This window comes from Psittacula echo (assembly GCF_963264785.1).
Source record: "Psittacula echo genome assembly, chromosome: 5".
NCBI lineage: Eukaryota > Metazoa > Chordata > Aves > Psittaciformes > Psittacidae > Psittacula > Psittacula echo.
In genome coordinates, this window is record NC_137739.1 from 8957733 (window position 1) to 9029821 (window position 72089).

Consider the following 72089-nt stretch of genomic DNA (forward strand, 5'->3'; position numbering starts at 1 on the left):
ACCAAGGATTTCAGAGCCACCAGATAGCATTGTGAAGGGGCCTTATCAGAATTTGACTTTAAATGATCCATCAAGAGAGGTGAATAGGTTAGGTCGCTTTCTACTCATTTTACTGGGATAAGAAATCTACTGCAGCACAAACCTTGATGTTGGCAAAGGGATCATTGAGCATACAGCTCTACAAACAGATGTTTATATAAAGAGATGGTAATATACAGAGATATCAAAGTACAGAGCCCTCAACTATCGTGAAAAAGACACTCACAGTCTATGTTTTGAGGACAGCAATACCCTTCCCCTTTCCTATCTCTCCATTAGCCTTCACCTCTGACTCTTGTTACACTGGTCTCAGCTACACAGATATGTCAGGTTGGGTTTGTCCTCCGTAGCATTTTTCCATTTGGAACCATGACATTTGACATTTTATAGGACTCAAAACAGAATTAAAGAGAACAACAACTTGGTTTAAACACAATAGTGGGAACAACATCGAACAAACAATGATGACTGCTGTAGCCAGCCTAAGCAAATGCCTGTCTTACCAGGGTCCATCCAACCACCTACGCACCAGAAACTAGGTTTGAGTCTTCTTCCTAGTAGGTTCTGGAAAATTGTCCGGAAACTACTACAGCAGTTTCTTAGATACCCATTGTTCCCTTTTTCTCCTCACCTGAACTGTCTCATCTGCAGTTATGAGTTCAACAATAAAATGTAGCTTAATCAAAGCTAACCCTTGCAGAGGAATAAACCCCTTCCACTGCTGAACAGGGGATTGTCTTCAGCATAATGTGCAAACAGCGAGGCTGTCAGTATAAAAAGAGCCTGGTAACAAATCTACAGGTAGAACATGCAGTATTACTGGCAGCTCTACAAACTTCATTAAGTCTCTAAAAGCTTATAGTCTAACACAAATATATACCTGACCCATCATTCTTGATGTCTAGCATTCAAAATACCATCTCTGGGAAAGTGCATGGAGGATAATAAGAGGTGGAAGGAAATCATGACACATCCAAACATTTCTGAAAGCAGTTTGTCCATGTTGAAAGCAGCTCTAGGTACTTTCAGGTATTTTTTGGTGTGTTTTTGGTGCTATGGCCCATGTGCTGTAAATCACAGAATAAGATTAACTAATTAGAATGAGATTAGCTAACATACATTTTCTCTACATCACAGCACCATGGAAGTATGAAGTGCCTCTATAGTCTCATGTCCTGCAAAAAATCATAGCCTGAAGGGAGTTACTTTTCTGTAAGCATACAAAATAATTGCTTTGTAGCCAGACACTCTGATTTGAAAATGAGTTTTTCTTCTCATTTCATCATTCCTTTTATTAGGACACACACTACTCCTTGTCCCAGCAGGCAAGTCATGCATTCACCAGAGGTGACCTGAGAGTAACTGCATTTACTTATCTATCTGTTGTACAGGATATAAGAACTGGGGAGCCTGCCTGCTGTTTTACAGAAAATAGGATTCATCATTCAAGACAGTCATACTATACTTACATTAAACTATGCCAGTAGCACCTAATGGGGAGAACAAAGATAGCAGATAATGTGCTCAGCTGAAAGCTGGAGAGCTGAACCCGCTGCAACCTGACCACTCATAGAGTGAAGCTTTACCATTGAAACACAGAACTTGGGTGACTTGGCTCTCAGGACAAGGAGCAACATATCTTTATGCTGTCCAGTCATTTTGACCATAATGACAAGTGAATGACATTATCTGGTGATGATCACACTTTCTTCTAGACAAATCTGAGCACTCGGATGAACATTAAGCTAATTTGGTACATATTGATTGAGGATGAGCCTACAGACAGTCATCTTGTTTCGCTGCGCTTCAGCTTCCCATTTGTAAAATGGATATAATATTACTTCAGAGGTGATGCAAGGACAAGTAATTTCAAATTTGCAAAGGTCTTCATAACTGTTACTGATGGGAATAGGAATAACTCTTACACAGCTGCGATCCCAATCGCAACAGCACACAGTGCAGCCTTCCCCATAACACCACATGCAGTATGCTTCAAAGTGCCCTGTGCCCAGGGGGTGGGCTACAACCCCATAAGCCCCACCAAAATGTATGTATCTAAAAGTTCTCCTTTATATATGATTTTCATTTTTTCTTAATGCTATATATACAACTATACCTGAGAACTACAGATATAGGTAACTACAAAAAACACAGCCATCTTTGTTGTATAGATGTATCATCAAATCATCACAGTTCAAATCATTGCACATTGGGATTCTTCCATCTAGATAAATTTTCTGATTAAAATTATACTCCATTGCTAGCTAGTAAGTAGCAGAAGAATAGATCCATATTTACAGGTTGATTTGCTCATAAAGATTTGATAACACAATTTATCTCTTGATGTCATGAAATAATACTTGGCATCCAACTAACACAACCCATCCAACTGAAAAGGTAACTGTATCAACATATAGACATATAAGCATGCCTAGGAAAAGTTCTGGTATTAGGTCAGGGCTAACCTAACAACTACAGAGTACTTTCATGGTACACGAAGACTCTTCACTTACACTTATATCTGCACAGAATGAATCAAGAATTAATTCCTACACATAATCAGGCAGCTTTCATACAGGACTTATTTCAGGGATTTCAGTGGAGCTGTCCTGAGCTGCACTAGCTGATGCATCAACTCACTGCAGTTACTTATGGTTGTAAAACTGTTGAATAAAAGGCTCCAGAGAAAAATGTCCCAGCACATTACTCAATTACTTCAAAAGTAGCACTGTAAATCAGCAAGGCTATCTACATGGGGGCTTAGACTGAGCGAGTTCTTAGCTTTGTGTTAGTTCATTAATGCCAGGGAACAGTTGGGGTGTCACTACTCTGTGTATTTACTACAGTGTTTGGAAAAGCATCTGACATGCTGCAGATAACTTTGCTCAGTATCTAGGCTTTCTAATAACCAGTTTTGCTTTGCAAGGATATATGAGAGCTGTAAACAATGATGATACCTGCAGGTTCATCTTTTATTATTTTTCCTTCATAGCAAAGCAAACTTCAGCATATGAGTACATACAACAGGCAATAAAAATGGGGAGCAGAATACAGGAGGCTCTTATGAATAAAATTAATAAATTCATGTAAATCTATGTCTACATTGTTATTCTGATGTATGCAGTTTCCTTCTGTTCATTTATGATGCCACCAGGTTACTTATTGGTACCCACACCAGGGTATCATCCCCCACCAGGCATTATTGATTTGCTTGGGTAAATGTTGCAATCTAAATGCAGGCAGCTGCAGTGATGCTTGCAACCAGTTACTCCACAGCAGAGACTTCATTTTGAACTCCTGTCCTAACAATCTCTCATCACCACAGCACTCACTCATTAGATGTTGTAACTGATGCCACCTCCAAATGTCCCAGCAATGGAGGCAAAATCCCACTTTGTGCTGGTGGCAGGAAGAGAATGGCAGGGGGTGGGTGGACGAGATGTCCTTCTGTGAGATCCATGATTTTCAGAGTCTGGTTGGATACCAGTCAGGATGCAACAGAGAGGATGTGCAAGGGAAGAGAGTGTTGGTGGCAAAAGTGGGAAGGGAGATGCCAGGGAGGGTTAGGAAGCTGTCAGGAGAGGAGGGCTGGGAGGGGCAAGTAAGATTTTTGAGGAGGGCTGCTGAAGGGTTTGGAAATGAGTAAGGCATAGCCCTTCCCTGTTTCCAGATCCTCTGTTCCTTCCCCAGTGTCCCAGGCACAGGATGCTTCTTGCTGTCCTAGTCCTACACCTGGCCAGGCATTATCTGCCAGCACCCTCTGCAGTGAGGCTTTGGGAAAGGACCAAGGAGGGACAAAATCCCAGAGATTTCTGTTCCTGCTGCCAGGGAGATGGGGAAAAAGATGAAGCCAGTGCTGGCAGTCCAGGTAAGAGCCTTCCACTCCCTCCTCCCCTGGCAGAGACCTATGGGACCTGGGAGCAGGGCTGAGCTCTTCCTATCCCTCCCTATGTCTATTCCTGGACAAGGAGAGGTGTTCCCTGCAGCCTGCCAGGCCAGGCTCCTGTCTCCTTTGCCGGAGGTCTGGACCAGCTCCGTTCTCAGTTCAATCTCAAAATATTATATTCAGAATTACATAACTGAATTCATGTCTAGTTCAGCCTAACCTCATCAATGATTAAACAATTAAACTTATTATTGCTTTTCTATCTAATCCAGGAGGCATCGTAATGAAATAGCGTGTCTGGAAGAAATGGAAACAATTGAGCAGTTGCAGATAGAGGTCCAGAGGAAGGAAGAAAACCCAACAGGGGCATTTAATGAGCGTCTGGGCTACCACTTCAAAGAGCTTCATTCTTTCAGGCTCTTCAGCTCCCTTGGCATCTTGCAGAAAAAGATCCTCATTATCAGTTACCAAATGCTGGTTCTAAGCATGATGTACACATTAGTTCAAACGTAGTATCAGAGAAGCTGAGGTGCTGGATCCTTCCCATGTGCAAGTAATGGCTACCCCAAACCTGAACTGATCATAGTTTGGGATCTAGGTAGCAGAGAGATGGCCCTTCCTCCAAAGCAGCTCAGCCGTGACCCAGTGAAGTCAATAGAAGGGTTCAGGTTTTGGGAGCCATCAGGACATACCTACATTGTTGCAGCCAAGATCCATATTAGCAGCTGCTCTTATGTAACTGAGGATATTCAGTGATAAGGAATTACCAGTGAAAACACTTTACCTATGGAGAATGCTTTCCTCCTTCTTCTGCCAGATTTTCTTGGCACGCTGTGCCTATCTTCTCTCTCAGGCATTTTGTAGACTTGGTCATTTAAGGACAAGGAGAAAAAAAGTCAGTAATGTGCTACTTTGGCAAGGCTCTGAAGCTCACCTTCATTTAAAACCTGCCAGCTGTCCAACCAAATACAAGAAAGTTTTCATTAAAATATTATCAAAGCACAATTAATTCTTTCAAAAGATCATACCCTTGTTAAATCAATGCAGAATTGTTAGTGAAATCTCTACTGTAAAACTAAGATGCCTTTTTTAGATTTTCTAGAAATCTGGAGGAGGTTGAATTAAAATTCCTGGACCAAAATCCCTCTTTAAATCAGTTGTTCTACATAGCATTCAAAACACAGGCTCTCATCACCAGCTATGATTATATGCAGCCCAGGCAACAAATATTATTTGCATAGTTGGCATCAACAAAGCCTGAACCTTTTCCTTTAATGCCATTCAAAGCTAGTGCAGAGCGTAAGGCTACTTCCTCTACACACCTGCTTTGTTTTGGTTAAGTTTCATCCTATTATTTCCAGCAATCACATGGTATAATTATCTGATGTATAATTTACACTGTTATTCAGACAGCATAAATAGTTTACTTTATTGCTGCAGGAGCACAGCACGTCCAGATAACATCAATATTTTATTTATCTCTGTTTATGTATATATTTGGTTACCTAGGTGTCTAGTAATTATTATAATAGCTGAGAATGAATAGGAACTGGAAAGGAGCAAAAATAAAGCTGGAAACAAAATGTGTCTGAAATGGAGTCTGCTCTTCCTCTCCTGCCTGCCAAGTGTCTTAAAAAGACACTGTTTTCAGGGAATTTCCAAAGAGTTAAACTCACCTCCATGGTATCAGAGAGCGGATGCATAGTTCTCATTAGTGGTGTCTCTCACATTTCCAGAAACTCTAATGACTTGTCTTAACTGGCAGGTCTGAATTGCACCACTTGTATTTTCAGGGTTCTTAAAAGCAAATGAGATCCTTAAGGGTGTTGTTTTTAATCACCAATTTAAATTCCATCATCTAGACAGTGATAAAAAGTGACATCCAAAATTCAAGCAAGAATGAAGATTTGACAGCTTTCCTGGAGTTTCATGCAAATAGACGTGTTTACAAGAAGTGAAACAACTTCCTCATTTATTAAAAAGTGACTTGGGTAATTAAACAAAAATTGGAAAATTCTGTGTTGCCTCAATTTTATCTGTATACAGCAATGCAAGCATTAACTGACACATTACATAGTGATGGCAGCTGCTGAAGCATTTAGCTTTTAATGTGGATTCCAAGTTAACTGGCCTAAATACATGAAAAAAGTAGCAGATATTTTCAGAAAGTTTATGAGCTTGATCATTCTGCATTGCTTGTGCATCAGGAGCTTGAGCAGGCTCAATTTCATGTGCAAATATATTATATGAATTGCTAAATCACATTTACTTTGGACTATATAGAAAGAAAAAGAAAGATTATTATGGTGTCCTCAACATAAGAAGGACATGGAGCTGTTTGAGCAAGTCCAGAGGAGGGCCAGGAGGATGACACAGGAGCTCAAGCACCTCCCCTATTGGAGATAGGCTGAGAAAGTTTGGGCTGTTTAGCCTGGAGAAGAGAATGTTGCGTGGAGACCTCAGAGCAGCCTCCAGTATCTAAAGGAGGCCTACAAGGATGCCAGAGAGGGACTCTTCATTAGGGACTGTAGTGATAGGACAAGGAGAAATGGATTCAAACTTAAACAGGGGAAGTTTAGATTGGATATAAGGAAGAAATTCTTTACTGTAAGGGTGGTGAGGCACTGGAATGGGTTGCCCAGGGAAGTTGTGAATGCTCCATCCCTGGCAGCGTTCAAGGCCAGGTTGGACAGAGCCTTGGGTGACATGGTTTAGTGGGAGGTGTCCTTGCCCATGGCAGGAGGGTTGGAACCTGATGATCTTAAGGTCCTTTCCAATCCTAACCATTCTGTGATTCTCTGATAGATGGGAGAAGGAAAACACAATCAGCTCAAGTAACTCACTGTTCAGTTGTCCAGTTGTCTCATCAACACACAAAATTAAAATATGTTAACAATAATGCAGGTACAGAACGTAAACATACGATTATGCTACAATCATATATATTCACTCAAAAATTACTTAGCTTTTCCCTTTTACATATAGAAATTATTTCTGAAACCTAATAATACTCATATAGAAATAGCAATGGCTGATTGCAACAAAACTCCTTCCCTGCAGCTGCTCAAATTCTGTCAAGTTTTAAAAGAGAATCTAGAGAGTTTTTCACTTTGCTAGCTAATGGAGAAGTAAGGGAGGAAAAGATGCAGATCCAACATCATAATGTCAAATCGTACTGAACATTTTGGAGTTGCTCAGTCGTGGAGTTGGTTGAAATTTTAAGCAATCAACTTACTAGAAAAGAAGGAAAATCTAAATACTCAGACAGAAATTTAGAAAATCCACTTTAAAAATCATTTTTTGCTATGTCTTTTTCCTTCCACATCATTTTCACAAGCTTCCCAAACCCAAATTTGCTCCCCCAGCTCTCCAGGTACTGTAATACATCGACACAGCTCTCCTGTAGCAGTATCTCATCTTTCATGCCACTATACAACCACCATAAAGACAGCATCCCTTAGTGAGACTGCTGTCATGATGTGGTATAAATAATTATAAGGATTGCTCAGAAAGGGAATTTCAACTCTCACAGCCCCTCACCTTCTCTTCAAGAAATAAAGTGGTTCTGAAAAATGGAGTAATATGATTTATGTGCAACTTTAAGGTTTTTTTTTTTCATTCCACCTAATTTTTCTAATATTAAATAGTGGTGTTATTATAGCCTATGTAATATAAGGTGCTTAAAGAACAAATGAGTACCAAAGGAAGCAGTTTTCTGGGACATATATATAGGCTTGTGCAGGTAGCCCATCATTACTACAGTTAGCATTACACAGTTCCCATCCCACTAGAATATTCAAGTACAAAGTACTGTAGGCACTGCCAGCAGGCCATTAGTTAGTTCATGCCAGACACTACATACATTATTTGTGGCAGGCTTCTACTTTAAGAATAATGATAAAAAAGCTTATAATGAGAATAAGTCCCAAATGGTCCATCACTAGGAACTGCATGGCTTTTGCAAATACCTCAGCCAGCCAGTGTGATGTACTGTACTAAACAAGACAACAGCTGGACGAAATACTGAGGTCTCCAGCAAAATAATGTGATCTATTTAAAGAAAGATAATGTTCAACTTCTTTAATGTCAGAAAGCTTTAGAGCAGAAAACTTCTTTAAACCCAAGGCTGGGAGGCTTCACCATCAGCAGCTACGTCTTGGTCTGGGAATGGATTAGTTCAAATTGTTCTCACCTTAGCATTCACATACTCAGGAGCCCCAGCCACGAAGAAATCCTTCGTGCAGTCAGTCTGACAGTAATACACAGGGAGCAGAGAGACCTGAGTCCATTCTGCCTGGATCCACTCCAAACCCGGGACACCCAGAAACGCTGGTGCAAAACCATCCCAGTAGAAATTAACCAGTTAGGTTAGAAAGTTGTCTGACTGCAACTTTAAAGCCCTTCCACATGCATGCACTGTGCACACAGATACACAAGCACGTGTTGAAACCTGAAATCTAAAGCTGTGAATAGTGAAGATGGGGCAGGGAAGTGAACTACAGGCTCTTAAAATGATTATTGAACATGATCTATTATAGAAAAAGGAGAAGCAAAACCTAAGCTTCACACTTATGAATTTTTTCAGTTGCTCAGCCAGAGCTCAGCCTCTGCACAAAACAATGGTGTTCAGACTGCAGCAGCAACCGCCACACAATTGATGAGCTCAGGAATAACAAGCTGACGAGTAGATTTGGCATCCCCACAGCCAGAGCCTAAAGATTTATTGCACTGGAGTGGTGCATGTCAGTTTTCTTTATCACTGGAGTCCCACAGCAGATTTACACATGATGACGTTAATTGAAAACGAATAAAGCCACACATTCTGCTAACAACTGGGGCTCTCTCAGCATCTCGCCATCCAGCCTGACTGGCAGCCCAGCACTCACTGCTCTCTCGGGGGCAGGCACCTGGCAGAGAGAATAGCCCTACAGAGAAACAGGATCACAGCTGGGCTCTTTGTTGAAGGATGCTCTAACCGAAATGCCAGCTATTTCCAAGGAATCTATTAATCTTCTACAGTTCTAACACAGATTCATTAAATGCATCCCTTTCCTTGCTTCTCGTGACCAAAATAGTTAATGATGTCTTCTGTATATGCCTAAGAGAAGATGGGCTTCCTCCTTGTAATTCAGTTTACTCTGCAGAAAAATAAGAGAGCCTTTCCCCTGCTTTACAGCAGTCCTTGTTTCTGTAACATAACCTGGCTCTGGTCTAATTTGAGCCTTCCCACTGCTATTTCCACTACTACCAGAGAGCCAGTCCATGTATTCTGTTTTCTGGGTCGTTTGCCAAGTTTGTGGAGACACTGACTGCTAAAAAGAAAACCATCAAATCAAGCAGAATAGAGTAAATAACTTGTTCTCTCTCCTGTGTGTTCAAAAATAAATGGGAGTTGTGCTTGATAATCTTTCCCAAAGGCCAGTGCTTCAGCAGGATCATAGAGTCTGCTTCCACAAAATACAATTTCAATCCTGGAAACAAGTAAAACTTTGTCTGCACTGTCACTGAATTAATCCTATCCTTAGACAGCGATTCCACTGAAGCTGACAGCAGGAAGCATCTCTGCAGAGGTGACTCCAAAGGACAGGTCAGGGTTCCTGCACCACCACTGCCTGGCCAGGGAAGCAGGTCATCAGGGTGGGACATGTCGACCTCACTCTGTTCTCTTCATGCTGCAGATACTCATCTGGGAGCTCCATCACTGATGAAAATCCCCCTAGAAAGCCCTAGTTCAAGGCCCTGTCTGTCCCAGGGGTAGACTCAGAGGCTGTCATTGAGAGGCTGCTTTCCCGAGCCCCACCGCGTATTCCTGATTTCAAGGGCAAGCTCACAGCGTCTGAGAGGTTTTTCAGGGTTATTCTGTCCTGATGGTTACCTGTGAGCCTTGCCACTGACTCAGCTTTCCTCCCCCAGTGCCAGGGACTGCCTAGCTCCCTGCAGAGAGGGACAGAAAATGCCATCCCAGGCAAAGGTAGTTTTATTAAGGGGAGAAACCTTGTTATCTCTGCACGGATCTTATTGGCTTTTTGTTGTTTCCATTAACTTTTATGAGTTTAATAAACATGCCCGATTTTAAAAAAGAAAGTATTTCCCAGTCTTGGAAATTGGATTTTCCACCAAGTCCAAATGTAACAGCCATTTTAAACTGCTCACCAAGAGAAATCACTGGAAAAACACCCTTGAGTATTTTGTATTATTTCACTGTGAATAACATGTAGATGACTTGGAATATAGCCACTAAATTAACTGTGTTTATTGTTGAATAAACCCTGTGAAAGAGCAAAAAGAGCAGAGTAAAAACATCTTTACCTATGTGATAACTTTACTTAAAGTCCTTTCTGTCCAGCTGCTCATTGGCCAAATCTTCTAACTTGCTGACTCCATTCGTTTGTGCATTAAATCTATTTTGTGATGGTAAAAGTCAGACTTCGAAATAGCAAAACTAATGCAATGACTTGATGAGTCTTTACATAAAATCAGCTGGATGTGTTACTGGTGCCCCTGTCTCAGAAACATGTAAGTGATGGCAAAGAAAAGATATCATGCCTTGATGTAATCTCATTTCTCTTCCAGTTCTCCTTCAGAGCTCACCAATCTCACAATTACTGGAGCACAGTGGTAGTTCAAAGTCACCTTTGTTAAACCAGCCAAGCTTCAATATACGCATGTCCCTGCAGCCCCATTCTGCACCAGCATCTGGCTGAATTAAAATAGGTGTGAACCCTCCTGAAAAATTGAAAGGTCTTTGCAAGGACTAAAAGCGTTGCTACACAGAAGATGGCAGCTGAGAAAAAAATCAAGCTAATTGAAGGATTGCAGGACCTGAAAGGCAGTCCAGTTGTCCAGAGGGTTCTAGAAAATGAGCTCACATGGACCACATTGCATAATTACTCACACTGGGCTAAATACAGATGAGAACACTATCCAAAGGCAACTCCGCTGACTTTCAATAGGTCCAGAAGAGAAATAGAAAATTACTAAAAACCTGCATTCCTTTCTGAAAATGCAGGATGTATTTAAATACCTTTCCAGTAATCCCAGTATTATCATTTAGAAATAACCCAGGGTTTTATTTAACTTCTGTGGAATCCTACTTTATCCAGACTATTCCAAAACAAACCTAATCAGTTTGCAGCTACTGCAAAAGCCCCAAGAAAATTGACACCAAGTCTTTGATAAAAACTGAGCTGCCTTTCCTGATGATTCCCATATTACTGCACTGGGGTAAGTTGTAATGAGATATGGGAAGTGAGATGAAGGCCTTCCTCTCTCTTCAACTCATGTTCAAATTATTATTATAAAACCATTTTGCAGGAAAACCATATTTGTTTGGCCCAGGCCCCAGAGCAGAAATTCTCTATCTGATGTTTAAATAACGACAACCAATTTGCAGGACACTGGTAATCTTGGACCAACTGCCCACAAGCTGTTTTAAAAAATATTAAACACTCTTCTCTGCACACTACTCAGCAGAATGTGAGCGGGCTGCAGAACGGCGAGAAAACTGCAGAGCAGGGAGAAAATGGAGAATCAGACCAAGAGGCTTTATGACACTGCACAATCAGCAGCTGCAACCCCGAAGAAAAAGCTATTTAGAAGTCTACTGCCAATGAAAACCTTTGTTTTTACACCTGTAAGCTGTGTACAGTAACCAGCTTGCTCCCACCATATTTTTCATTGTTTTTTTCTCTTCTGGCTGAACTGTTCAGGTTTCAGCTCGGCAGGAACACATCTCCCTTAAGTCTACCTGTTCCCAAGTAGAACAGGACATCATGTGGGAAAAGTGGCTCTGAAGATCCTGAATGGTGTGGCTCAGCCTCCCTTTGAGGCAGTCGGACCGCAATAACCATACCTCCAGTGATTAGGTCAAGACCGCACCAGTAGGTCTCTAAGGTCAGACACTATTGACTGCACAGGAGACAACCCTTGGAACAACACAAAAAACCCCTGCAGGTCAGCAGACACTGGTCTCAACTGCACCCACCCCGTGAGGCCTCCACCTACCCCTGGGTCCTGCATCCTGCAGGCAGGGCCATGGGCTGTGCCCTGCGCAGCTGAACAGCAGCAGCACCAGCAGGACCCATGCGTTTAGATGAAGCTCTTCAAGAAACAGCAATAATCTTTCCCCAGAACTGTAAAACCACCCAACAGAGTTCCACTGCGGAGACAAAATTCCCCATAAACATCTATATGGCACCCAAGTCATCTCTGCAGAGCACACTTCTCTTTAGGCTCATTCCAGTTTACAGGCTGAGTACTTTCAAATGAAAAACAAAAAGCACAGTAATTTGGTTTTGCCTCATAAGCAAGAGTTAGCTACAAAAACTATTTTCATACAATCTGGGATATTGTAACTGGGCTACACAAAATATCTAATTTTCTAACTTCCATTTCTCAGTGTTAAGATTAACTCTGTCCTTTGCTCTTGCTGTACGTTTCAGAAGCCAGTGGGCACTGCTGAATCATAGAATCAGTTGGAAACTGGAGAGTTGGTTGTTTTCTTTCTGGTCACCCCTGATCAACTTCTGAATTTCAAAATATTCCAGTAACTGCATATTCTCAATAGGTGAAGGTAAAGGGGCATTATACAACTACTGTTGCTGCCATCCACCTACAGATCTGGCTAACAAGAGCCTTCTACCATAAAACTACATTTAAAGGATTTGATCAGAACTCAGCTACAGGGAAGAAAATTCCAAACAAACCTGCTGATTTCCATGACATGTCAGTGACTGAGTGTAAACAAGATGCGAGTGTGGAGCCATCTCCTTTTGATTGCCAACAGCTTCCTTTCATCACTAGTGAGTAAGACATGGAGTTATGTCAGGCAAGGTGGCCTCTGCAAAGACACATCCCAGCCAAAGTTAGACCTTTTACTTGGGGAATATAAAAGCCCCAAGCACAAAGATGTAGGATCCCCTCCAGCAATAATTCAGGCTTTCTGGAGACAACCAACTTAATGCAATCTTAATGTGATAAACTGCTAACTTGATTGGATTCAATGAGATGTAAATTATTAGATTCAATAAGTACACAGAGACCATTTCACCTTACATTCTGCTCAGGAGATTTCTGCCTCCAGTCTCTTCATCATTCCTGTTAATTATGTGCAATGCATCACAGAGATGGGAACACTTTGGGACTTCAGTTGTCCTCTGGCTCTTCACAAGCCACCATAGTGTTTCCTTCTGTAGTAAAGTGTTCTATTGATAAAGACCTTTTTTCAGGATAGCAGCAATCGCTTATGAAAGCAGCATGGTATGTGATCACTTATGATCTTCAGCATGGTCAAATTGGAACTAAAAACTCTATTCATCCAGATTTCTGCAAAGATCTTATACGCTTAAGCCAGAGAGTGTCTTCTCATGTGGATTCATTTTCAGTAATGAAAAACTTTGTGGCCACAAGCAGACACTTATAACTTCTCATACCCTGATTTTTTAAAATCTGCTCTGTTGCACACAGAAACCAGTGCTACCATTCCAGAAAAGGGGGAAAAACATAGTACGTTATGAAAACATGTACAAAGATATTCACAAAAATATGAGTTCAAACCAGTGCCTCTGAGCTTGTAAAACTCAAGTGGGATTTACACCCCCCTGTGGCTTGTAAACACTTCGAAAAGATTTCTTCTTCTAGCCTTTTTCAGGTTCTGACTCAGACAAGTGATGTTTCTTAATTTTATTTAGCTGGTGTATTTCAATCAGAAAAAAGGGCAGGTTTACACTTTGTGCACTCTGTAATGCTCGCCTTCTCTTCACCTTAAATTTTCCCTGCCATTGACAGGTTTTGAACCTTGCACAGTATTTTCAGACATTTTCAATTTACCATGATGTTATTCATAGCTACCACCCTTTCTGACAATTAACCTTTGCTGTGATGAATGCACAATTCCATTTTACAGATGTTGCTTTTTTCCCCATCAAACATGTTCCACAGACTTTTCTTCTTCAAAATATAGTCTTTCATCTTAAAAGCCTTTGAGAAAATAACTTGAAATATATAACACATAATATCTTAGTCCTATCAGGAATATCACAGTGTACCACTTAGCAGAGGTGGTAGGTATCCCTCTACTTCAGGCATCTCTGAAATGAATTCTTTAAACAAAACATTCCTACTTGAATTGAATTTGTTCAGCAGCTTTATACTGAATAACACTCTGTCAAAATCAAAACTCTGATTGATGCTTTCAAAGGATTTGTTTAAGAGTTCAAAACCCAAATCAGAACAGTTAAATTCAGACTCCGTATTTCATGTTAACTTTTTCATTTTGCCTTAAACGAGTGTTTGAGAGATCCCAAGTGATGTTATGAATGTTCTCCTCTAATTCCCAAACACAGCCACTCAGCATGACATTTTTCCTGTCCTCTGTGATACTCTTATGTGTTTCTGTGACAAATGGTAACCAAAGAATTACCTAAGCAGAACAGATCTCTTGGGAGAACATCTACTAAACAGAGCAAGTGATTTCCAGTTCTCCTCTAACTCAATAGCCCTCAGATGAGCAGCATAAAGCCTAAGCAATCCTCCTGCAAGCCTGCAGCAGGCAGCCCCCTTGCACCCACATTACAGCTCCTCCTTTTCCTAGGTTCATTTTCTCCCAGTTTGGCACAGATCAGAGCTGGGCAGGGTCTGCCTCCATTGAAGCCAGTTTTTCAGAGTCCCAGCTGATACCACACCAGGGACAACAGCAGCACCATGGCTGCCAAGGACTAGCCCCACGAATGTTTTACAGCCTCATGAGAAGGTGGACTGGCTCTACCATCTGCTAAGAATCCAGCTTAGGTGTGGAGACGGCTTCTTGGTTTGATCATCTGGCCCCAGATGACTACAGTAACGCATACAGTCCCACTTGGGGGTTTTCAAACTGATGCCTAAAGCACTGATGCCTCCAACTTTGAAGTTATTATCTCTGTTTCTCCTCTTTCAAGTTAACACAGAGCTTTTGGACATTTCAATGTGCAGTTGCTAAGCAGTGGCATGGCTAAGGAGCCAGTAATATCAGTGGCACCTTTAAAATGACACTTCTGGGCATGTAAGAGCTGCTTATGCTGCTCCTTCTGCTCAGACTAGAACTGAGTTTCACACTCCCTCAAAAATGCAACCTGCTGGCTGGCTTCCCTGGCATTCTTCATTGCATTTGTTTTCCTGCATTTGCAGACAGGTGAGTTATTTCTAGTTTATTACCAGTAAATAACTAGCGATTGCATTCCAGAATAGAAAATCCCTTTGTGATCCAAAGCCACAAAAGCTGCAGCATGGCCATACAGATAGAGACTGGTTCAAGGCAAAATCCACTGAAATCAAGAGACAAGAGAGGAGGCATCATGAGCAATTACTGCCCAATAACACAGCTGCAACTTACGCAGGAAACTTGTGGAAACACCTCTAAAATATTAATGGTGTTGGATTTGGGAAAAGAAGGCAGAAAACAAAGGAAGAGATAAGGAAATCTCTTCAGTTCTCAACCAGGATTGCTACAGTCATCTCATGGTGAAGGAAAATGTGAACCTCTTAAGGTCAACCTGGTTTGAGGGAGCACTGCAGAGCATTTTGGGGCATGAGGTACCGTCAGAGAGAGGTAAAGCCTGAGTGGGCCTTTAGCAGACAATATCTTTACAGGCTTTGCATCCAGAAAATTAAATTCTTGCCCAGAACTTTGTATTTCGTTCCTGTTAATAGTCCCTCTTAGAAACCCAAAGGGAAGGTTAAAGCTCATTCTGCTATATTAATACAAATAGGGACTTTTATTTCCCATTGACTTATGTGATAATACTTGGCTGTATTATCAGCAGGTGTCAACGCATAGCCCAAAGGGTAGGATTTGAGTCCAGCTTTAATTAGTTTATTCTAATGAGGTAAACCACGTGTCACCTTTCCAAGGAAGTAATTATTTGCAGTCTTCCTGCTTTTCAGTACTTGTACCACCTTATTCATTTGCAATGGGGGTGGAAGCTATTGCCTGGCTTATTCAGAAATGCAGCAGAACCCGTATATACAGAAACAAGGAGGAAATGCTCCTGAAAATGACACAAGGGACCAGACTCAAACAAATAGTCAAATTAGTGACAAGACAAGCTGCTTTTCAGACATGTCACCTCATTAGTGTCCAGCTTTGGCAGTGAAGAGGGCAGTCAGCTGCCCTCTGATTCTTCAGCTTGTGTCCCTGAGGCACTCTGCATATTGAACATGACATGGCCATTCCCAGCACACGAAACACAAGCTGGGGCACAGCGAACTCTGCACCATGCAGAGAGGCTGGTGGGGGATGTTCATGGGGCAGAGCACATCCAGCACCGCAGTGCAAGGCAGGAGGACTAAAGGGACAGCTTGGGTGGATGGGATCTGCTGAATGCCACTGCTCTACTTGCCTGGCAGAGATGCAACTGGGACGGATGGAAGAGAGAAATGGGTCTACAACAGAGCAGGTGAAATCTAAAGTAACAAAAATGTGGACTTTGAAGTTCTTTCCACTTCTCAGAATGAAGGAATGAAACAGGGCAGTTTCCCATACTTGGGGATTCTTCATCAAGCTATTTTTATGCTAGTATTCAGAGTACAGAGATACAGGTTCCTTCTTCTGAGGGAATAACATGAAGGATCCCCAGGCTGGGCCTTCTCCCCATCACTTCCCCTTAACTTCAAAAGCTTACAAGAGTTTAAAACCAAAATAAATAAGAAACCCAAACCTTCAAAAAAAATTTGCACATCAATTAATACAGTGCATTCAAGAGAGTTGGGGATGAAGCCTGCTAAAGCAGAAGTTTTCAGTTTTTGCAAAAGAACAGGCAAATAAAATAGGGGTCATTTTTCTTTGAAAGTGGTTTAGCTCCTGCTTGCATGCAGTGGTAGTCCCTGGAGGCGCCAAGATGGCGCAGCTCCTGCCTTCAGGGGATCAAAGAGACCGTGGCTACTTTATTAATAGGGATTTTTGTCTCCATATGAAGTAAAGGCCCATTTTCAAAAAGCATTCATGGGGGGCTTTGGCAAAGTGATTCTGAAAAGCCCAGTTGTTCATATCCCATACAGACACCTAAATATCTTGAGAAATCTTGCTCCAAATAAAAGTCGAGCAGGATCTCCTCTGGCTCAGTATACTCTAAATAAGCCATTCCTGGAGATTTGCATTTTCTTCAGGAAAATGTATTGCTGCTGCAAAAATTTATCTCATGTTTTAAAACCACCTCAGCTATAAAAAAGGATTATATTAAGCAAGGGAGAGTCATGAAATAAGAATGATCAAATACTTCCAAGCCTTATCATCAATAAAACTGTAAAGTTAGCCACACCAGTTCACTTTAGGGCATCTGCTCACATGTAATTGAATGATTGTTTTAATTTTTCATTGTTTAAAACCACTCAACCACTTATCAAAAGCCAGTGCTGCTCTTAGAACTGAGCATAAAAACTTCTCGCTCAGCTCCACTGCAAAGTTCATATTGTTTTAGGGATCCTGGACACTGTGAGAGCTGCAGAAATGCAACAGTCAAGCCGGACCCTAAGGTTTCCTAGGCAGAATTCCTTAAGTGGGATCAGATCCTGAGATGTCTCCTTGGGACTATTGCTTGCTTTTACCAGAAGAAAGCAAGGTGCTATTTCCTCCCCCAGTCTTTCAATAGGCAGTTTTCCTCTCTGGCATTTTGTTCCTTTAAGGAATCTCAGAGGCTGAACTTTGCCTGACATAATGCAAATAAAGAACACATGTCCTTCTCCAAATAGATTGAGTATATGGATCATTTTCTCTAGGGTCAGATGTTTCTGGAAAGCCTGGGGTAACATCTATGCAACTGGAAACATACCAGTTACCTTGCTAATACAAATGATGCCACCAGTTGACACCTATGAGGTTTGAAGTCCTCAGCTCAGCGCTATACAAAAAGAAAACTGACCATCACTGCCTCAAAGACTTTCTACTCTATAAAATCATGGCAAAAAAGAGAAGAAAGCTTTTCTCACACACATAACCAGTACCATGAATGTCCCCATTTCCACTAGCTGGCCAGATTAGGCAAGGTGGATGCCATGAGGGTGGTGCCAGCAGAGCCACACAGTGCCATGGTCTCTTCCCTTCATACCAAGAATTATTTGCTGTGATGCAGGAAGAGGGGCACAGTCCATCTTCCCATTCCAGTCCTCCCACTCTAAATACAACCCTAGCTAAAGCCTGCAGGGGCTGACAGCCCATGGGCAAGCACATGAGAAGCAGCAAGAAGCATCAGTCAGAAGAGCCAGATTTCAAGTCAGTGTTACTGGGTTTGACAAGGTGATTCAATATAACCTTAAAACTTCTTTCAAACCAAGGCCTGGATGTGTGTTTTAATGCCCTGCTGATTACAGCCAGGAAGGTGAGGTGTTCAGGTGAGCTCACTTTGTTGCAAGACAATAAAGCCAAAGGAAAGGAATCCCATAATACCTGCATACATAGAATCATAGAATAGTTAAGGTTGGAAAGGGACCTTAAGGTCATTTAGTTCCAACCCCTCTGCCATGAGCAGGGGCACCTCACACTAAACCATGTTGCCCAAGGCTCTGTCCAACCTGGCCTTGAACACTGCCAGGGATGGAGCATTTACCACTTTGGAGAAGTGGGCCAGATTCAAAGAAGCACTTGATTTTTCTCCATTGGTACTAAGACACAAACCACTGCAGCACGTTTAAGGTCTAGGCTCTATTTTTCCAGGGCAGCTTTCCCTGCAGCACTCTTCCCCAAAAGAACAAAAGCTTGCTAGCCACATCTCCAAACTAAGACTGTGCATATAATGGGTGTATATTATGTCAAATCAAAATGTCTGCACCTTCCATATTTTTTAAATCATCCCCTATTGTTCTGTTTATCTTCTTTGTTTAATTTCCTTTTTTAAGAACAACTCAATTCTCTAATGTAAACACTGGGTCAGAGCAAAAACTAGAATGTTTGAGAAAAGTAATTCAGCTTCTCCAAAAAAATGTCTCTTGTTTCCCTCCCAAAGTATTTGCTGAATATCATCTGAATTCACAGAAAGCTTCAGATCTGCTGAAACTGCCACTGTTGGGTTTGGGGCTTTTTGAAAACAATAAAACTTAGCAGTCACTGAAAGCAACTTCCCATTATGAGGCTGGCTGTACTGTGAGATGGGTTCTAAAAAGATGAGATGTCAAACAACAAACATCAGACTCTTCAGTCCATGGACTGTGAGCCTTTCCTAGTCCCTCAGCTCATCTCTGCAAGCTATTCTTTGGTACTCTGCAGTACAGAAACTTATTTTTTCTTGTAAGTGAAACTGAGAATCTTATGTAATTGAATGACTCCAGCACCAAATACTGTGATACAATATCAATTTGGAAAAGACTGTAGATGTCTTACGGCTAAACCCCACCATTTCCCTGAGTCTGGATTCAAAGTGTAGAATTACTGTGAGCTTTCTCAGCACAGCAGATGGTGGAGTCTCTAGGGATCCAACTCCAGGTCCTCGATTCTCCTTCCTATCCATGCCCTGTACTACATTTACTAGTCCACTATTTTGCCACTGGCAAGGAAACTACCAAGGATATATGGGGAGGAAATGGATTCTCTCGCACCACCTTCCCATGCATGAAATTCAACTTAGACTCAACAAAGATGTAAGCAGAATTGTAAGGGCCACATTCTCATGCAGATGCTCACCACAGCCTTCCTTATATTGGGGACACTTGTTGGGGTCACCCACAACCAAAAATTAGACGCCTGCTCTTCCCCATCCCTGTGTGGTACAGACATGCTGGAATCACAGACAATAACCCACCTGAGATGATAGCAGGGGCTGAGAGGCCCCAGACTTACACCAGCCAGATGGCAAAATTGAGGCAAGATGCAAATTCATAAAATTATTGAATCCCTAGGGCCCAGTGCAAGGCTGATTGTCTACATTAAGTCTTTGAGAGCAATTACCAGCTCTAATGGTTGCAGGGACAGATTCCAAAACACTGTTATTTAAAACTTCCAGAACTGGAGGGTCTGGGATAATGCTAAAGCCAAGCAGGTCATCTCTATTAAAGAAGAAAACAAAATTGTGATTACATCTGGGCCATCCTTACTTGATACTTGAAATTAAGTGAATGTTATACCAGGACACACAACCTTGAAAAGGAACAATCTGGATTTTTTTGCAAATACTGTTTGTGTTTGATATCCAGACATTGGTCATTAGATCTAGTTTTATTACAGCCATAAAAGGAGTGAGTCAACAGCTTAGTCACATCAGGCAGGATATGCTTCAAGTGCTGCCTGAATAAAAGAATGAAGTTAAATACTGAGAAATACAAGGTAATTAAGAAAAGATCACTAATATTTTCTCCCCTAAAAAGCAAGACATAACATACAGAAAAGTCTTAGAGTAAGACTGCACAGCATACTGGAAGGGAGCAGGGTATGGATTTAAAGGAAATAAACTGGACATATCAGCACACATCAGGATGGCAGTTTGATGCCTTTCAAGAGTAACAGGCGTTTGTCTTGTAAAAGAAATGCAAAGAAAGATAGAGTCTGGTTCTTTTCCTACATCAGCATAAAACCTGGCACCTGTTGACTCCATTTGTGGACATTATCCAATTACTAAAGGCAGACACTGCCAGTGTGAAGTCTGGAGGATAAGTAAGAGAAACAGGTTAGCAGGCTCTGGTAACTTCAACATGCCATGTGAGTACAGAGTGACCTTTCAAGAGTGATCCTGAAAAAAGTCTGATGGTTACCTTAAAGCATTATTTATTTATTTTAAATTAAGCCAGTAGCTAAGCACTGTGCCCGCAGGAAGAGAAAAGAGACAGTGAGTGGGATGGGAAGAGAGCAAGGAAGGAAATCTTTGCAGATAAGTCAAAAAGATTATGTCACTGCAGGACGAGAAATAAGTCTCTCACAGACAGCATGGAAGATTTATGCCACTCTAGGCTTGACTCCAGGAGGCTGGAAAGTTGGAGTGAGCTTTTTAGAATGTCATTTTATTTCAGTGTGGGCACATGGTTAAGACTCAACACTGAAGGAGTTTAATGAAGCTACATTCTCAAGGGAAACATAAAATACATAGACAGTCACATATGCCCTCCTATCTGATGGCAAGAACTAGCATTTTCTATTGCAATGGAAAATGTGAATGGGATTAGTGGTTTGTGAGTAATCAACTGAAGAACATCTCTCACAGGAGGCGGGGTGGGAGCCAGGGGACTGCAGATCCACAACCCATGGGGTCCTCTGAAGCTCTGGATGTTGCCAGTGTTACTGTAGGCAACTAAGAAGGTCTCTGCACATCTGGTTTGTGCCATATGCAAATAATGACATCAACTTCTCCTTTGGGATCCACAGATGAAATGGATGATATATTTGTACATGAGAAAGGATTAATATAGAATCATAGAATAGTTAGGGTTGGAAAGGACCTTAAGATCATCTAGTTCCAACCCCCCTGCCATGGGCAGGGACACCTCACACTAAACCATGTCACCCAAGGCTCTAACCTGGCCTTGAACACTGCCAGGGATGGAGCATTCACAACCTCCCTGGGCAACCCATTCCAGTGCCTCACCACCCTCACAGTAAAGAACTTCTTCCTTATATCCAGTCTAACCTTCCCCTGTTTAAGTTTGAACCCATTACCCCTTGTCCTGTCACTACAGTCCCTAATGAAGAGTCCATCCCCAGCATCCTTGTAGGCCCCCTTCAGATACTGGAAAGCTTCTATGAGGTCTCCACGCAGCCTTCTCTTCTCCAGGCTGAACAGCCCCAACTTTCTCAGCCTATCTTCATACGAGAGGTGCTCCAGTTCCCTGATCATCCTCGTGGCCCTCCTCTGGACTTGTTCCAACAGTTCCATGTCCTTTTTATGTTAAGGACACCAGAACTGAACACAATGCTCCAAGTGAGGTCTCACGAGAGCAGAGTAGAGGGGCAGGATCACCTCCTTTGACCTGCTGGTCACGCTCCTTTTGATGCAGTCCAGGATACGGTTGGCTTTCTGGGCTGTGAGCGCACACTGAAGCTGGCTCATGTTCATTTTCTCATCAACCAACACCCTCAAGTCCTTCTCCGCAGGGCTGCTCTGAATCTCTTCTCTAAAGAGATATGAGGATATGAAGAGATACGAGGAAAAGTGAATATGCCACCAGAGGGCAGTGAATGAAATGGGTTGGGTTTTGTTTGTAAGAGACAAGTTACAAGGATAAAACAACTAAGCAGTCTAAATTCTATACGTGTGCTTACAGACAGAGCTCACGGCCTGGGTACTTGTTTATATCAGTTTGGTGCTGGAATGGCTTGGTGAGAGTCAGCAGAGATGTGCTGATATACAATCACTTTAAGGAAGTGACCGGTCAGTGCCATAATATTTGGGACTGAACACATGTGAGGTAGTGAAATAAAGATGTAGAAGAGAAACATTCACCTGAATACATCTAAATACATAAAAAGCCAAAAGCTTCCAGTAGAGGTAAAGCCTCCTCAGATACCTTCCATGTTATCTCAGTCATGTAGGCATGGACCTAAGTGAAATAGTCTTAATTCTCACAGACCCTTGGCCAAACTCAGAGGACAATAGTCTCCCCCCAGGGCCAGAGGCATTCTCTTGCCCTGCCCTGCTGGGACAGACCATCACCAAGCTTGCCCTTGCAAAGGGAGGTGCGGGCAAGGCTGGAGGACACACTGCCATCAACTCCAAGGGCTGTTCTGCATCTGGATTCTGTCTCAGTGGGAGATAATGACTACAAACAATGCTCCATCTCTTCAGTCTTCCCTTGCTGTCAAAGCATCCTCCACCCAAGCGAATATCCTTCCTTTGAACTGGAAGATGATGGGGGCTGCTGCTGCAGCTCTGCTGTGTTACTCTGCTTTGTCCTCAGAGTGCAATTATCTGAAACACGGAGTCATAAGACACTATTTACAATCCCTGCAGCTTTTTGGCATCCCAGTGTATTGGCTTACTGACAGATTTTGTAGGAGGATGCAGCAGATAGAGCACTCCAATTACAGATTTACATTAAGAGGAAGGTTTAAAAGCTAATAGGACATTATTAGAATAATGATCCCTATGTGTTCTTCCAGCTGAACATCTGCCATTACTAATTAAAATAAGTTAAAGTCAACCTGTTTAAAGAGAAATCAATATTTACAGAAACTAGATACTACCCTAATGTTCAAAGTGGTGCCGACCTACAAGAACCTTCCCACATGCTAGACAAAATCTAAAGCACATTGGTTATAAACTGGTACCTGCGCAAAAAAAAGCCTTTGTAAAAGCGAGTCAGAAATTTGACTCATGCACAGCTTGTTTGTCTCTCTCATTTGTCAGCTGCCCAGCACTTCCAAATGATTACCATGTACAATGATACGTTACCCACTTTCTGAGACTGGGGTGTCATTTTTTTCAGAAGCAGGTCAGAAATTACATTTCAAGCGGCAGATTAAAATAATTTTCTTGCAGCCTCTGTCTCCCCGGTCTGCAACCTTGATTGCTATTGAACAGAGTCATTTTGTGGAAGCACATAGAATCTGCATGAAACTAACTACATGGGAATGTAAGAGTAAATCCTGGAAGTGAAGGCATACAGTTACAGTTACAGAGAGAAAACAATTAGGCAAAAAATTACAATAGCAAATTTCTTTGAGATCCATTAGCTACCTCAAACTGAAAACCAAATGCTTATTTCATTGGTCATTGCACAACCATCACAAAACAGAACAAACCCCTGAAAATGAGGAAACACTTGAGTGTCTGAGCTGAGGAGTATTTTAAGATCTACCACCAGTACTGTGCAAAAGAAGTGAAGTTCAGAAATATGTAGGTTCATTCAAAGACTAAAAAGAGTCAACCCACAGCTGCAGGCAACTCACTGCTAGCACAGTACTCCATCAATGCTTATACACATCCACAGAAACTTACACCTGCATCATCTGGGCCAGAGGCACTGGCCAGTACAAAGAGAGGAAAAGGAAAGGGATGAAGTCCTCCTGATAGCTTTCCTTCCCTTCTCACATAAACTCAATTCCACTGAAAAAAAAACCAAGGCCAAGTCTGACTCAGGAATGCAATACTGCCATTGATCCAACAAAGCCTGTGCATATCAACCAGCAGGAGCAGCAACACAACTATGAACTTCAGGCCTCATACTGGAAATGTTGACCACTGCCAGCTTCCACTGTCTCCACGTGAAAAGTCAGTGGCCCCTTTGGAACATACTGTTCAGTTCATGACATATCTGGAAGAAGAGCCCTGTAGTCTGGTAAATGCTCTAGTGTTCCCAGGCCAACAGCAGTGCAAGACAAGAGTCAATGGCAGAAGAGTCTCTGCTTTTATAGCAGTGCCCAAGTTGGACTTCAGGGGCCAATAGCGAGCACTTGTGTGACCTTGCATTTGTGATTTCCATAGACTGTATTATTAGAGGCTTCAGTTTGGTGTATGTTTTTGCAGTGTGGGAGCAATAAAGAGCAAAAGCAAGAAACAAAGAGCCTCCGGGTGCTGACATAAAATTAAATCCTGACTTCTCTTTCAAGTTCAAGGTAGGAAAATCACAGCCGTATGTCTTTGTCAAAAGTGTGCCCAAGCACTAATATCATCAAGGACAGAAACTTTTGCCATGCAGTCTTACCACACTCTCTATATCATGCACAGCCTATGTGGTCTTAGGTGTAAAATAATCTTCTAACCCTCTTCAAAACATGCTGGCAAGAAGGATTAGGCTCCCTGTAAGTAACTTTAGATTACCGCTGCTGGATCCACAGGGAGACCAAAGCTTTCTTCAGGGCAATACCTGATTAGAGGAGAAACAGTTGTCGGCCTCTAGGAAACTGCAAATCATTTTTTGTTCAAACCCACAGGGATTTTTGCAAGGCCTGCTGAGCCAATTTAAACAGGGGAAAAAAATCTGAGAACCCTGCAATAATATTCTCTGCAGTTTTCTAAAAGCCAAATCCTGCCCATCCCACTCAGTGAAGCAATCTTACTGAAGTTAATGAAACTGGTCCCCACCTAGAAAGCAGCCTTATTGCAGCTCGGCCTCTGCTGCTTGCTTGTCTCGGCTGAGTTGAACCACATCAGTTAGTTTGCAGTTACATCCCTCTCCCTGCTAATACTGACAAGTTCAATTTTCAGTTTCTTTTTTTTTTCCTTTTTTGAATGATGTGTTCCAACATCTTTTGCTTCTGCCACAGACAAAGGTAGGTGAGCTGCGGAATAAACATAAGGATATCAGAGTGCTGCACCTGTCTGTAAAATGACATGAATTTAATCAAAACCATTTCTAGTCTTGGGGCTCAGATACACCATTGGTCCTGCTGCTCTTCTCCCGACTGTTTGTTGTGCCTTTAATGTAGGCTCGGACATATGCTCAACATCACCAGCAAGCAACTAAGCAGAGATGTAGAGGGACTACGTTATTTGATTTCTGATTACGTACAGCTATCTTCTTTTTGTGCTCTCAGTGGCCTTACGGATTACAGTAAAACTGCGGCTAACCTGATCCTGCTTATGCCTCACTTATGCCAAGGTAAGTTAGGAGAAACTGTGGCCCAGACAGTGAAACTGCATGACAGTAAGACTGGGTACAAAGCTCATTAACATTTTTAATGGCACTGCTGTTTTAATAAGCGCTAGATCTCTTTATCTAGAGCAAAAACAACAACAAAAAAAGCAATCCCAAAGTGGGAAAATACATGTCCACTGACAGGCAAATTACTCTTACTGAAGATGCAAAATAGATTTTTTTACATCAAGGAAATAAAAGCCAGATAAACAGCAGCTTTTACGGCCACTTAAAATATCCACCTGCAAGAAGGTATTTTTGCTGTATCTGCCAAGTGTGGTAGCTAAAAATACCCACAATACCTAGAAAGTTAGAAAAAATTAGTCTTCTGCTTCTGGTATGTTTTATAATGGTTACATCTCTATGTTTTATAATGGTTACACCTAATTCAGAGCGTATCAGACAAGAAAAGGAGGAGTTCAAGGAAGACAAAACCTTTAATCTAGTTAATTAATAGGAGGGATAGCATGTGAAAACCATATGTAAAATGAGAACATAATCGTATTCTGCTCAAGCGGCTGCTCGTTTGGTAGACAGGCAGAAGTTAACAAGGGGCCTTGCAATCTATCTAATTTGCCACAGGATCAGAGTCTGCATCAGCCTTTTGTCCACGGAGCCACACTCTTTCATGCCTCCTGCCTCTCCCCATGGAAAACAAAGGTGATGCTGCAAGACCCTCCCCTTCAGCTCTATCAGGTTGTCAGTAATAAGCCACATACAAGTCAGTGGAGAAGCTGCTTCCAGCTCCTGCAGCTGCAGGGATTGCCGCTGCGCACACCCGTGACAAGCACACCAATGCCAGAGCCACCACTCCTGACAAGACACTCTCTGTAGGAACCTTGTTACCAGCCAGTGACAACTGCTCCCTACAGAAACCATTCCCAGCTCTCATGAAGAGGTGCATTGATTTTGCTGGTGCTTCTTATGTTCCAGTAATATGAAGGCATCAACAAGTACATATGGGGAAGGAGTGTATTTTTTTCTTGAAGAAAAGCTCCAAATCTAAATGAAAATCACATAGCTTTATCTTGAGGTGTGCAAGGAGGATTTAACCAAACCAGCTAAACATGGCATTTACATAAGAAACTACAGAACAAAGGACGTAGTCCTTGTGACTTGATCTTGAAATGAGGTCTAATGAGGTTTAGCATGATGAATATGAATGCATTGCTGTAATAATAACATTTTTTGCAATAATTAGTACAAATAATTGTTATAATGATTTTAAAATAAGAGATAATCTAATCTGTTTTCATTCTTTTTCTTGGCATTCAAAGGCTGGGCTTGATTTCTGCACAGTAATGGAACCTTTGTTAGGCCTTTGCACACTCTATCTTTTCTACAGTTAAACTACGTGGAATTTCCAGCCCAAGCAAAAACTTCAATATTCAAGTACTTTATTATTCAACTTTTAAAAATCCCAGCAGAAGAGATGCAGAGTGTCTGTGACATGAATCTCATGTGCTTTCTTTTCACCTTGGGGAGAGGATAAATTAGCCTCAGTCTTTACAAGTATTTGTCAAGTAGTTACATTTTAATCCTAATTTATTTATGCCTGAATCCAGCAAAGTACTTAAGCATATCCTTATGCTAAACATATGAATTAGCCCATTAACACTACAGTTAAGCATCATGCAAACTCTAATGGATACTTTCCACTTCCTTATCCTGCAGAAAGCATTTAATTTATATTACAATGAGTTAATTTTACCTGAAACACTACCTATATGCTGACAGTCGCAAAAATAGTATTAATTTGTCATAACCGCTGCAAACTGGACAGGTGAAGTGAGTTTATCTCAGGGCACACTTCTGCCCCGTGTTTTCAATGTAACCTGAAAGGACTACTATGGAAAATCAGGTGTATCACCTACTGGTTAAATGCAAACAAAACAGAGTTACCTTCCTTTGTTTCGCAATGCTTCTTTAAAACAACAGATGCTAGGTTAAATCTCATGTTCAGGCATTTATCACATCTGTTTTCTGTTCCCTTGGAAAGTATACTCACAATAGTGCTCAAATGAATTACAATGAGATTTGTCAGTTGAAACCTAAAAGGGAGTTCAGGGAATAAACATTTAATTTTAGGAGGAAAAACATAGGTGTTTAATAGCTTGAAACACATTTTCTGATGGTTCAAATAGGCAAAGCTCCATTACAGCCACAGTTTGAGACCTGATGTAACCTTCATGAGGTCTCCAGAGAGATGTAAGGCCACAGGAAAAGGAGGTGAAGAGGAGTCTACAGGGGTGGGGAGCCTGAGGGTGCAGGCCATAAACCCGCAAGCAGAAGCCTTGATGCACCAGTATTATGGCCCTGCAGCCTTCTCCAGCAATCATCACCAGCACAAGAAAAACTTTTCACTTTAAAAATGAATAAATCTTCAGTGTTCTCTTGTAAATCTGAAGCCTGCCTATTCAAAGGCACTGAGGAGGCTCCAGTAAAGAACTTTCATAATCACATTTTCTTCTTAACAGCTTTTATGAGAACACAGGAAGGTCTTTCTTCCCTTCCAAGCCTGAAGAGACCTGGAGAATGGTATTGACAAAGACAGTCCTTCAACTCAGGAGTAGAATTTGACTCAATTATTCTGCAGGCTAACAGTAAGTAAAGATAAAAATATTGCTTTGAAGAGAAGGGTTTCATTGCAGCAAAATTATATACAAGCATCTAATAAAGTATAATCTAAGACTTGTCATTCATACAGCTATCATTTTCTCTGTAGCAGCTCTGAAACGAATTCCTGCAGCACTGCTACACAAGTAAGAAAACCTTGATCAGGTAAACCAGTTCTGTCGCCAACGTCCCTTCCTCTTGTAATTGTTAGCCCCCCTTTTTTGTCCAAATTATACTTCTTCCTTTGAAAGACTCCCCTATCCTCACAATGCCTCTTCTAATCCCTTGTACAGACTCCATGCATTTGTCTTCCAGTTCCACCTTTGCTACCTTCCAGGCATGTTACTCATGCCAGTGTCTTGCAACAACACAACATTTAGTTCTTCCAGACTCTTTGAGTCAACGCCTCATTTCTCTTGAAGTAACTCCTGCTTTCCTCCACAGCTTGAGTGGAGGGGGGTGTATGTGACTAACATACTGTTCGATCTTCCCTCCCCAAGGACCACTGCCTAGCAATTTACAGGGAGGATCAGTTCCTCTGAAAAACAGAAAGCTAACCAAGTTCAAATAGCTCTAGAATTTTGAAAGCAAAGTACACCCATCTCTTATGTAGCATGTCATACAAAGAATAAAGAGCTCTTTGGAAAAAAAAAAATAAATGTTATTCGTTGTCTGAGCACACGGCTGTTTATGAGATTCAGAAACCATCCTCCTTAAAGCTCCAGAGGAATTCTGCCTTCACTGTTAATTCACGAGCAGAACACAGTGCTCTTCTCACTGAGGGCCTGATGTTACATGTAAATGTCATCCCTTCAGAAAGTAACTAGAAAACAACAAGAAGTTTAAAGATAAACAGCTTCAAGTAGAAGCAAACACTGTGGTCAGGTTTGGATTGGCTTTATTGAAACTTCCTTATGTCCAAGGTTCTGTTACTGCACAATTCAGACAGCAGAATAACCAAATTCATTTCACTGAGGCCAAAAACTCATTTCAAGTTATTTGAAAGACAGAATGCTCTCAAATAACCTTTCACAGAATGAACGGAAGAGCAATCTTTGAGCCTTTAATTCTGATACATCACAAAGTATTTTGTTAACTTGTCTTCAGTGAAACAAAAGCAAATCAGACCTGGAAGCCTGGTCCATCCTGTTCTTAGAATCTCTTGGTGCAGCAAGGCAGAAAAGTTCCTCAAACAAACTTGAATCAAGCTAACTGAGGTACCAGGGGCAGATTCATTTTCTCTGGCCTCTCCATTTGCAGGGCAGGCCAGAGGAAGTGTCAGTGAACATGACCAAATTTTCCAGTTTTTCCCCTCATACAATGGGAACACATCAGATTGCAGCTGCAAAGCTCTAGTGAGAGTTCAAGGTGGGAAGAGGGCAAAAGATTCTTTCAGTTATGACCAAAAGCTCCTCTCAGCACACAAGCAGCTACATGAACAGCGCCCTGGAGACAAGTCTAACTCCAAAGAAACGAATGCTACTATTACAGAAACCTCTCCAGGGAAGTCCTATTGCTCAGGATGTTTAAAACTAGGTCAGACAGAACAGTGGTGGCAGCAGCACAACAGAAAATGAATGGCAGAGGCGCTTCCTTAGTCTCCAGCCTCTGCGGGATTTCACTGCTGTTAATTGGGAAGTTGAGAGACCCAGGGCACTGCAAACGGGATGTGAGGCTTTTTAACCAGAGCTTGCTGACTACTGCTTCACTGTCCTCTCTTTCTGTGTGCTGCTTTACCAGTAAACTTCACATAACTTTGAAATAGGGGGCCACGCTTTCAACCCTGCTGATGCACTTTCTTCACCCAAGAGAAAGTTTGAGCAATCACCACTTCCCTTTTGGGAGGCAATAAGAATTCTCTTTCCTCATCAGGTCTGTTGGGGGAACATGAGAAGAAATTACACTTTCTAAAATAATAAAAAAAAACCCTGTAAGTTAACTGTCTGTAAAAAAAAAACACGCCACCCAGGCAGAACCAAATTCACAAGGCTTTGTACTGTATAATCACAGCCCCCTCACCACCACTTCACACGATTTGTTGATCATTTGAATGAACAGATTCAAAAGACTTCATTTTAAGAAAACATCCACCTAAAGGCCATATTAGCAGATTGTAACCATGTTTAAAGCTACGTTCACAAAGACTCCAACTGAATAAGAAGAGGAAAAATATGTTTTTTCCAGCATGTTTAACCTGGGAAACTTAACAGTGGTTTCAGTACAGTTCAAAAAGACCTCTTCTCTTAAAAAGCACGTGAATAATCTCGCTGAGTCTTCAGCAAAGTAACTTGCCCAAGCCCTTGCAGGACCAGAGCCTTGCTCGCTCCTTGCTGTGTTTCTAAACAGAAGCTAAACTACATTTCAATAACTTCAAACAAGCTCATGGAAACCCAAAGATATACATGTCATTGCTTGGTCACCTGATGGACTGTTACAGCACTTGCCCTACTAGTGCCTTCCCACCTGTAGCACACATTTTATGCTGTATTACTGTTATGTTGGGTGTTTTCAAACAGCAAGAGACCACATCTTTATCTAGCTTTATAACCCACCCCCTGTACCTGAGCATCCCAACAGACATGCCTCAGTGATCAATTTCAAAGGTATTGTGCACATAAACCCCCTTGTCCAGCTCTGGCAGCAACCCAGGGGTTGCTTTCCATGGGCAGTGCCAGGCTGTGGAACTCAACCCTACATACTGGGAGACAAAAAGTCATGTTTTCTCCTCAGCAGAAGTGTAATCAAACATATATTTTATCACTAAACTGTAACCTCCTCAACACATCAGTGTCCGGCCCATTGACAGGTAGCACAAAGCACAGGGCTCTACCACCTTCACGTAATGCGTGTTAACTCTACTCTTTGCTAATTACACACAGGGCTATGTAGTGAAATACGCAAGTGTTAAGGGAAGGGTGGAAACTATTTTAGACATCCTGATTTCCCTTCTGCTTTACCTCACTGGAATTGCACACACATCTGTGGTTCCTGGGTGGGGGGCAGCCCGGTGTATTTCACTGCTGGCCGTGTCTCTCTGTGGGGAGAAAAGGGACAGTGTAATTAATCCTAGGTCTCCGTTTCAGTTTTGCGGCTATAAATGCTCATTTCTGGATTTACTACTTCCTTCAGAGCTTCTTTCGAAGCGCAACCCGGGCTGTCAGACAGCTCCACACCGCTGACAAACCCCGCCCGCCTCTCTCCCTACCCTACTGACTTGTGTCAGGGGGACTCCCTCGCTGCTCTTCGCCATGGGGCTGGCCGCACCCGGGGGGTTCACTCTCACCACCGGCCAGCCCGGCTCCACAGCCTGGGCGGCAGCGGGGCTCAGAGCCGGGCACCCACGGGCTGCCCCGGGCAGAGGGAAGAGCGTCCCAGGGGAGCCAAGGTGCAGCCCCGAGGCAGGATGTCCTCAGGATGCTCCTCAGGCCCTACTCCGCCGGGCTACCCCTCCGCCGCCGCCGCCCCAGACCTGCCTCTGCCGAGCAGGGGGTCCCAGACTCCATCACTCGAGCGGCGGCGGCAGCCGGGGCTGCCCTCAGGCGGGGCCACCCTGAGGAGGGAACGGCGCCTGCAGCCAGGGCTGGACTGAGGCGGCGGCAGCCAGGGCGGTGTGAGGCGGGGGCTGCCCGCCCCGCCCCGCCGTCGGGAGCCGCCTGGTCCCGCCCCGCCCCGCGCCGCCGCGTGCCGCGCTGAGCTCGCGGCCGCTGAGCGCGCGAGGGGCGGGCGGGGCGGCCCGTGCGGCGGAGCGGGCGCCGGCAGCGCGGCCGCGGGGAGAGCGGGTCCATGGAGCACAACCACGTCCACCTGCACAACGGCTCCCTCCTGGCGCACCACCGCTATGGCTGCGGCTTGGGGTACGCACCTGTCGTCTACTACAGCCTGCTGCTGTGCCTCGGGCTGCCGGGTGAGTGCCGGGCGGGGACGCGCCGCCGTACCCGGGCTGCCCCGGGAGCTGCCGCGCCCGAGAGAGGCTCCCGCAGAGCTGCCGGTAGCGCCCGCCGGAACGTCCTCTGCCCGGCTGCCTGCGGCGTGGTGCGGGATGGGCGCCCTGCGGCGTCCTCGGGAGCGGGTTCTCGGCGGGGCTGAGCGCGGGTGTTTCTTAGCGCCTTTGCCGCCCGACACGCCGCTGTCCCTACCTTTTGGTCGCTCGCCGGGGTTTGTCCCCGCCTGCCCTCGTACCGCTGCAGCCGGTTTCTCACCCGGCCTCGGGCGCTCTGACTTTGAACTTGACATACAAAGTCTCAGCCTGTCGTGAAGTTCCTGCCGTTATCAGTTTGGCGATGTGAAGACAGAGCGGTACGAGGACAGCCGGGTCTGTCCCCTGTCGATCACGGACCGGGCTGGCTGTAATGAGAAATGTACCTGAGGAGGTTTTGTAGTGCAAATCCCAGGCAAGGTTGGCTTTAGGAGCAGCATGCCACCAGTGAGGAACTAGGCTGGGGAAGGAGCATGCTATCAAGAGGTTAGCAGACAGTTCTGTCTGACTCAGGAGCCTGTGTCTACAGCTGATGGAGCAAGACAGTATCTAGGAAGTCCGGTTTTGGGGTTAGTGCCCTGCAAGGGCAATGGCAATACTGACACTGAGATCCCCGAGTGCAGGTACAGGGCTCAGAAGAAAGTCCCAGCTCACAGGCACCAGCCTCCAGCCTGCATAACCCTCAGTGAAATCTCCTCCTTAGAAAGGGGACAAAGACGATATAGAGATGCTAGAGATGAGAAAAGCAAGAGAGACCCCAAATGGGGAAGGAAAGGATGTTTCAGGCTTGGGTGTGAATACCTGTGAGGCACCATTGCCAGTATGCACGTATCCACAGCTCAGAATGTGCAGATGGCACATGAGCATCACATCAGCATCAGTGTGTCAGCTGAGACAAGGGAATGAGCAGGTTTCTCCTCCCGGAGAGGACTGTCTGAGGCTGTCAGTGAGACACCTTGGCACATGGGACCACGGGGAACTGCTCATGCAGCACCACTTCTGCAGTTAAAGACTGGGCTTCAGTAGGCAGAGCTGCCAGCCCAGCACAGCTTGGGTGGGCAAACATCATGGCTTGCTCCTTTGCTTAACATCTCCAGCCTCAGAGTGACCTACAGCGATCCCAAGGACAAGCAGAATGAGTCGGGGAAAAGTTAGAGCAATGTGATGCACCAGGGTGAATCGGTATTTTAAGGGTGCAATACAAGAGTTTGGTTGTGTCTGTATACAGCTACACATTTAAATCGCTGCGTGAAACGACAAGCAGCAGTGACATTCAGGAGTCTACAATTTCTTAATGTTTTGTTCACCTAAGTTCCTTCCTCAAGCAATTAGTTCATAGAAAAAAATCTAATCAGTCATGAAGAGCAGCCTACCATAGCAGGTACCTGCATGAAATGATGTTCTTTGTGGTGGGGTTTTGTTTGGTTTGGGTTTTTTTATGCCTCCCTGGCTTATAATTAAAATTTGAAGATTGGCTAATAGTTCAGACTAATACTTCACAAAGCTGGGAAGTTAAGTCCTGTATTTCCCCACAGAGGATGTAGGGTATACGCAAGTGTCTCTGCTCCACAGTATTGATGAGTATCAGCTCTGACCTGAAGGGACCCAGCCAGCAGGGGTAAGGAGGTGGTTTCCTCTTCATTAATGCCTTAGATGTCCACAATAATGACAAGCTGTGTTTCAACACCTGTCCCCTAGGAACTGACCAAGACCTTCTCAAGAGTATCAGGTGAAGAAGTTGTTATGAAGCAGTCTGTAGCTAAACTTGCCTTTGTATGTCTCCGAAACAGGGAAAGTCTTATGTGCACAGACAAGAAAGATCACTTAATGAGTGTTCAGCACATACTTGCACCAGCTCCCTAGGGATACTGCATTGTAATTACAGACCTAACGCTGTTACTTTAAGAACATGGTTAAAATTGGGGTACAATCCACATTAGCAATCGTGACATGCATTTCTCGAGGAATCGGACATCAGTTGCTTAGAGCAGTGGCACCAGTGGCAGTACTTAACAGAACTGACCAAAGCATTTGGTGGTGAAACAGTGCTGGGTTCAGTGGACTCACATCAGGTATGAATGTGTCAGCTTGTTCAGTGCACATTATCTGAGGATAACATTGGCACTAACACCTGAAAACACTGCACATGTACAGTGTGCTGAGTGCATGAGAAATTTACAATTCTCATGTGAAGACTGCACAGAGATGAGAACAAGCTGGATATGTTTAAAGGAAGACTCAAATAGCCAAGCTTCATTGAGGATATGTTACAGGGTGAGAGCAGTGCTAAAAAGAGCTTTTCATGTTTTAATCTGAAGCTGCTTTTCGGTTTTCTGACATTAGAAAATTGTAAAGGTAGCACACTTATTACCTGTAGAAAAAGAACCCTGAAGTCTGTGGGATCAGAATAATTAGCTTTGTGTAGTGCCAAGAATTTAAGAGAAACAGTGTCTAGGATCTGTTCTCAAATACAGCACTAGTGCAGTGTTTTGTTGAAATGCATACGGTTCACTCCTTGCCACAAATCTTGATGACAGACTGATGAGAAGAGAAACCAGTTAACTGTTTTTGCCTTTCCTCCTCTAGTGTCTGAAGGAAATTTCACTAACTCAACAACTCCACTTTGAGGCCAAGTGATGCCAGGCCTGATTGTGCATGCAGAGAAAGCATCCTGTCCCTTGTGTAACCCAGGCACCTCAACAGATCCTGTTCTCAGCAGCGACTTTTCCTCCCTCCCTGTTCAACCAGGCACCAGAAAGTCTGAGAAAGGCAGAGACAAGAGAGTGCAAAGTGAACTCCTTCACCCCTACTCTGGCTGTGGCACACAGAGGCAAGTTCCAAGCTGTGCCCTGCAAAGAGGGGCAACCACAGAGGCACCAGTGCAAGCAAACCCTGCTGCAGCAGGTACTTTGTCCCCAGGTGGTCTGGTACTGTACTGCAGGTACAGTCTGCCAGAGGTGATCCTGCCTCCTGATCAGCCGGGATGGAAGATCTCTTTTAGAATCATAGAATAGTTAGAGTTGGAAAGGACCTTAAGATCATCAAGTTCCAACCCCCATGCCATGGGCAGGGACACCTCACACTAAACCACCCAAGGCTCTGTCCAACCTGGACTTGAACACTGCCAGGGGAGGAACATTCGCAACTTCCCTGGGCAACCCATTCCAGTGCCTCACCACCCTAACAGTAAAGAATTTCTTCCTTATATCCAGTCTAAACTTCCCTTGTTTAAGTTTTAACCCATTACCCCTTGTCCTGTCACTACAGTCCCTATGAATAGTCCGTCCCCAGCATCCCTATAGCCCCGCTTCAGATACCGGAAGGCTGCTATGAGGTCTAAGCAGATACTGGTGAGACAGCAACTGTTTTCTCAAACTTGTTCTGAGTGCAGGTGTGCAAAAGTGTCCCACAAGTGTGCAGTCCTGCTGCCAGAAGCAGGCTGTGTAAGACAGGGAGAAGCTGCTGGTGCAAGGGTGTGGAGCAGAGCGAGGCAGTAGCACTGGAACTGGGGTCATACTCCCATTTGTGGGGGGAATGGTATAGTTTACAGAGCTGTTCTGCAGCCCCTGTTCTACCATCCCTGCACTCCCCTTGACTGTCAGTCAGAGAGAACTTCTCAAGCACCTCCAGTTAGCCAGGAGGCAAGAGTGGGGCTGCAGGAAGGCTTAATGGAAGTTTCTTGCTTTAGTGAGAGAAAATGCCAGAGGTGTTGTTGGATGTGGGGGAGAGAAGAAATTGCTTTGATTCAATCTAGAAGGAGGCTGGTAAGATGAGAAAGCAAAGAGCAACAGGTACCAACTCTTAGTCCATCCCTTTGCCAGTGAGAGCTGCACAAAGCAGTTAACACCAAAGAGCTCCTGCTATGGCTGTGCCTCTGAACACGGTCAGGAAGGTAAGGCAGAGAAGCAGCAGCGCTTGCTGCAGGCACCTGGCTTTGACCCTGATCCCTGCTTCGTTAGAAGGTGCAGCAGTAACAGAGTTGCCTTCCATGCAGTCACCTTCCCTGTTGGGGGTGTAGTGTATTGCTGCAGAAAGGACAAAGTGGCAGCATTTCCCACACCGGGACCTGACCTGATCCCTTTTTTCCAGGAGTCTCCTCCTCCTGGAGAGGGAGAGTAAAATCTGGCTTTCTTACTGTGTGACTGCAGGTTCCACTTTGCTCCCTGCTCAGTTGCCTACCTGGGGAGCAACTCTGCTTCAGGGGTCATCACATCCCAGTGACACAAAGTACAGACATACCCAGCATCCTTACAGCATCTCTGGAAGGTTACAAACCACTGTCCCAGGGAAGTACCACTCCAAACTTTGGAAGTCCACAAATGCTTCTTTTCTTTGTGCTTAAAACTGATCCCATCTAAACGCAAATTCAGGATTGCAAGCTTGGGAAAGCAGGCTGGACACCCTTGGTTGTAAGCAGATAGCTCTCATGTCAGACCTGCTGCTGAACAAGGTGTTGTGGAGGTGGGGACAACCTGTATCATTCAAAGCCCAGCCATGCACAGAGCGTACTCAGTGGCCTCCAGGCAGAGGGAGAGAAGCTGTAGTCCTGACCTAGAGGAAGTAAGCTCAGCAGGGTGCCTGACCTTTATAACACACTGTCAAAAGATAGGTACAACATTATGGACCTTCCTCCAACAGACTGGGTGTCCTCGCACAGCAAGCCAGATGCTCCCTAGGGTGCTGGATTGACACTCAGGAGCGTAACATTTGCACTGTGCCCATGCAAACCACAGTACAGTCACAGGCAAACTGAAACAGTGGAGAACTGGTCCTTCTGCAGCCTTCTCCCCAGAGAGTGGAATAAGGAGGCTACTCGGAAGGAATGCAAGCCAGGGTCGTCATCCTGGCAAGGCGGTGCTGGTGGGCTGTGCATCCCTGATCTAAGAGACCACCACCACGCAACAGCCCAGCTGTGCTACCTCCACTCCCACGGTGTAGGGGGAATGAGACCTGAAGAACACTACCATCTCTGTGCTTATAGCCATGACCTGGTTAGTACCACGAGTAGGAAGGAGGACAGGTAGCAATGTTTGTTGATGACTCACATGGCATGTAATACCCAGTAAATACCAAAGCAGGCAGAAGGCAGGTGTACATACAGCACACAGCAGTGCAGAAGTGTGTCTGACCTGTTTTGGATTCCTGCCATCTACTGCCTAGTATATTCTTCTGCAATCACAGTACAGGGTTCTGATTAAAGAGAGCATTTCCAACACCTGAATAAATAGCCTTTTTCATAAAAGAACACCAGAACAATAGAAGTGCTAGAGGAAGATCTGAAAACATGAGTGGGAGAATTGTTACAAGCAGAGTTATGACCTTGAAAAAACAGCAGTCTTTAGCTGTTGCTCATTAGATAGAGTTCATACAATGAATAAGAACTGAACACTCCTGAGGTCTAATTCAACTCCCCTTTTAAAGGCCACACTTTCTCTGACTTAAAATCTGAATTGGACACAAAGCCAGTACATTGCATCCTGCTTAAAGGAGGGCAAATAAACTGGCAGAACTTTAGCTCAGCTGTCGGAGCAACTGAAGGGCACTACAGCACATTTCAGTAGCACTACTGGACAGAGGGAAACAAAACTGCTGCTAACATGCTTAGAATAAGTAATTTCCTATGTAAAATGAATTCTTTTTCTTTAAGGAAAGAAGAATCATTAGGAAAAAGAATAGTTTCATTACAGTGTCTCTGCATAGAACTGGCGAGAGATGGGAGTGATTTAGTTTGGTCACTATGTCTGGAGACTGTGACCACTAAAACCTTGCATCCTGAATGGCAGCGTGTGGCTGAATCCATGCTAATGCAGAAGAGGACTTGATTGCGCATCTCTGAATGCCGCTACAAAGTACAACTGCTAACTTTGGTTTTCTTCTGCCACATCAGTAGGAAACAGCACTGTCAGGGCTGTAATGATGACGAGGTGCAATATTTGGGACGCTCAATAGACTATGAAGTGCACAACCTTGCATGGCAGGCTGCTAAAATGGATTGGGAAGGAAAAACTCCAAAGGAGATTTTTCCTTGAAATGACGACACAAAAGAGAGAGCACAGCCAGTTTTCACGGTAGGTGGGTAATGCAGAGCCCCCAGTCGTTAAGAAGTCAAGCATTCAGAAGCACTAGGCAGTCTAATACCCTGCTGTTCTTCATCCAATCCCTTAGTTCTATCCTCCTCCTCCTCTTTGTGCTCCCTTCTGTAAAATGGGGGTGAATCAGCAGAAACAAGCCAGCAGGAGAAGGTCTTCATCCGCATACATCAAACCAATTTGCTATAGGCAACAAACAACATGGAGATATCTGTCCTGATGTGATGCGCTCTCTGCTTTCACATGCCAAGGGCAAAACACTCCCTGGCCTATAACCTTCTGTTTCAGGTGGTTTTTTTGAGCCTTTAATCTCTTTCCCCATTAACTTTGAGACACCAGAAAAGGAAGCAAAGCCAAAATTAACCTCTTAAGCATAGGAGGCCTTGCACACAATTCCGTTTTTATTCTGCTGTGTAAAGATACATATGTATGTAAGCATCCTAAACCCTAGTGTCTGGAGTGCTGTTGGTGCTGTTCTGGGGGTGACCTGATAGGAGAAGATGGTCTTGGGTTCCCACCCAGGACACCAATATGGTTGTGCAGAGGAAATGGAGTAGAGGCAACCAAGTAGGACCAGAATTAGCAGTACAGAAGATGACTACAAGGAGTTTTATCCCTTTATGTATGGAAGAGGAGAGAAGCCTGCCTATGAAACACTGAACACATGTTTTTCACTGAAATTGTTCTTTTCTACCATCTGAAACTGAAAGTCCCTGGAATAGAGAGTGATTTAACTTCTCCATCTTTTGAATCTATACGGGGCATTGACTCTATGGACAGATGCACTAGAGGTTGCCTTTGGTTTCAAGACAGACTACCTGTCAGTTACATCAGACTAGGACATTTCACAAACATTTGTTCATTCCAAGTGTGTATTTTCCTCAATGTCCAGACTAGCACACGAAAGAGTGATCTATCTAGCATGGATGCAGTGTATTCTGTGTGGGGGAAATAAAGCCAAACTGTGATGATTTTACATAGTTTGTAATTTCCTGCATATTGTGTAAAATTGGCAGAGTCTCTGAGAAAGCTTGGCCATGGGGTTTGCAAGCATGAGCTCCTACTGCATTAGCTAATGCTTTAGGAAGGCATAAAGACTGGGGGTTTTTTTTAGTAAAACCTCAATCAAAAGTAAAATGCTCTTAATTATTCATGTTCAGTAAAGAATTCATGCTGGTGCCCTTATGAAATCACGTCCTCCCTCCGTCCTAGTCATCCCATCGAATACCTTTGGCACCTGCCTTAATGCTTTGGTGTTCGGTATCAGAAGGGTATAATGCCATCTTTGAGCTCAAGTTACTCAGCTTGAGACCTCTTAAACTTTACTGACAGCCTACATTTAAAAGCCACAGACACCTGCCAAATGAGTTACCCAAATCGCCTTGAAAATTTCCATCTGTCCAGATATGTTACTTGAATAACTGTCATTTTGCAGATCGCTTTTTCCTCCTCCCAGCATGAATTTCATGAGAAAGCTTTACTGCGATGGTGGCAAGATGAAACACTAGATTGTGAGATGGGAGTATTAAACATTTTTGTCCTGGTGCGAGTGCCTTTAAGAAAGGCTTCAAGGAGGGGGAGAATTTCCAGGAGTCATTAGAGGCTTTCTGCACTGCTCAGGACAGGTGGATAAGGAGGGTGAAGATGGCAAGAACCAGATCCCTGTCACATTCACATGTGTCATCAGTGAGCATGTGCTGGTCTTCCCCACATCCTAGCCTAGGGATCCTCTGGGCCATTCTGATGTTGCAGAAATAGCCCTATTTTATAACAATTAGGGAAAAAACCCTATTCCAATGGTCTAGGAAAGCCAAAAGCAACACACTGTAATTACACCTGTCCACCAGACAAGTTACTGCACTTAAGCCTGAGTAGTTGGCAAAGCTCAAAGTGATACCTGCCATTGGCATCTCCACGCCATTACTACATCTGTGCTCTCCAACAGAGAGGAAGTGCTTTTGGCTGGATTATAATCCTTTGGCCTCCATGACCCACTGACGGCTAGTGCCAGCTATGGAGCAGAGTACCCCATTCGCTGCATTCTTCCCCAGAGCCATCTCAGCTAATAAAGCTGTCAGTGAGAAAAACAGCCCTGGAGGCCAGATTTCATCATCAGAATCTGGCCTCTGACACTAACTCTTTAATTCACTTGTGACTTGTAAGTATAAGGCCATGCTGTGTTTCCTCTGGCATCACTAACCCAGTCTCCTGCATATGGAGGGGAGTTTGGGTTGTCCTGGGCAGGAGCTTGATCATCCTCTACCTTCAGGTTCACTCCCACCATCAGAACTGGCACAGTATGTCCCTGTGCGTGTGTGATTTCTAAGCACAAACCACATGAGAGCCTTCCAGCAAGGTTTAAAACCTCCTCCAGTGGCAGTCCTGCATCCGTGCCCCTACAGTAGCTTTTGTGATGATCATTTTCCATCTTAGACCCCTCTCTATCCCCTGGGAGGTGATGCAGGCACCAGCAGAAGGGGCTGGGGGCTCTCCCCTCCCCTGAGGGTGAGCAGGTCCGTGCCATTCAGCGTGCTCAGACAATTGAACAACAAATAAATCAATTTATTTTAAAAGTCAATCCTCACAGGAACTCTCAGGGAAGGAAAGACTTGTATTGCACTAATTACAGTCTATAAAGTATCTCTTTACACTTCACAATGGTTTAAGGAAGGATCTTGGGATACAGTAATAAAAGAGAGAAACAAATTACCTTAGCCATGAGCAGGCACTGTTCACAGGGTCTGGCCTTGTATGCTGTAGCGTTGAGTTTGGCCAATCCCAGTTGTAAGAGGAAAACATGTAACTACCCTATCTTCTTCAGGGGCAGACAGCATCCAGGGGTCATTTTAAAAGACCACATAACCAGCTATAGGCATCATCAGTAATAAACACGTTTCTGTTACCACACCATTTTATTTTTTTAACAGTTCTGTTGTGTAGTTTCCGTCAGAAATCTCTCATTTGTCACCACCTTCTCCAGAGAGCCCACACACAGAATGAGCACTGAATACCATCCTCATCTCCAATCTGATAGCTATTGGCAAGTGACTATGTTTGTAACCATGGTCAGATTTGACTGCTGGACACTGTACCTGTTTACATCTTAATAACATTACTTCCTAGTTTAGAGGAAATAATCTATTCCCATCTAGCCAAGACATCACCTTTTTTCACCATATACTTTCAGCATATTGTACTCAGAGTTTCTAAATCTAAGGAGGAGGTGTTACAAACATGTTTTCTATAGCAATTTAAGTTTTCCTGCTTGTAACCATCTCTTTGTGCCAGTCAGGTGACTAACACAAGGCCTGCAGAGTAGTTTCATGCCCTGCACAATAATTTGTAGGGATCCTAGCAACAACTGCATTCGGTAAAAGGTGTCCATTATAGTCAGTGACCTAACGTTTATCACACTCAGTAAGCGACACTCACGGCTACTTCATTTAGGTGGTTTATGATGCTGAACTACTGAACCACACAGCAGGCCTTATTCCCAACTCAGTGGTGCTACCACTTGTGCTGTAAAGGCTATTTCACTGCACAGGCTGCTGTGTACATGCAAAATGCTCTCAATAAAAAAAACACCAAAGCCCAGAAACATGCCTGGTTCTTCTTTAGACAAATACAATTGCTCCTGCTTAAGCTCACCCACTGTGATAATAGTCAGTGGAAGGAGCTCTGTGTATCCCCCGCATTTGAGCTATGACTATAATCCATAAAACAAAAAGGTGGAGAAAAAACTGTGCCTTTAGGTCACAGGCACCGCTTTGAAGAGGCACAGAAGACTGACTGAGGTCTGCAGGCAAGGCAGCGTGGCATTGGTATGGGAAACAGACCTAAATCCACATGAGAACAAGGGTTCCTCCTAAAGGATGACCCCTCTTAGATACATAGGACCCCCAGTGGCATGAATTTCAGTGCTACAGTTTGTACTCAGAAGATGAGTCAGAGGAGATGTCAAAGCAGAGATGCAAGTATCCTGTGATGAAGCCTGCCTGGGTTAGAAGGTTGCTGTATTTTGAGCAGCGTGGACCAATTGTGTTTGGGTGTCAAGAGACATTCTAATGTTGTGTCTCAATGTCTGAAGGGAAAGACCTGAGACTGGCATTCTCACAATTACTTCTCATCACCTGCTAGTGGCATCTCAAGGCTTCAGCCGTCTAGTCCCTAATCAAGCCCTGGGTCTCAACCACATACTTATAAATTCAGAATGCTGCACTGCAGCAAGTGACACTGGCAGAAATTCCCATCTGTCATCCCCTAATCAACTCCCAGCACAGTGATCAATGTCTTTCAAATTCAGATGATCTTTACTTTATGTCTAGAAAAAAAACACTGCAAGAAATATGCAGTATACCATGTAGGACAATTTAGGGGCACTGACCTATCCAGTAGCTGCAGCTCCACAGTTACAGTAAGGACAGACACTTTTATATCTCCATCACCATCTCTACCATAGTCTTTATCACTGACTACAATATCAGTGCAAGAATTAGGGTAAACTAGGTTAAGATCTGGTTGCAAATACTCTTTCATCACCTTTCACCTGGAGTAGATAATTCTTGCCTACAGGAGAGCTTGTGGGGCACTGAGTATGCACTCAGGAGTCACCAAGGTGCTGGCACAAGGACACAGTTATTCATACAGTGTTGTTCCTACCCATTTCCCATTTTACTGAGCTTCAGACAGCGTCTGAGGACACACCAGTGAGGACACTGGCTATGAAATGGGTGAAGGACTAAGACTTGTCCATACCTCATCTTCCCTTTCCCTATACATCATGCAGCAGGAAAAATAGTCCCAAGCCCTGTGCTAAGGCACTGTGATATTGGCAACTTTCTGCTGCACCCCATTGTATGTCTGCTTTCATAAAGTAAATGATATTACAATATTTCATATCATCCAGCCAGAAAAAGCTTTAATGTGATCCCAGAGAAAGCATTTCCAATACAAGATACTGTAACCCTTGCAGAAAAATTGCATGTACTTTGTCAGATCAATTTTCTAATCTGGTTCACCAAGCAAAGCTTGCTGGCAGTAAGTAAATAACTTGCATTTCAGTACATGCTATTACTGCTATTGCTGGGAACCCTGAGAAAGACAGGGAGAGGGGGTACACAGCAAAGGACTGCTCATAAATCTGCTCCTGTAGAAAACTGAGAGAGGGGTGAAAACCAAACAGCAGGATCCCCACAATGGGCAGAAGGGGTGGGGAGCAAGGCTGCTGTGCCTGGACATGGTATGACTTCAGCATCCCTGCAGGATACCCTCTGACAGGCAGGCCAGCGTTACCAGCAGTGACCAGTGTCCTCAAGCATTCCCCTTGCTGGACACTGGTTTCAGCTGCTGCCACTGGAGTGAGTCAAATCCAGAGGATTTAAAGAGAAGATGAACCCTGTGGGTCACATCCAGTAACTGTGAAGCCAAGCCACTCAGCCTGGCTGGCCAAAACCAACATTTGCTGCAGAGTCAAGATAAACATTCCAGCTTGAGGATTTCCTTGACAATACATCACTCACTGTACCTCTACAGCACAGCAGCAGGCATAACAGAGGCATTTCATAAGCAAGCAAATGAAAAATGACACAGCAGTTCTAGGTGTATTGCCCTCCATCTCCCACGCCTGCTCTGAGCGGAAATCAATGCAGTTGCATTCATGTTAATAGAGGGCAGAACTGCGAAAATTAGCCTGACGGCGATTTGAGACGATGTTGTTGGAAAGTTTATGCTTATTTTTTTATTTAGGGAAGGAATCAGTTGATTCTCATGTTTCATTTAGTTTTGTTCCAAGTTACAAAATTAATATATGACGTTAATACAAAAGCAGGTGACACTTATGAGGGCTATTACTCAATACCATTCACTCTGCTGCAGTTCATTTCCCTGGTGGCAGAAATCTGCACCCAGGCAACAGGCTTTGAAGGCATTTATGAAAGCGCAAGTTTTCTCCAGTGCCAACACTTCAAAAAGAATGAGCACTTTCAGTTGTAGGATGTATGTCCTAGGTCATCATTACCTTAACATCAGCAACTTCCTTTCTCTCTGATTTAAAAGAATCCTTACAGTTCTTGTTGATTTGTTTTGGGAAATCCATCAAAGCTGACAGAAACGTTTGAAGCACTGAATTCACAGAAGAGGTGATTTATAGAACACTTACGAAAATGTCAAATACAAACATTTGGCAGTCTGTAGTACAGTAAACCAGATCCCTGATTTTTAAGCACTACTTCAGGTATTGTAGGCAAATGATACAAACTTCTGATGAGAACAATTTCACCTGTCTTGTTCCAGCCATACTGCTAGTAATAATAGGATTTTTTTCCCTATTCAAGACTACACAGTAAGTTCTATTAAATGTGAGCAAGTGGTTAAAGTTCAGCTACACCTTAGTGCTCCAGGAAAGCTCTCAAGGACTGCAAGGTCTGTTTGCAGCCATGGTGAGCAGCTCTGCCCGGCCAGGGGCTGTAGAACTGAGTCCTTCCTAGAACATCCCTTACAGCACCGGTTCAAGCAGACACCAAAACATATCACAGCTTTAGAAGACTGAAGCAAACCAGATAGTGAAACAGCAGAGATAGGACACTTGCTTCACTGCAATATTTAGTGTCATGCAATACATCTAGGCATGGTTTAGGTGATGGGTCTGTACGGTGGCCAGAGTTGCAAGCAGATGCCTTTTCAGGAAACTCGAAAGATGTTTATACTTAGCCTGAATCAGAACCTCCATCATGTCTGGAGTGACCAGCAGCATTTCCTTAAAGACTCAGCTGCATCACTCCAGAGGAAAAATGCCTTCCAGTTGAAGGACTTCTAAAGAACAGCTCTGGATAAGCAAGCAGGTCTGTGGAACAGACTGTTTCAATGGTGGGAAGGGAGATGCTTCTTCAGAGCCTGTCTGTAAGAGATGACAATTTCAGGAGACTCATCCTGGGCACAGCTGAAAACTTTGTGTGCTGTAACACACCTCCAGCTCTCAGGAGACCCAAGGACGTGTTTCCCGGATAGTCCCTCTCTAGATTAGGTTCCCACTCAGTCAAGGAAGAATCACCTAATCCAGGTGGCTTTTCAGCTCTTTCTAGACAGAGGTCTAAACTAGAACAGGCAAGCACCATGAGCTAGGATGAGGAACAAAATGTCTCTCCTCACAGCCCACCCCACCCTTCCGAGCTGTCAGTTGTTTAAAAAGTAAAAAAGCGAAAAAAAGCAAGTGGGGAAATAAGAGTGTGTGTGAGAGATACCAGCTGCTTTCTCCTGCTGCCCTTCCTCGCAGTGCACAGGCAGGGGTCCCAGCACCCCCTGCTCACAGTGCTGCTGCCGTGCCCACAGCAGCAGCAGGGCGCACCAGAGAGCAGCAACAGAGCTAGGGCTATAACTCTACATCTGCTCCACGGAGATAGCCAAGGGATGTTGGATACCACCTCACCCCATGCCTGGGGTCCCACATTCCTGTGTGTCTCATCCCAGTCTGCCGGGACACTGAGTATCAGTGTGTCCCACAGCTGGGAGCGGGGCCACATGCTCGTCATTGCAACAGCTTCTCTGAGGGACCCAACCATAGTGCTTTCCTTTTGGTTTCTTGAACTTCATTAAAGGTGGTCATGTTGATAGGTGATTGAACAGAGCTACTGCTCCAAGCAAGTGCTCAGAAAACGTAGTGTTATGTCTTAACTGCCTAACTCTGGGTTTCTGTTTCCACAGCAAACATCTTGACAGTTATCATCCTTTCCCAGCTCGTGGCTCGCAGGCAGAAGTCCTCCTATAACTACCTTCTAGCTCTAGCCGCTGCTGACATCCTGGTTCTGTTCTTCATCGTCTTTGTTGACTTCCTCATGGAAGACTTCATTTTAAACAAACAGATGCCTCAGGTACTGGACAAAATAATTGAGGTCTTGGAGTTCTCTTCTATCCACACCTCCATCTGGATTACGGTTCCACTAACCATCGACAGGTATATAGCTGTGTGCCATCCGCTGAAGTATCACACAGTCTCGTACCCTGCTCGTACTCGAAAAGTCATTGTAAGTGTCTACATCACCTGCTTTTTGACCAGCATCCCCTACTACTGGTGGCCTAACATTTGGATTGAAGACTACATAAGCACATCAATGCATCACGTCCTCATCTGGATCCACTGCTTTACTGTTTACTTGGTGCCCTGCTCCATCTTCTTTATCCTGAATTCTATCATCGTGTACAAGCTGCGTCGAAAGAGCCATTTCCGACTGCGAGGGTACTCCACAGGGAAAACAACAGCCATTTTGTTTACTATAACTTCTATTTTCGCCATACTTTGGGCACCAAGAGTAATCATGATACTGTATCACCTCTACGTATCACCTATAAACAACAGCTGGGTGGTACATATTGTGTCGGACATCGCCAATATGCTCGCGCTGCTGAACACTGCAATTAATTTCTTCCTCTACTGTTTTATTAGCAAAAGATTTCGCACAATGGCAGCTGCCACGCTGAAAGCCTTCTTTAAGTGTCAGAAGCAACCTGTGCAATTCTATACAAACCATAACTTTTCCATAACAAGCAGCCCTTGGATTTCCCCAGCCAACTCGCACTGCATCAAAATGCTTGTTTACCAGTATGATAAGAATGGAAAGCCTATAAAAATATCACCATGAAAAGGGCAATAGTTTGAGTTTCTGGATGCAAGTTTTCAAGTGGTTACATCTTCAGGATGTAATTTGCTGAAATGGCTGTTTTGACAAGTGGTCATTTGATTTCATTTCCCTGGGAGACCGAGGGCAGATCAGACTGTTAAGGAGGAATCAGGAGCACTTGATTTTAGGAGCAAAAGTGAGAAGGCAAATGCCTCCATCTCTTACATAGCATTTTGAATATGCTTCAGAGTTCAAGTTTTAGTGTTCAGTTGCACTCAAATGTTTTGCATCCCAGCACCAGTGCAGTGTGAAGTCATTGGAGGAGAGAAGCCACAACAGTGTTTAATTACAACTTTTAAAACACAACAACAAAACCTTACTTGACCTTGCAGTTCACCATCGACAGAGCAAATGGATGCTTTTACGTACTGCGGAAGGTGCCATTTCTGGTGTGTGCACTTGCCAAAAAATGATATGTTGTTGCTGACATGAAATACCACCACAGTCTTGCTATCAAGACCTTGCTGCAGGAGGCAGCCTGCGAGACACAAACTGGGACATGCCCTTTTTGGCTCACCTGAACAAGGCTTGAGGACCGTTATAGTACCTGTCACAGCCTTGGCAGGGAAAGCAACCCTGCAAGCTGCCAATATTCATATGTTTTAAGTTGTTATTTAAAAATGAGACCAAGACAGGGGAGCTCAAGGGAGGGAGGGAGGTTTCTAGAGCCAAGAACAAAAGCAGCCTCTTTTCCCAGCTATTTCAGTTATGGTGTCTACAGACTTTCAAGTGTGAGGCTAAGTCCTGCCTAATGCAGAGATCCCACTGAAGCTGCTCCTGCAAGGTTTGGAGTGATCACAGCCTTCAGGTTCTCTCTTAACCAATAAAGATTCTCAGTTATCCCCGTGTTCAGGCCTTTAGGCATTAACATATAAAAAAACTCAGTCTAAGATTTTTCTCCTGACAGTTTATGCCCTCCTATTGCAGATTTGCCATTTAATTGTCAAAAAAACCAATTTGTGAAACAAGTCCATTAAATACCCAGCAGCAGTAAAAACATAGATCAGCTTGGACTAAGGCTTTTCAGTATTTATCTTATTTAAATTAGCTTAACTTCTCCTCCTTTACACTCAATCTCAGTAATGCCGAGTGTAGAAATTGAGAATAGATTTACAGGAAGGCTGAAAATGCATTTCTTGTAATTTCTGTCCTTCTCAGACCTTGGCATGTGGTCTCTCAGAGCCACATACCACCTTTTTACTTCTATATTAGGCACTTAATGCAGCCTTACTGAATGTGAGAGCAGACTTCCTTGTGTGGTGAACACAAGTACAATGTGGCCAGTGGACACAGCAGCTTCCCAGCAAATGAGAAGTAGCCTGGTGCTAGCTCTTCATTTGTGCCTGTGCCCATCTCCATTTCCAGTGGGGCATCAGGGGCTAACATCAAGGTCCTCTGCGAAGGGATCCAGTCAATCCCCCTTTGGTGGGATATGAGGGCTGAAAACATCTCTCTAAACCCCATGGATGGCTCAGTTTTGGTGCATTTCCCCTAAGAAACACAAAGTTGCGAGAGTCCTACTGAGGACAGCAGCTTGGTTCCCTTCTGCCACAAAGGCTGCATTTGCACACCGACTTATACTGGCATCCTGCAAGAGCAAAACCCACGCCAGACCTGAGCATGCCTTCCCCAGGAGGGAATGGCAGCACAAGCCATGAAGACCAGGACCCCAGGCAAAGGCTGGCTTGTGTGTGGAGGGGCTTTCTCAGGACAGATCGAGGCTACTCAGGTCAGTCAGGAGCACAGAGACAGAATGCCCAGTGCCTCGGGGGGCACGCACTACCCAACCCTCTCCTACCAGCAGAGCAGTCGGGAGAGCTGCTCAGCACTCCTCTGCGAGGTGCTGGAGCACCACAGGGACCACTCTGGTTAGAGCAAGGAGAAGGGGGGCTGAGAGCAAGAGGTGACCCTGTGCACCCTCGCCCACCAAAGGGATGCTACCCACCTAAATCTCCTCAGATTGAAAGGAAGATGAGGAGCTTCCTCATCCCGTAGGCTGCTTGTCCCTGTGATCTCAGCAAAGCTTCACACTTACTTGCAATAATAAAGCATAAGAGGGATGCTCAGCCTTGCTGTGTTTGCCATGGCAAGGTTGAAATGATTGCTCCTGTTACCAGAAATTCAGTTTTGGGGCGATGCCTTTTACCCTCCTCTCAGAAACCTCTCTCTGGTCTTAGTCATTTGATAGTAACCAAAGTTACCTTATGAAAAAGGTACTGTATGTTTCATTTCGGGAAAACACTGTATTTATAACTTATTTTTATTCTAAACCTGTTATGAGGAATGCTTGTCTGAGTTACATGTGAATGAGTCTGAAGTGCAATATCTGTATAGATCAGTGGTTCATTTTGGAGAATGTATCTATTGAAAAGAAAAAACTATTTATACAAGAAATTCACTATTTACTTAACATAATAGTAACCTTACAGAAAATAGTGAATGTTTAGGGCTTTTATTTATTGAAAAGATTCAATTAGGTGCATGGCATATGCTGCCATTCACGTGGTGTGATCTGTTAGTTTCTGTAACATAACGTTTATCCTGCAAACAAGCAGTGTCATCTGATTTTTCCTGTTCTGATGATGTATTTTTGTAAATTACCATATCTGAAAACAAAACCTTTGTGTGAATATTTTATTTCCCACTAAAAATAACCCATTAAATTGTAACTTCATTTGAAAAACCTCACCATCCTTTCCCATATCATTTTAGAAATGACAAGGTGCAATTTTCATGTGTGGTGGATTGGTCATTTCATTTCTGATAATTTAGGGTTTTAAGAGCTTACTTCCAAAGCCCCTTGAAGTCAAAGGGAAGGTTGCTTGTGGGTTTTGTGGTTGGTTTTTCCAATCCCCATCAATTTATGAGGGCTCTGGATCAAGCTGTATCTTGCTAATGGACATTTGAAGCCTTCTTAGAGTCCAGTTTGGATAATAAAGCCTTGACTTTTTAGTCTGCCATATGGAAGCTGCTGTTGATAATACTTGCCTTATTTTTGGTTGTGTGAAGCATCTCGCAATGACTGTTGCTAACTAGCCAATGTCTTGCTGTATTATTCGTACCTCCTGATTTTCCAATAGTAAAAACTTAACCAAGCACATATAGTGCCATTATTTATGGGAAAAGTATCCTGGAGACAAAACCATCTCCGTTGTGGAGATGATCTTTTGTACTCTATTTAATTTATATTTCAAATATCTACAATTAGAAAAAATAAGCTGTGAACGGACAGTTTTACAATTACTTACAGGTATATGTCCTTGAAGACCACAGATAGGAACAAAATACTTTTTAGATGAGTTGCTGGTATATAAAATTATGGGACCTATCACCTATTTAAATTGTGAATATTGATATTTTCATAAGTAGACAATATATTGTGTTTGACAAACTTGTTTGTATTATAATAAATTATGAGATGGTGCATAACGTACTACTGTATTTGGAGCTATTGTTTGGTTTATAGATTCTTATGATATACTTTTAATTTATAGGTATACTGTAAGTAAAACCAGTCCTTGGCAACCATTACTCAGTAAATCATTACAGATTTGTATATTGTCACATATGTGAACATGATAAATGTGTTATACCTGTTGCCAGAAATAGAAAGTGCAAGAAAGAAACTATGATCAGAAAATACAAAATCCTAGAGTGGATTCAGGACCTCAGGGGACTGCCTGTGGAGGAAGCCCAATATTTCTTCAAATGAGAAATACCAACACTATGCAGAATTCCTGTCTCCATCAAATGTAAAACTTTGTGGGCTCAAGCTCCTGGCTTCTCTGGAGAAGTAACAGGGCATTAGAAGAATACTTTAATTATTAAAACTAAACAGAAAGTGGAATAGAAAAGGAACTGATTAGAAAAGTCCAGTGTCTTAGAGATCAAGAAATGTAAGGTTAAACATAGGAAAGGGTGATCCAGGTAATGCCCAACCCACTTGTCAAGTCTCCCTGCTGTAAAAGGCTTGGGAACAGGTTTTAAAGTACAGCATCAAAGAGAGATAAGTGGGGAAGGCACACTGCTGAAAGGGGCTCAAGCTGTCAGATTTGATGGAGCTTATCAGAGCTGTTCCTTATGGAGGGAGCCTGAGATCTGCCCGTCTCCATACTTTCATTAACAGCTGTGGCATGCAGAGTACTGATGAAGCTCCCAGATTATTGAAAAAGGCATTGTACTTCCTTCAGTCCCCCGCCAGCAAGGTATTTCATGTAAGAGCCGGATGACCTTGAAGATAAAATGGGATGAATTCAATACTAATAAACAAGGCTCTCCACTTGCCTGCCTGTAACAATACATTTGCTATAAACCCTCAGTAGTCAGAAGCAACCAAGAACCCAGTTGTGCCAGCTGGGCTTGAATGGCCATGAGTCACCAACAGAAAGCAGCTGAGAAAAATCCTAGAGTTTAATCACAGACATTTCTAAAGCTACAGCATGGAATTAATTACATCTTACAAGACTTCACAGGCCATATGCATTCATATGTATAAAGGGATAAACAGCAATAGAGAAGAACTTGATAAACAGAGCTAGAACAAGAATAAATGGTTGTGAACTTTCCCAAGGTAAGTCTGCCCTGGAGTTAGAAGACAGTCTGTAACTATCAAAGCAGGGAGTCTCAGCAAAAATCTTTCCAACAGCCAAGATCTCCCCGCTGGTTTTAAATGGAGTTTAGGAGGTTCATAGGCAGGATTGAGACAAGGCAGGCAGCAGGATGTACCTGGACTGTGCATCCTCGGAGCTGGTAGTCCCACACCCCTAACCTGCACCAGCCCCTGCACCCACTAGACAGCTCAGCAGGTCCCCAACTCAGCTTGAAAGACAGCAGAGGTGTACCCCAAGCCTGTTCACCCCACTGAGGCAGCTTCAAGGGAGATGGCCAGCATGAGAGCCATCAGCTATTCAAAGTGGTTCCTGTGTGCAGGCACAATTAGCTCAGCAGCAGTCACGGAGGATGCTACAGGTGGGACAACTTGCAACTGAATTCTGCCTCAGCTGTTCAGTTCTCTAAAAACCTCTTTGTAGCCACCGAGCAGAGCAGAATAAGAAGCAGCCTCACAGAGTCTTGAACTGTTAAATAATAACTCCACTATTAGCAGGCTGGGGCTGCATTCAGGAGACCTGCCTTTCTGACAGCATGCAATTAATTCCCAGGAGCTGCCAGACATAACAAGGGAGTTGAAAGGCTCCAGCCTTTTGTAATAAATAGGCTTCACAACTGAATTTGCTATTACCTTGTTACAAGGGACCAAAGACACATATATTTATTACAATTACAAAATTGTGTAAATAGAAATATTAAAAGCTCATGTGTTGCTGCCTTACCAACAGGCTAGAATCCTTGCTCCACCCATTTCTCTCCCTCAGCACCTTCTTTTAGGAGACTAAATGGACAAGATGAACTGCAGGCAAAAGTATGATATTGAATAGTACAGTCAGAAGATTAATTTGGTGTAACAGAGTGTACCAAAGATCTTCAGCTGCGCCTTGCAGGTGGTGTACAGCAGCACAACAAAACAGCTCCTGGCCTGAGGACTCTGCAGGGACATTTGGTGTCCAGGCAGACAGCCTAGTGCTCCAGGAGGTCCATCAGGTGCAGGTTAGACTTAGAAACAGGTCATGAGAAAGGCAATAAAGTAACATGGAACAGATAGGCACCCTATGATGCTGTCCTCACCATGGCAAGGAGAGAGGTCTCAGGACAGGTCCTGCTGCCAGAGCACAGCTCCTAATGGGGCAGTGACCCCAGGGTACAGACACAGCACTGCAGGTGAACAAAGGCCTTCATATCCCCAAACAAAAAGCAGCAAAGGGTTACTGTCACAGAATGGATCAGCTTTTGGTGCTTTAAAACACCTGTGACTCCTGCCCTTGCAGTGTCACAGCACAGCAAAGCACCCCAGCTATGGGAGAGGTGTCCTGTGTCCCCTTGCCATCCCTGCAGATGGAATTCTTCTCACACAATGGAGATGCCCATCATGTAGACAGCTCCCCATCAGCCACTCATCCGGACCAGCAGAGAAAAAGTCATCTCAGCTGCTGGAATTGCCCAAAGCACAGCAGAGGAGCCCCACGTGCCATGCCCCCGAGTCACTGCCTTCATTGTAAAAGTGAGGGCAAGCACACCCTGCCTCCCCCAGCCATGCTGCCCACCTAGAAAAGGGCTTAGAAAACAGGTGCAGAATTTACATGAGCTAAGACCTTACCCTGCTGGATTCTACAATGGATTTTCCAGCCCAGCCTCAGGACAGCCAGGCTTGCCAACAACAGCATTAGAGACATTCAACCTTGTGAATTGAATATTGCTGTAAAGAAAGTGACAGGCACTGGTTTCCGGCAGTACCTTGCTAGTCATTTCTCACAGTCATCTTTGTAAATGGAACTGATTCTGCTGGGCTGAGCTCTCTCAGGTTTCCATCCTGCAGGTACAGACCTTCAGCACTGCTGTGTTTCTGGGATAAAAGAGGTAAAATAAGAGTCCAAGCCTGAGAAGTTGTGTTCATGAGGAAATCGATCAGAGCCTCCGACTAGCACACATCTCAGGTATTCGGGTACTTGGGATCACGTGACAGTCAAATCACACAGCGACGCAGCCAAACCAAACTGTGCATTTAGCAAACATTGCTTAAAACAGCCTTTAGCAGAGATGCCTTTCCCTGATTTACTTCTATATGAAGAAAATGAAGAAAAAGAGCACACGCTGTGGAGTTTTTCCTCCTTTTTCTTCCTTTTACCTACTTAGGAGTTCCACAGAAAGCTATCTAACTGAACCACAGGCAGTCTCACAGAAGGGATAATTATGCCCAATAACACAGGAGCAGTATGAGAGGGATCATCAGTATTACCTCATCTTTCAGCTGTGTCACTAGGGGGCTCAATTTAAACAGAAACCACCCAACCCCCCCCATGTCATGCTATGAATCCTTAACAGGTCCTACTGAACAGGGGTCAAACGATGCCTTAAACATAAGCAAAGCATTTATCTAACAACAAGTCCATGTTGGTTGGACAGTGGTGTTCAAACTGCCCTGGCTCCCACTCCAGCTCCATTCCTGCCCCAGATTGGCTCTTGGGCCCATCCATGGCTGCCTGCTCTTCAGTCCTCCCCTTCCCCGACCTGCACAGCCCCAGCACCCCCCCCACTTGCACCCTTTTCCCTTCTCAAATGAATCACACTGTCTACATCTTTCTGATCTGATCAAATAGTGTCTTTAAAATAGCATCTGTTGTTATTTATCACAGATATAACTAGAGGTTATGTGCAGAAAACATTAGCTGAAAGCTGCTTTATAGATTACAGCTGACTCAGGTTAGAAAAGTACAGCCTAAGTAAAGAAAACCAATTTACTTCTCATACGCTCTGCTTCTGATACATCCCAATAAAGAAAAGTGTTTGAAATAAATCCTCCTCAGTGCCCAGCACAGCCCAAGTGAACCAGAGGTGGCTCTTCCCCTTCTGATGCTCCACGTACCAGTGGTGCTAGTGACAAGCAGCCCTGCACGTGCTGGTGAGAAGCACTGTGCCCAATTGCCATGAAAAGTCCCACCAGCCCAACTGAGCCAAGGCAGGCTCAACTGCAAGTCATCCAAACCATCTTTGAAAGCTGCGTGCATCCCAGAGGATCTCCAGCAGACATCTGGCCACAGCTGGCTGCCTAATCAGCTGCCTGCGGGAAGAGCCACACGCATAATAAACCAATTTTCATTTAAGCCAATATTGCACTGGTGTGACCTTTTCCAGGAGTGTCTATGTGTAAACTCCAGCAATCAACAGCACTAATGCTCAGCAGCTGCGTGCAGGAAGGCTCATGCCTGAAAATTCACCACTCGCAGCCGAACCCAGCACACACCAGAGAGAAGAGCACTTTGTGTTTGTGTCTGCGAGGACGGAGAGGGTAGCAGTGCTCGTGAGGTGAAGATAAGGATACACATCTGCAGCCTAGCAGAAGAGACCTGCTTAACATGCAAAACCACCATGCTCTGTGTGAGCAACTGCACCAGTGATTCAGAGATGAGAATGAGTAAGGATGAAATCCGCAGTTTAATTAAACCACCAGGAATTATCAAAGTGGGGAAAACTGAGAAAAGGCACAGGGGAATCCACGGGCAGAAGGCAATGGCCATTTTGCTAAGCTGTCATCTAGTACAAGAGTATATTAGTATAAAAAAAGGAAACCTAAATCTCAAAAGCATCAGTGGTCTCTGCAGGGAGGATCCAGAAAGCAATCCAGGAGGCACAAAGATAAGAATTAGGACAGCACAGAATCATTTAGGTTGGAAAAGACCCTTAATACTGAGTACAACCATAGTCTAAAGTATCAGAAGGGCCAGCGTTCCTCTAGATCACCATCTCAGAGGGGTCCTACCAGATCCCCACAGAGGCCGAGGGCAATGCAGACTGTGCAGAATGAGCTCTCCTTCAGGGGCCACCTATAACGTGTTACAGCCAGAGACCGTAAGTCTCCCTTAAGTGGCAGCCAGCAGATGTACCACAAGAGGCTCTGCTCTTCTCCAGGCCAGGAGAAATCTCAGGAAAGGAAAGCAGTTTTGGAGACTAATGTAGCAAAAGGGCACATGTGAGGTGCCTTGATCCCGGCCGCTGCACATTGCTGCTAAGGGGGACTCCATGCAGCAATGCCCACAACGCTGGCCCTGAGCAAAGGCAGGCCAAGCCTGCAGATCAGCAGCAGCACTGCCTGCATTTGTGGGGAGTGAGAATGGAGCTACAAGCACATCTCCTCTCTCTGCACTCATGGAGGCTCACAACCATCCTTCAACACAACCTCCCATGGCTACAGCCAACCTCCCCTTCTCCTCTCCCAGAACAGAGGGAGCTGCCCATGGCAGACAAGGGCACAACCACTTCCCAAGAGAAAGGCACACTGGCACATTGGTTTTAAGGCTGTATGTATAATCACACACATTAACCATCGCATCACTTCATGAAGAGACAGGAGCTATTGCTTGTTCTGTAACCACTCCATGTCTGCCAAATGGAACAATTACTGCGTCGCATCAAGCCGACATGCTGCAAGGTACCCCCTGAGCACAGAGTCAGCCACAATCAAGCAGAAAAAGGCAATGGCAGAGATGACAACTAATCAGTGCTGCTGATGTAGGTTAAACAAAAACAAACCATTCTCCACTGAGGCCTCTCTGCACCAGTTATCCTCTTGAACTCCATAAAACAGAAAAGGAGAAATATCGAGTAGGCTTCCCCCCCTCCCTTCTTCCTTACAGCTAAGTCTGGCATCATTTTTTCCCTGTCTGTACAAGTCTTGGAGACTTTATGAGGACTTGTCCTTTTTTATGAGGACAAGTTAGTTTCCTCTGCAGTCAGTGACCCCTGGCTTTGCCCACCTAGAAAGTTATTTGATTTATACCAGGGAGAGAAAGCTCCAGATGGAAGATGCTGCCCACAAGCACCCCACAGTGCCCCCTTCAGCAACACAGGACCCACCTGCAGAGACCAAGGGTCACTTTTATGAACACCAAGAAACTGCCAGGCTCTGCTGCCGTCAGAGCTGTGGCTACACTCCAGGAGAGCTGAATAGGGCTGTAGTTGGAACCATACAGCTCTACATGGGTTTGAAAGCAGCCCCTCTTTACCCAGGTCTCCTCTGGGCTCCCTCCCCAGGTGAGCACAGTTGTGCAGGACAGTTTGTTGCCTCGTGCAGGTGAGTACCACTGGCACTTGCACTTACCACAGTGGGTAAAACTGGGCAAGATTCCACCCTCTCAGGTGCAAACAGGGTGGAAATGCTGCTGACCCGAATATTTGCTTCAGTCTGGGTATGAAGGTGCTCCACTTTACCAAAAACATTCATAAACCTAACCTCCAGGGGAAATTGCTTCTCCAGCCCCAATCATGCTTGGGTGCCTCTAAGAAATGGATCACACATAACGGCTAAATTGAGGGGCAGCTGGAGAATGTTAATACTTTTCATGCCAAAAAGCATATAAAAACTTCATATAATGGACTGTCTCCTCTATCTGCCCTTTATAGATTGCTTATCTCAGGTTTATAAGCTTCCAAAATCCATGCCCCAACACACCAGTGCTCTGTTTGTGCACCAGACTGCCAAATCCCCTATTCTCTGAATTAGCACGTGCACCCACATGTTCCACAAACCTGTGTGGATCCAGACCTGTGTCACTGGGTGCCCATTTGATGAGACCCTCAAGCACAAAGATGCAGAGCCCCACCAAGCGCTGCCACAGAGCAGGAGATGGTGGTAAGGAGATGACCAGATCCCTGATTTCCGTTAACAGCCACTGAACAACAACAGCAATACAAGATCTTGCAGGATTTAGACAAAGTATCCCTTAGCCTACATGTTCCATGTGAAAGGGCACAGTGTTCACATCAGTTATTTTAGTGTCTGCTCGCATCTGGGTTCCCGTGCTTGCAAGGGAGCCGGCAACAGGCTGCACTGAATTGCCACTAAAAACCATCATCTCTTTCTACATTGAGTTCATTCAGGTGAACAGCTCCTTCCCAAAGAGGAACTTGCAAGTTGCACTTGAAAAAATAAAACATTTTTACTTCTTCTATTCTAGCATTTACTACGTCTGATACCAGGTTCTTAAGCTTGAAGTGTTCAGGAGATGAAAGTATTAACTAGTAAATGGATTCAGCAAACCTCATCTCCACATGCTCACAAGGGACCAAGCATTTAAAATCTACATTGCACACTCTTTCAGTATTTTCCAGAAAACAAACTAATGCATTCTGAGTTACAAGGTTTGCTGTACTTTCCTTTGTCTATTTGTCTAAACAGTCAAACCTCAGTGTGCACTTACATTAGAACATTCATTCTTCCTGCATCTGCAGCCATCATTCCTCCTCCCCAGGCCACTGGACATCCTTCTCAGTTCACAAGCCACACACCTACCCACAGCCAGACTGGGACCACAGTGTGGTCCCTCCCCATTCATTTCTCTCATGCATCAGTGGTTCACAAGGAACACAGACCCCTCTCATTCATCAATAGCTTTGGCAGTAGATATCAGGGAAAACCCAGCTTTTGCATTCTTATAGAAGATATTCTGAGTCTGGACATCTCCCACGAGCAGCCACCACCCTCAGCTGGGGTCACACCAGCCTCCTGTAGCAAACACTTCAACTGACTCAACACAAATCCCATGGGCCAGGAGAGTCTGGCAGTCTCAAACAGCTCTCATATTATGGAGAAAGCAGGTGGAGAAAATGAATGTTGCTGTGGGTCCTCAAACCAGCAAACCAGCCTCTTGCTGGTTATAAGTGCCACCATGCCAACATCACCTCCCACCAAAGCCACTTCCTGCACCTGCAAAGCCCCATCTCTTCAGTACATTCCCAACAGCCGTGTGATGCTCACTGAGGAAGTTCGTGACACAGTTCAAACACTCAGGGGCTCAGAAATGGGAGCTGCTCATGTCCGGTGAGCTCCCAGCTAAGCAATGGATGATCAGAATATCTATCTATCAAAACAATGTTTCAGAAGCAGCTCGTCTGGATCAGTCTTTTAAATCACATCCTTCTTGCCAAGACAGCTCAGTTTTACAGTTCCTAAAGCAACCTTTCTTTCAAATAAATGAACAACCAGGGGCTGAATGCTGCCATAGTACAGAGCCAGACAAAGGACACCTGCAAGCACACTAACGCTTTGTGAATACAGTTTATACTGAACTCTGCACACTATTAAGGTTTCTCTGGCCAGGCTGGCCTCTCAGCAGGTATGGAGATCTGCTTCAAGACCTGGGATTAGGATAGACAGCTGCTTTCCAGGACTATGGGAATACTCTCCAGGAGCACTGCCTTTTTATAAGTACTTTGCTTAGAGAACTGCAGTGCTGCAGAAACTGCTGTAAGGATGACTGCAAATACACGATCCAACATTAAACAGCCACTTTAAAAGCCAATGCATGATCCAAATGACCTCTGCCCTCTGTCAGGAAACCCTGCATGAAGGAACAGCTGTGCTAAAGCCAGTGTTATCTGACAAAGCTGAACCAAGTTGAACATGATTCCATCAACGCCAAATGCTGCTAGCGCCATGTCTGGTCACTTGAGACAAGTTCCTGTGGCAAACACAATTGACTTCATAGCAAAACTGTAGAGAAAAAGCTGAGTTCCCTTTATGGACTAAAGATTCAGGAGTAAGAAATCTCCGTATTTCCAGGGAACATGTACCAACATCCAGGTCAGCAATTTAGGTCACACTGGCCTTGCTACATTGCCATCTTCTGCTCTGTAACAAGCAGCCAGATCCAGAGGACAATGCCTTAATATGCAAGCGAGGTCATTATCGGGGAGAGGCCAAGAACATCATTCTATGCTTTTTGTACTGAATGTAAAAAAAGATGAATATGAAACACTAAGGGAAGTTATAAATGGACAGAAAGCTCCAGAATGTGCAAACAGAGCTGTAAAATCCAGGAGACCAGGACACTGTACTTTTCCAGGATGGCTATTAACATTCTAGCAGCTTCTAACCTCTTGAAATCTCTGGAGGAATACTGGGGGAGAACAAACTTGTGAGTCCTGAACAAACATAACATCCAAGACAAAAATAAGGTCTACAGTTGCTTGCCATAGAATCATAGAATAGTTAGGGTTGGAAAGGACCTTAAGATCATCAAGTTCCAACCCCTCTGACATGGACAGGGACACCTCCCACTAAACCATGTCACCCAAGGCTCTGTCCAACTTGGCCTTGAACGTTGCCAGGCATGGAGCATTGATCACTTCTTTGGGCAAACCACCATTATGCTTATCAGGAAGCAAAGGAAACCAACTGCAATTATAAATTCTCACACATTAAAAATGAGCGGTTGAGCTTTATTTCATATAAAATAAGAGCTATAGCCCAAACTCCACTGCTGTGCCCCACCAGAGGTAAAAATGGCAGGTGAACAAGGAAAAGTGGTTGCCCTTACAAGACCATCTACCCTCAGAAAAACAGGTGAGCAAGTATTCGATTCTCAGTTTTGGAAAAGCAAAAAGTATTTTAAAAAACAACCCCAAAACAAGCAAACAAAAACCCAAAACAAACCCCAAGAAAACATCCCAAAACAAAACCCAAAACAACCCGGCTGCACCGTTCTGTTTCTGGGCACAACATAAGTTTGTTCAATTCCAAGAACCAATAGTGTAATTACACCATGTGAACAGCTCACATGGAGAAAAGCTGCTTTCTGCATCCAGCTTGGCAAGTGTCAGTAACAGGAACAATTGAACCTGATCATTCCCCAAAAATAAATAGCCTGAGAACAAAAGGATGGACTTGAGTGTAAGTACCCAGGAGTTACAGCACTAGGGGAAGCAGAAAGATGAGAAGATGTACAGCACAGAAACAGCACAGCATGCTGGCTCCCAGCAGCACCTGGGACCAGCACTGAATGGTCTTGTTCTGCTATCTATAAGCTGTCATTGGGATTTCTAAGCCTCCAGTAAGACTCCTGCATGTCCCTTCACCACATTTCACATGTATATTCTCAACCATCAGTTTTCACTCCCAAGAAGAGGCTCTGCTGGCATGTTTTCCAGCCCAGCACAAGGTGGGAGATCCACAAGCAAGAATGGGACACCTCAGCCACCCAGCAACAGAGCCATGACAGTGACCGCAGCTCTCAGCCTGACCACGTCCCAGACCTGGCACCTCACACCTTAGGACACAGGCGGTCAGGTAATCTTGTAATCACACACACATAACCAGATGTTATGATAACTCCACTGCCCTGGGAATAGCCACAGCCAGAGCAGATATTCCCCCACATCTGCATTTGCTAGCTACCTGCCTGCAGTACATTGCACATGCAGAGGCTTACTGCTATGCGCTATGTATGTGTAAATGCACGTACCCGTATATGCTTGTGTGTGCCCATATACACTTGGAAAAGTTGTGTTGCCAAGGGCACTGTCAGTAACTGCTTCAGTAACAAAGTCCAATACGAGACAGCCACATTGCAGACTTGATCCTCCACACGGCTGTTGGAACAGAGTGCTCCAGAGAGCCTCCAGATGGTACTTCTGGCACTGCTTTATTTTATTTGCCAGGGCCACCCTAGAAAAGAGTATGCAGGCATTGAGCTAATAAAACTAGTGCTAGGCATGAAGGGTTAACAGTTCATCTAGAAAGATTAATTTATGCTCAAACCCCATTCTGTTGTCACTTACCAAGAGAAAAAAGTTAAGCACTGTAAAATGGGTAGCAATAATTGCATTTCCTTAAGGACATGTCTGGCAGGAGGTTGCTATCTGTTCCATGAGGTACGTGACCATGATACTGTCATTTTGACAGCATCAATGTATGCAGCCATTAATCTTGCAAGTTAAAAACCCATAAATCTGTTAAACCCACTGTCATTGATTAAGAATTACATTACCACAATACACAGAAGCCTTTTAATTTTGTTTTTCCTCCAAAATGAATAAACAGGTCTGTTTGGTTTATCTCCTCCTATGCTGGAGCGATAAAGGGCAAAGCCATTTCATGGCTATGCATCATTGTTTTGGAACAAAATCATACCTAAGAAGCTTGGGAGAGGAGAAAATGAAGAAGAAAAACAGGTTTCCAGGGAAATTCCAGGGTAATTCAGCCCAATTACTTACTATCTTTTTTCAAAAGTATCAAACACTGAGGCAGAATATGTCAAACCTTGAACCTTGTAAATTTGGTTAACATAAAACCAGTGATTAGTCCAGCAGGTCTCCTCATAAGAAAGAGAAGCATATTTGTTGTGTTGGATCTTTATCTGTTGCCTTTTTTAATGCTCCTAGCATTTAGAAATATTCCAGATTGATCAGTTATCAATGTGGTGAATCAACCTTCCAAGGCAATGTAGATAATAACTCCTCATTACAGTAATGACTCAATGATCCACATATATTATGAGGAAATCTACTTCCTACTGAATTTTGACTTCTGGGTGCTGCTCTAAAATGTAAAAGCAGATGTGAACTTCAGCATACAGACAACCCCATTAGGGTCAGGATTGATGTGCTGATAGTTCAACACAAGTGCTTTACTAGACCAGTGAACTGACTTCATTTTTCCTACAAAACCCCTATAGTTTTGCTGTGATCAGGTCACCACTTCATCTTGTTCAAGTATTTGATGAGTGCGGGGGAAGGGAGTGAGGCAAAGCAAGGTCTTTCTGATAATTAACTATAAAACTGAGAGCTACTGTTCAAATTTAACCATCTGCCTGTTTTATTGTTGGTGGGTACATATAAGACTTCTGAGAATAAGGACACATTGTCAAGAGCTTTCTGGATGATGTTTTTGTGAACAGTCAGTGGATATACAAATGGGAGACTGAGCGCCCGTGGGTACACTCCCAAAGCAAAACCAACATCCCAGCTGCATTCCAGTAGTTCCAACAGGAAATAAAAAGGGCTAAAGGACAGAAACTTGTTCAACTCTCCTGCCTCTTCACTCACCTTTTCTTGCACTGCCCATCTCCTTTACCTAGGGCTTCAAACAAGGAGAAAGGAAACTCAACCAGCTTGTCGTAGTTTGTATACAAGCACCTCAATGGAGGGTAATTAAATATAGCGTATGTTCTCTTTTAGTAGTTGTTTACAGCTGAAAGATCAAATGGTTTTCTCAGACTTTGATCTTGATGCTTCTCCTTGAAAAAACACACAGACAAGTTCAATGGACCCCAGTGGCAACTTCTTAGGGATGATGTTAATTGGGTGCAGCTCCCCGTGACAGAGCTGCACATCTTCAGGATGGGGAAAACAAAGTCAGTTTTCCGCAGTCTGTAAGGGGCATATACGATCAGTTAAATTAAAAGGGAGTGGAAGCTCAGGGTGCAAACCCCAACAAGGCAGCTTAGGAGCAGAAGTTGAAGCAACAGCCATTCTGTGTCTCATTCAGGCTGTTCTCACTGGTGTGCCAGGAACTGCTTCATCCCATTCCTGCTCTGAAGAGCTGGCTGACCATCATCACTAAGTGCAGTACCACTGTTTCTTTAATGTGAAAGGACAGATATTTTGTGTATCTTTTATTGGCACAAATGGGCCTTATGTAAGAATGTCATAATGGTTTTATACAGTTATCATCAGGAAGTTTTTCCTGATTATCTGGCTAAGCTCTTGCTCTAAGGACACAAGGCAGGTTGTGTAACTTAAATAGTCCCCAGGACCCAGCCCAGCCTAAGGAAACTATGGGAGACTGACAGAAGTCAACAACTTAATTTGCCTGAGGGCTAGAAAGTCAGAGAGTAGAACAAGATCCTCTGAACACCAAGAGGCCTTAATAAATATCCCCCTTCAGAATCATTACAGCTGAATCTTGCTTTTCACAGTATTACACAAACACCAGGAGCCACTTAGGAGCTTGCCAGCTCTCAAATTGGCCAGCAAACCAAAGTCAATCCAATTGGAATTGGAATAGAAACATTTGCCAGAGTGAAGTGGACCACCCGAGATCAATAATATAGATCCTGGGACAAGGGAAAATTACTGTGTCTGAAGAAGGAAACAAATGAGAAAAGAGAGGTCCCAAATCAACTATTACCGGGATCTGGGGAAAAAAGAAATAGAACATGGTAGCTGTGTGTCTAAGATGTGTAGACATGGGGAAAAACGTACAAACTATTTACATGAAGACTAACTCCCACTCCACATTCCCACAGCTCCTTCCACAAATGTACATATGTGTCGAGAGGACACATGGACTGGATTCAAAGGGAAAACAGTGAAAACCATGATACAAACCAGGAAGGTTCATTCCTGCAAATGCACCTTTCCAAACAGCACAGAATGAGTAGAGCCTGAGGAATCACTATAAGGCTTTGAAAAGGAAACACTACTTCTATTTGCTTTCAGTCCACTTCAAATACTAAATACAGGCATTGATAACCCATTCATTGCAAAAATATACAGATAACAGGTAATAAAAATAGCAGCTAAGGACTTTTAACCACCTACTAACCAGTGACAGAAGCCAGTTGCCAAGAGATATACTTTCAGTATGGTTCAGTACAGTAACCCCTACAAAAATGGGATATGGGTAAAAACTGCAACTCCATGTTGAGGCCAGGCAGATTTTCAGGGATACACACACACTCAAGGTAACCCCTTAATCACCAAGCTATAATTTATAGTGCTTATGGTGGTGTCTACTGGCATGGATTTGAGTCTACAAGATCAAATGTCAATAGTTTGCCTTTCAGATCACCTAATGACAACATAGAATCATAGAATAGTTAAGGTTGGAAAGCACCTTAAGATCATCCAGTTCCAACCCCCCTGCCATAGGCAGGGACACCTCACACTAAACCATGTCACCCAAGGCCTCATCCAACCTGGCCTTGAACACCGCCAAGGATGGAGCATTCACAACCTCCCTGGGCAACCCATTCCAGTGCCTCACCACCCTCACAGTAAAGAATTTCTTCCTTATATCCAATCTAAACTTCCCCTGTTTAAGTTTGAACCTGTTACCCCTTGTCCTATCACTACAGTCCCTAATGAAGAGTCCTTCCCCAGCATCCCTATAGCCCCGCTTCAGATACTGGAAGGCTGCTATGAGGTCTCCACGCAGCCTTCTCTTCTCCAGGCTCAACAGCCCCAACTTTCTCAAGCCTATCTTCATACAGGAGGTGCTCCAGTTCCCTGATCATCCTCATGGCTCTCCTCTGGAGTTGTTTCAACAGTTCCATGTCCTTCTTATATTGAGGACACCAGAACTGCACACAATGCTCCAAGTGAGGTCTCACAAGAGCGGAGTACAACATCTCAGATGCCAGAGAAGATGGGAGGGAAATTCCATTTTGAACACTGCTCAGTTTACACCACAAGAATTGCATTTTATGGCTGATTGCAGTGAGTTCAGCAATTTTTCTATAGGTATCTCAGTGAGACTTGCCCTTCCAGGAAAACAAACGAGCAAAAGGTTTCATTTGCTCCCTCCACATGCTTGAATTAAGCTTACTGTAGCAACGAGGTATCTTATCAATGATTGCAATATGGTTTGGAAGAGACCCTGGCAAACTAATGTTTTGCCAGTGACTAAAATCAGAGTTTCTTTTTGTTTGTGGATTTGTCAGCTGCTAAAGATAACTTCCTTATTATGAAGTTTATACAGATAATTTATTTATTTATAAAGTTTCACTTGCCAAGGACCCGACCATTTGTCAGTCACCACGCTAATCTTGCTGTCTTTCTACAGCCAGATTCCTAATTATTGCAACTTCAAGAAGTCCTGTGAACAATCTCTTCTTATTCAGATAATTCCCAGTCACCTGTGTGCTAAACCCAAGTCTTTGCAGTCTTGTTCACAGCAGAGTACAGATTATGAAACAACAGCTTTCCGCTGGCATAGCCTGCTCTGTATACAGTGCACTCCTTGTATTTCTTGTACATGTTCACTGAGGCAACAGGATTAATGGATGTTTTCCCCACACCAAATATGATTTCCATGCATACGGCACATGTTTAGCAAGCATTCTGGTAGTGCCTATTTATCACAGGTAGTGTCAGCGCAGAGATGAGAGTCCTTTTTCAAATACACTCAACTGAAACCATACCAGCATCAGGACTCCATGGTTTTGTCCATACCCATTTGCTGAGTTCCTAATTTCATTTATATAAGGTTCAAAAATTTCAGCACATTTTTATATAACAGGATTAGTAGAACATAAAGTTGGTGCTAAAAAACCCAGTGTAGTTAAAGTTGGAACTAATGGGTGCCTCTCAAATAAGAGTACCAACTAAGTTAGCCTGTGTACAGTCAGCTAACAATAAAGGTGGGTCTGTGACATGAGACACCAGATCACTTGCTGACACAAACCACAGCAGCCCTATGGAAGAAGCTCTAACGCAGCTGATTAAATGCAATTGAACATATGAACCAAAACTTGTCTACGAGCAGCTTTCAAACATGGATAAAGACTCCTGGTGGAATTAAGAGCTTTTGCTATTTTAGAATGACAAAATAAAAACTGTTTTGGAGCAGTGACTGTTGTAAAAAGTTGTACTACATTGCATTTCTACGTGTCTGTCAGTTCTGATGTGATGTTAATATCGCTTGGACAAACAAGGACTAATTCAAGCCCATGAAAACTGAAAGGAATAAGTGAAGCCTTAGATAATGCAGGCATGAAACTAGTACCGAAACTGCCTGAAATGGAGATCCTTTGCTCGAGAAGGTGCAGTGCACCCAAGCCATCATTTAGTACCTTTCAGGCAGTGTCACTGGCAGTGTCCTGTGCTTTCAGCAGAGCAAGCAGGCTGCCTCCAGAGCTAAGCCCTGCCAGGGAGAGCAGCATCAGCCACCCCCCCATCCTGGGATGGGGCTTCTCTGCCAGGACAGTGCAAGGAAATAAACACCACATCCCTAACATGCACCGCTGTTTCCCAGTCTAGTCTGGGGTCACATCAATACCCCCTCAACCTTACCATCACTCCATGCACTCCCCGGAGGTGCAGCCAGCCAGGCATGCTGCTGCTCCAGGGCTCCTCTGATAGCAGAAGGAGCGCTGGACACTGAGGGTTTACAGCGTTCACCCACTGCTGTCTCTGAAAGAAGGTGGAAAGGATACAGGGAGCCAGACAGCCTGGCTGGCTGAGGAAGGGGTGGTACAGGGCAGTGCTAGGGAAGGTGGGAAGCAAGTGCCCAAATCTAGAGTTCTGAACCAGAATCAGAGCTCTGCCTTCAACCCACCCCCTATGAACGGGAGAGAAATGCAGGGTCAAAATTGCAAGTTCACTGCATCATCTTTGGTGACGTGGATTTAATTTAAAACAAAACCTTCCTGGGACTGATTGTTAGGACAAACTGCTTATTGGTGTCTCTCCAAATCAATACCTCGCTGCTTTCAAACCACTCAGTTGTCCTTCCCCACAGCAAAAGCCCATGTGAAGTGCCTGTTAACTTTAGCAGTATTTCAGTAAAGGCCAGCAGTGCAGATCCTCTAACATAGTCAATCAATCTTTATGGATTTCAGTGGAGTTACACTGATTTGCACTAGCTGAGTATCTGGACCAGCATTTTCCCCAGTAGGAGCCTGAGGAAGCTTTCATATGTTTTTCATGTCACCTGTAAATCAAGATCTGGTGGCACCTGCAGCAAGCAGGTCTGCAGCCATTCATTTTGAGTAGTTAGCCCACAGAGCCATAAACCACCACTGATGTCTGGTTCTCCCCCCACACGGGGCTATAAGACAAAACCCCCTTTTGATTAAGGGAGTTGCATTCAGAAATGCTGCAGCTGGCATTTCACACAGAGATCAACTTGGTATTGCCTCCAGATCCTTCCCTGCCTCCCCTTCGAGGCTCCCCTTTGGAGTAGAAGCAGGTGCCTCTTCTTAGCACTGCAGCTGGTGGTGGTACTCACACAGGCAGGACAAGGCAAAGGTTTTTCATCTCCAAGTGTGAGGTGGAAAGCCTGTGGCTTTGTAGGGATTCCCACTCACACCAGTGTCAGGGATGTACAAAGAGGTACTGAGCAGCTCCAGGCCTTCTGCATCCCTATGCCATCACATGGAGCAGAGAAACGTAACTCTGCCTTTACCATCTTGCTTAAAGCACGTGTAGAAAAATCTCTCACCTACTCAGGACACTTGCGAGCTTGACTGAAAAGGGGGAACAATGACCTACAGGTAATTTTAGAAGAAAATAAGAGAGGCAGAAGGACATGATTTTTCTTTTGCTCTGGCAAGTCTTGTCTCCCAGTGGTTACCCAGCAGACAGCACACAATACATCTGCCATGGCAGATCATTTCCAGCAAATTGGACTGTGGCATTTTAAGCTACGAATACGTATATCATTTCTCCACTGCAGCTCTCCATGGATTTTACAGCTCTGTGGAGACTAGTTCAGAAAACCTAAGGATTTGTGAGCTTCTGCTAGCAGCATTGATGCGTTTAATTCCCTTTCCTCAGGCTGTCAAACTGACTTGAATGAGAAGTTCCACTTCTTATCCAGAAGGAAACCACTATGGGAAAGTCAGGTGCCCATGTCAGAGACAGCAATGTGTGGCCAAGACAGCCAGCCTGCACAAGTCCTGGGCTGCAGGCACTGCTGTCACCCTCTCTGTGCACTACTCAACTTCCACCTGTAACTACAGCAGGCACTCAGACCACAGGACACCTTCCCTGCACACTGTCACCTCACTACTGGTCTCCAGCAGCTCGCCAGGTCTATCTTCAGAGACCATCCATCCTGTTGCCCACGCAGGGGCTAAAGACAGCCTAAAGCACATCACAGAAGAGGAAAACTATCGAAGTCTCTCTGACCTTCCACCATCAAACAGCCATTGTACCCTTCTGCATCACCAAGCTTTTTTGCAGCCACTTCAACCCTCTGCAAAAGGGCTCTTGCCCTGAGAGACAATAATTTCACAGGCTTTTTCACAGACAAAGCAAAGCATATCTACAGGCAGTCTTTCCTGGCCAACATCTCCACCCAAAGGAGCAGGAACAGCCAGCCTTGCTAGGCTAGCTTAACGTACAGAAGTCATATTCAGTCACTGTAAGTCAAAACTCCCGCAGTCCATCACACCCCTGTCCGGCTGAAGCATTATTCTACAATCTGAGCATTCATCATGGCAAAACACCCCAACCCTCTCCCCACACACAAGTGGGGAAGGAGCCGTGTTCTGCAGCACAGGTTTGCCACCAGGCAGATTTTTAATTAAGTGGAAAGGGCAGAATCCACGAAACGATTAAACATCTGCCAGGTACTCACCCACTTGCCTGTGATTCCCTGCAAATGGCCAGCTTCCAGCCATGACTCACTTCTGGAGGCAAAGGACCAGCTTTGTCTCTTCAGCTGACACTTTAAAGGTATTAATGAAACACACACAGGCCTGTTTTCTCTCCTCCTATACCATGAGATAGCCTTAGGAGCACTCAACTGCTCAAAGAGCTAATTGCAAAATGGACAAACACGCTGGGGATGTCTGCAGTGCCCAGCTGCAGCACCAGCCCTGCTGGGCTTTGCTGGGGTGCCCACGGATGCAGGTCCCTTCTCACACCCTCGGATCTGCAGTGGCATCTGGCTGTGCCCAAATACCAAAGTTGCCCCTTGCGTCATTAGATAACCGCTAATTTTAGGCCATTGAACCTGTCCTCGTGCTGAACACCAGCGTACTGCAGGTCAGAGACCCATCTTAGCTTGGTCACAGCCATGGAGGGAGCAGCAGGAGGTCTCCTGAGTTGCAGGTCTGGCGATGGCACAGCCAGAAACATAACACAACACATTGCTGCACCTAGGACAAGCCATTCACCCCAACAAGGGATCAGCAGAGCAAACTAAGGGCTCAGGCTGCATTCCCTTCATACTGATGCAGTGCCCCAGACAAATCCACACAACACTGGGCAGCAGGGCTGGATTCAGGCACCTCCGAGGACTACAGCATGCTTTTGAACATAATAGTTACTCAAAACATACCCACCTCAGGGCAGCAAACCAACAGGTTTGTTCTCCTATATTTGTCCAGGTCACTTGTTTGCCCCCGTCTCCAAAGCAGCATGAGGCAGGGCAGGCCCCCATGCAGGTCTGTTTGCTCCTCAGCACAGACTGTACCCGAGCACTCTCTGTACTGTGTTAGCACTCATCACAATATTTGCCTTTAGTGCCCTAGCCTGTCTTAAACCAGCCTGGCTGTGCCTCCGTCTAGCTGTCTCGTTACACATGATTCTGTTTACACACAAGCTGTTAGTTCTTTGTGCTGCTCAGTGCTGTCTTTGCAGAGCCTCCTCCCTGGGAATTGAGGCATACCATACAAACTGCTTTTGGCTTATATCACCTCTCTTTGCATTCCGTATCATGCACTGCCCTGTCATCTGCCAAGGAAGGGTTTGATCAAGCCAAGATGCTCTTATCACACCAACTGTACACCGACACAGCATTTACCACTCTTAGTTTGTACCAGATCCAAGGTTTTAACTTCAGGCAAAAGCACCACAGCAGCAGCAGCTCATAAACAGGGTCCAGCCCACCATATGGACAGATGATGGCTGATGATGGAGGCATGGGGACAGCCTGGCTCCCCATCTTTGTCAATGCTGGCACCAGCTTCACAGCTAACTAAGCTGCTCTTTGGATGACTGCCACATCTCCCTCCAGAGATGGGCATTGCCAGTGGAGAGCTGGCTCTACACCAAAGCCCCATTTCCTCCCAGTACTATATTCCTCATATCAGAGCTTTTCAAGGAGTTAAGAATTTGGCACCAAACACTCATTTATACATAAAGCCTTTGGAACATCCAAGGGCTCCTCTGTCCTCAGTTTTTAATCCCAATTTCTCATACTCTGCAGTTGACAAAAGCATTGTGATGTGCTGGCCCAGCACAAGGGCACACCACCACTTACCCAAAGGGTCTGGACGAAGGGTGGGGAAGGAGGAAAGCAGCATTTCTGGGTGTAGCTGTGATATTTCCCAACTCCGCTGCTCCCAAGACAGAATAAAGCCCTGGCCACCGTCCCCCTGCAGGGAGGCCAGCCTGGGCAAAGGAAAGGACAGCAGCTTCTCCCTAGTTCTTGTGCTCCCAGCCTGAACATTTACCATCCATAAATGGGATTGATTTGTTCATTCTTCCTCTTCACCAAGCAATGAGATAAGAGCACTGGTCAGTGTTAACTGCTCCTGAATAACAAATGCAGCTGGCATTCGGATTGCTAAGGCTGGTAAAGAATTTGCTCTCTCAGCAAATGCATTATCAATCAGCACAGGTCAAGCACTGGAAAACACATTTCCAAAAAGGGAATGCTTTTACTGTTCAAGCCTTACTATTTCTTCACACAGAGACAGACAGAGGAGCTCATCAAAAGTCTTCAAAAGCATAGAAGAGGCTCTTAAGCAGTGTTACTTGCTGTAGAAGGGAAAGCAATATTTAAAGCTTCTCCCAGAGATGTTCTGAGCCTCAGAAGGGGAGCAGTAATAAACACCCTGTCAGAGATGGTGGGTCTGCTGAGCACCCCATTCCCCTCCCTGCAGCCCTGAGTGGGGCCATGCACCAGGAGCTCACATTCACACCAGCACAGGAACCAGCACAGGGCTGCACACCCAGCATTTGCATCCCTTCTAAGACCTGGGTGCTCTCTTGTCTGGGTCAGCCCATCCCAAAGATTTGGAAGAGATGGGAAGCAGGAAACCATTAAGTGAGAAAGAATCAAGTGCTGAGCAGTGCCAGGGATCCCTTTGCCAGGCTATACTAGCTCAAACCCATACACAGAGCTAAAGCCTTTGAAGGAAGTTGGTTGGGCAACTGAACAGCTCTGGAAACAATCACCACATTTTACCGATTTTTCTCAGCCAAGAAAATAGTCTAGAGAGAACAAACATTGTTGTGAGTCCGTGCAACATCCACAGTGACCAGGGGGTTTTAAGGGATATGCATATTTTTCCCAGTCAGCAGTGGTCCTCTCCTTTGTGAGAGACTTTGGTTGGAAGCTGCACCCTAAAACTGTTGCTGAAGAGAGAGGACAGAGCCTGTATATTGCAGAGAAGGACTTACACTGCTTCTTTTATTGGCTTTAACTCAGCAAGGTCGGCTCTATTCACTGAAGTACACTGATATGCATATAAACAATTTTCCAGTTTAGGTCATTATGAAGAATAGGATTCACAGAATGTGATGAACATGAGTAAATTGTGTTAAAGGATCTGTCCTTACCAATGTATGTTAAAAGGTGCTAAGGTTGGGGTCCTATAGCAAGCTTATTTCTCCTCCACATAATGTGTCTGGACCTGACGCCAACTACTTCAGCGTATATATCATGCTAATATTTAGGTCAGAAGCATTTAAATTAAACAAATTCAAACTCCATTTGAATGTTTAGTCTTTATTGTGGTTATATATTTGCCTTAACAGAAGTCTGGTTCTCAGAAAGTCCCAGGCACCTACTTAATAAAATGGGGCACTTACAGTCTCAAGCTGGGCACCCAAAAAGAGTGGGAAGGAAGCCATGAGACCTGCTGCTGAGCAGAGATTTGGTAAAAGAACAAATGCTTCCCAACTCCCAGACTGTAGAGAATTTGGGTTGAGTTCCTTATTTTGTGAAAGTGAATTTATTTTAATTAAAAAAAAATTTGGCATTATTTCAGTTGCACACAGCACTGCTGTTCTATACCCTGCTTACATTATTTTGGCCAAACTAGTAAATCTGATAATTCAGGAGTGGATATAAGCAATAAGATTTGCTGTATGACACACCATAATCTGATCAAGCAGTCTCAAAGGATTTAACTTGTTAGCATTTCTAAAGCATAGGAGGTTTTTTTAATAATTTATTATATTTCTTTCAAAGCTCATCTTTGTTAATTCATTATGTAAAG

General features: G+C 44.2%; 1 protein-coding gene across 1 annotated transcript; it reads left to right on the plus strand.

Annotated features, from left to right (window-relative positions):
* Nucleotides 1-31769: 31769 nt before the first annotated feature.
* Nucleotides 31770-46764, plus strand: GPR139 (G protein-coupled receptor 139; the record flags this gene model as incomplete). The annotated part of the gene is made up of 2 exons (XM_080619490.1): nucleotides 31770-31970; nucleotides 45830-46764. The coding sequence occupies exons 1-2, from the start codon at nucleotides 31850-31852 to the stop codon at nucleotides 46762-46764; spliced, it is 1056 nt and encodes a 351-aa protein (XP_080475616.1). The 5' UTR covers nucleotides 31770-31849.
* Between the last annotated feature and the right edge of the window lie 25325 nt (nucleotides 46765-72089).